Source organism: Conger conger, chromosome 11 (genome assembly GCF_963514075.1).
Source record: "Conger conger chromosome 11, fConCon1.1, whole genome shotgun sequence".
NCBI lineage: Eukaryota > Metazoa > Chordata > Actinopteri > Anguilliformes > Congridae > Conger > Conger conger.
In genome coordinates, this window is record NC_083770.1 from 5,149,303 (window position 1) to 5,221,391 (window position 72,089).

Consider the following 72,089-nt stretch of genomic DNA (forward strand, 5'->3'; position numbering starts at 1 on the left):
AAAATCAGATGTACATAAGTATTCACAGCCTTTGCTCAATACTTTGTTGATGCACCTTTGGCAGCAATTACAGCCTCAAGTCTTTTTGAATATGATCCAAGCCACAAGCTTGGCACACCTATCTTTGGGCAGTTTCGCCCATTCCTCTTTGCAGCACCTCTCAAGCTCCATCAGGTTGGATGGGGAGCGTCGGTGCACAGTCATTTTCAAATCTCTCCAGAGATGTTCAATCGGATTCAAGTCTGGGCTCTGGCTGGGCCACTCAAGGACATTCATAGAGTTGTCCTGAAGCCACTCCTTTGATATCTTGGCTGTGTGCTTAGGGTCATTGTCCTGCTGAAAGATGAACCGTCGCCCCAGTCTGAGGTCAAGAGCGCTCTGGAGCAGGTTTTCATCCAGGATGTCTCTGTACATTGCTGCATTCATCTTTCCCTCAATCCTAGTCTCCCAGTTCCTGCCGCTGAAAAACATCCCCACAGCATGATGCTGCCACCACCATGCTTCACTGTAGGGATGGTATTGGCCAGGTGAAGAGCGGTGCCTGGTTTCCTCCAAACATGACGCCTGGCATTCACGCCAAAGAGTTCAATCTTTGTTTCATCAGACCAGAGAATTTTGTTTCTCATGGTCTGAGAGTCCTTCAGGTGCCTTTTGGCAAACTCCAGGTGGGCTGCCATGTGCCTTTTACTAAGGAGTGGCTTTCGTCTGGCCACTACCATACAGGCCTGATTGGTGGATTGCTGCAGAGATGGTTGTCCTTCTGGAAGGTTCTCCTCTCTCCACAGAGGAATGCTAGAGCTCTGACAGAGTGACCATCGGGTTCTTGGTCACCTCCCTGACTAAGGCCCTTCTCTCCCGATTGCTCAGTTTAGACGGGCGGCCAGCTCTAGGAAGAGTCCTGGTGGTTTCGAACTTCTTCCATTTACGGATGATGGAGGCCACTATGCTCATTGGGACCTTCAAAGCAGCAGAAATTTTTCTGTACCCTTCCCCAGATTTGTGCCTCAAGACAATTCCTTTGACTTCATGCTTGGTTTGTGCTCCAACATGCACTGTCAACTGTGGGACCTTATATAGACAGGTGTGTGCCTTTCCAAATAATTTCCAATCAACTGAATTTACCACAGGTGGACTCCAATTAAGCTGTATTAACATCTCTAGGTTGATCAGTGGAAATAGGATGCACCTGAACTCAATTTTGAGCTTCATGGCAAAGGCTGTGATTTCTTAGTTTTTTATTTTTAATAAATTTGCAAAAATCTCACGTCGTCATTATGGGGTATTGTGTGTAGAATTTGGAGGGAAAAAAAGAATTAATTCCATTTTGGAATAAGGCTGTAACATAACAAAATGTGGGAAAAGTGAAGCGCTGTGAATACTTTCCGGATGCACTGTATAACTGAAGATCTAGTGACCTTTTAAAAAAGCATGGGGGTTAACCCCGGTGTCCAGCTCAAATGTCCTAAATGGGGGCTGATTCAATCAAATGTAATTGGACTATTGAAGGGCATGCATATAGAATTCCGCCAAACCCTCTGTGCACATAATCCCAATACAGCAACTGCATAAGGAATGTCAAGCCAATAGCCAGTACATGTATAGTATAATTTCTGAACAAAAAAGATGAACTCATTATCCAGAAATACCTGCTGTGCTATTCATTTATTGAATGGAATACTGTAACCCAAAAACACTTTAATGGTTAATTGTACTACATAACATAACATAACATAACATAAGGCAATGTCGAGAACAGGCCATTCAGCCCAGCAATACTGTTAGCAGTTCAAAAAACTTTTCTTCTTTGAATAACAAACAGTACTGTGCAAAGGTTTTAGGCAGGTGTGAAAAAAATCTGTAAAATAAGAATGCTTTAAAATAGTTTCTTTTTATCAATTAACACAATTTATGAACAGAAGAACAGATCTAAATTAAATCAATATTTAGTGTGACCACTCTTTGCCTTCAAAACAGCATCAATTCTTCTAGGAATACTTGCACACAGATTTGAAGGAACTCGGCAGGTAGGTTGTTCAAAACATCTTGGAGAACTAGCCACAGTTCTGTGAATTTAGGCAGCCTCAAATGCTTCTGTCTCTTCATGGAGAGATCAGGGCTCTGTGGGGGCCATACCATCACTTCCAGGACTCCTTGTTCTTCTTAATGCTGAAGATAGTTCTTAATGACATTGGCTGTATGTTTGGAGTCATTGTCCTGCTGCAGAATAAATTTGGGGCCAATCTGATGCCTCCCTGATGGTATTGCATAATTGGTAAGTATCCGCCTGTACTTCTCAGCATTGAGGAGACCATTAATTCTGTCCAAATCCCCAACTCCAGCCCCGAATGTGCAAGGAACACTCATTCTTGTACCGCTCTCCAGCCCTTCTGTGAACAAACTGCCTTCTGCTACAGCCAAATATTTCACATTTTAGCTCATCAGTCCAGAGAACCTGCTGCCATTTTTCTGCACCCCAGTTCCTGTGTTTTCTTGCACAGTTGAGTCTCTTGGCCTTATTTCCATGTCGGAGGTATGGCTTTTTGGCCGCAATTCTTCCATGAAGACCACTTCTGACCAGACTTCTCTGCACAGCAGATGGGTGTACCTGGGTCCCACTGGTTTCTGATGGCACTGCTGGACTTCTTCCGATTGTGAAGGGAAGTAAGCATGATGTGTCTTTCATCTGCTGCACTAAGTTTCCTTGGCCGAGACAGCATTCTTACTTTACAGCAGTTTTTCACACCTGCCTAAAACTTTTGCACAGTACGTGGAATATCTGGAACCATGTGCAGAACTGGTAGGAAATAGATATTTATTTTCAAGATCAGACAATCCAGGTTTAATCGCCACTAATCGGGAACAACACAGGATACACAGTTCGTACTGAAGGAACAGGTGGTGATCGGAATCCAGGCAGGCAGGGCAATGGAGAGCAGTGAAACAAAGTCAAACGAAGGTGAGGGTCGTAACCAGGGCCCAGTATTTCAAAACATTTTTGATAGGATTTCAGTCATTTCAGTCAATCTCAAAATTGGCACAGTTTTTAAATACTATTGCCACCTCAGATTGCCACTGTAAATGACAGTTAGGCATACTTACCTGTTTAATATGTTAATAACAAATAATTTACTGAAATCAATCTATGTGTGAGGCTGATGCCTATCGCTGTCTCTAATACAGGTCCAAATTGTGGGATCCAGGGACTATCAGAGAACATTCCAGTACAAGAGAAAGAGGGTCTTCAGCACAGCCGCTGACTGGCCGGAGCTGTGTCTGAACCTGCTGCCTGGCACAAACTACACTATTAACATCACTGCGCTCTCTGCCGGGTTCTCCTCAATCATTTCAGCCAACACCAGCATCCAAGGTACAAATGCCCTTTGTTCCTTCCCTTATATGACCTTAAAGGCAGTATTTATGAAGAGATCTTTCATGTAAAGCAATTCTAAAGGGTCAGTGCAGTGAGGCAAGCTATCACAACAGACTGATAAAAACAGTTGATATTTTTTATTATGGTATAATGTGAGGGTATGTTGTATAGATTATATTTTTATTATGGTATACTGTGAGGGTATGTTGTATAGATTATATTTTTACTATGGTATAATGTGAGGGTGTGTAGTGTAGATTATATTTTTACATAATCTACCAGGGGGGCGGGGGGGTTCAGATGTCCCCTGGCCTTTTGTTCTGAAACAATTTGGAGGTTTCTGGTGCATTTTAATATGGCATCCCTAATACATGGCTTTATTCTTAAGCAAGTTCAAATATACCAACATCACATAACATTTCATCTTGTAGTGCCATTAAAAGCCAAAGTGTGGAGAAAGAAGGGATCTGCTCATGATCCAAAACATACAAGCTTATCTGTGAAGCATGGTGGAGGAAGTGTCATGGCTTGGGCTTGCATGGCTGCTTCTGGAGTGGGCTCACTAATCTTTATTGATGATGTAACTCATGATGGTAGCAGCAGGATGAATTCAAAAGTCTGCAAAAACATTCTGCCTGCCAACTTACAGAGAAATGCATCCAAACTAATTGGGAGGAACTTCATCATGCAGCAAGACAATGACCCAAAACATACTGCCAACACAACAAAGGACTTCATTAGGGAGAAAGAATAAAAGGTTTTTGACTGGCCAGGTCAATCAACAGACCTTAACCCAATTGAGCATGCATTACACCTCCTGAAGAGGAGATTGAATGAAAAAAAAACGCCCAAAACCAACAACAACTGCTGCAGTAAAAACCTGGAAAAGCATCACAAAAGAAGAATGCAACAGTTTAGGGATATGCTACCAAATATTTAGTGTTGTTTACTTTCATTTACTTAAAAACGATCTGTTCCCATACTTTTTCTCACCTAAGAATTGGGTGGTCTGTTACCAAAGGTGCTATGTTGTAAGTCATCTGGGTGTAAATACCAGGAAATAAAAGCTGAAATTCTCTCGTATTCATCTTTTTATCTCAACCCCAAACGTATTCGTGTTTTGTGTTTTGCAAAACCAAAGGAATTGGCCTTGCTGTTCCAATAGGGAGGGGCCTATACTTCAGTGGGATCACAATTCTCTCCTATTTCTTGTAAATTTGGATCACAGCAGAAAATTGTGCACTACATTACATTATTGGCATTTGGCAGACACTCTTATCCAGAGCGACGTACAATTGATTAGACTAAGCAGGAGACAATCCTCCCCTGGAGCAATGTAGGATTAAGGGTCTTGCTCAAGGGCCCAACGGCTGTGCGGATCTTATCGCGGCTACACTGGGGATTGAACCACCGACCTTGCATGTCCCAGTCATGTACCTTAACCACTACGCTACAGGCCACCCTCCAATGTGCATACTGTTAACCATCACTTATATTCCTTTTGCTTTCACAGGAACATCAAGCTGCTTGGAGATGGTCTAGTTGCTTTTGCCTTTACCATGCTTGTCTATTATTTTCTTTCTGATCTCCTCAGACAACTCTCTCCTTTGCTTTCTCTGGTCCATGTTCAATGTGGTACACATTAGTAATTAGTTTGAAATATCACTATATTTATTATCTTTTCTATGGGGTACCAACAAATATGTCTTGGCCATTTTACAATATCTTTGCAGAATAAGAAATAATTCATCTCTTTTCACAACTTCTTTGCTTTATTTATTTTATTTTTAAGTATACATGACAAAATAGCTTTTCATTTAATCGCTTTTCAAGAAGAATAAAGCATTATCTTGATGAGCTTAAGGGTACTAACAAATTTGACCACCTCTGTATATATCAGTACATATAATTTTATGATTTTTAGTGCTGATGAGTAATTAATTTTGGACAATTTAGGAGTATCATAGTTTGTGATGTTTTATTTGTTGTTTCTTAGCTCCGCCTGTACCTGAGGTTGTATTCAGAGATGTAGAGGTTCCTCTGCCTTCTCTTAGGCTACGTAGATCAATCAACACACTGGACCCTATAAGGTAATGGTCATTTTACACTTCTGTGTTTTGTATGCTGAGCAGAGGTTAATCAAAATCGTGCCTTTAATAACATTTAATAGGGAAAGATTGCCATTCAGTTCTGACATTAAAGTGGAGGGTACCTGCCCTGGTAGGGTCTATGGCCATTCATTCCACTAACTCTTGTTACTGACTCAAGAGCATGTTGGCTTACAGCCCATCAGGACTATAACCTGAGAGGATACATTAATCATAACATAATTCGAGGACAAAATCTGGGCCTAAGAAAATCTTGGAATATATCCATGGAAAGAGTCGTATGCATTCAGTGAACTGAAGCCATCCATTATTGGTTTGCTGGCACCCAAAAAAAAAATCAACCACATTCCCTGTTTAGCGATAGTCTGTAGAGGTGACTGTAGACCCACTTGAAAGAGAGGATTATTAGCACTGAGTTTAGCTGTGACTGCTACAATTGTCACTGCAAAATGACTGATTACATCCGAGCAAAGATGATCACACATCTTAGTTTACTTTAAAGCCAGCCTCATCCAATTCTTGTAATGATAACAAATGTATGTGGAGAAAATTAGCGGCATACCATGCAGGATTTCCACCTTGAAAATATAATAAGACAAATATGGTCAGTCATAACTATGATGCAACTTGTGTCTGTGTTCACTTCTGTTCACTACCTTGCTTATCTATTTATATTTGATATGCAAAAAATTGGGCAAAGCCCCATTTTCATTCGTTGCTGTATCTGAAAAGCATGTGTCCAATACACTGAACTGGTATGCTCTATGGTCAACTGAAGGAGGGTGAGAGGAGATGTGCATGGATTGGCTATGACAGTGGTGAGCTGGTTTAGTGAGAGATTAGCCTTGGTGGCTGGAAAATCAAGAAAAAGAATGCCATGCAGTGAAAAATCCCAGAAATTCCCCTAAAAGGTGAAACTATTATTTTTTTTTTTTTACTAAGTGCGTTATGTGTTTGCGGTGGTCCACTCTCGTGTAAAACAGAGTTTCAGAACCAATCTCAATGCCATTTCGCAGCTCTACTACAATGACAACTGATTTGGGTATGGCTATGTTGCACCCTTACAGTGTTATGGATATCGCTAAGAAATTTGACTTTTTCCCACAAAAATCTAAATGGCTGTAGTTTATAAAAGTTAAATTAGACCAAAAATGTAAAATAGAAGATGAATTGAAAAATGTCAGACTTTGTTTGATTCCATTGCATGGTAAATGGTTGGCATTTATATCGCGCCTTTATCCAAAGCACTGTACAATTGATGCTTCTTATTCACCCATTCATACACACTCACACACCGACGGCGATTGGCTGCCATGCAAGGCGCCGACCAGTTTGTCAGGAGCATTTGGGGGTTGGGTGTCTTGCTCAGGGACACTTCGACACAGGCCGGGCGGGGGATTGAACCGGCAACCCTCCGACTGCCAGACGACTGCTCTTACTGCCTGAGCCATGTCGCCCCCATGCATCATTTATCAAGGGTGCTAATAATTCTGGAGCCCACTGTATGTACTGATGCTGTATGTACAGTTTATGGAGAAGCTGTGTTGAAAGAGTGATACAAGATATGTGGTCGCAAATTCATGTATGCATGAAGCATGCTTTAGAAAAGTGCCACATCTGTCAGTATATTGCCTTTGACTTTAATATCCAAAATTGCTAATACACTGTACGGTGCAATACTCTAAGATTATGAATGTGCCTCTTTGAGAGATCTTACTCAATCTACTCAGTGGTGCATGTTGTTTCAAATGCAGTGGACATTATACATGGCTGTAGCAGTTTTTGAAGATCTGCAATACACCTTGATGGAGAGCAGGCTGATGTTAGCGTTAGGGCTAATCAGTCTAGTCTAAGCTAGTCCTTTGAGGCTTTCGGCAAATGCAAACAGTTCACTTCAAACTGTGTTTTTTGTGATTAATTAATTTGTCTATTTATTTACTTACTTTAAATGTATTTGCATATAAAATACATAAAAAGAAAAGGCCCATGGGGGTGTACAAGGAACCCTAACCCAAATACAAATCAATCCTTGTTTGAACCAATAAAAAGACTTTGTTCTCCACAATAACAGTTTGATTATTTAAAATGAAAAAGTGAAATGTTGCTCTACACATTTTTTGGTTTCATTTTGGTTTCAGCCTACTGTGATTGTTATTTTCCTCTGTGCTTGTAGTGTGTACCAGGTCTTTGTGGTGCCCCTTGAGAGACCTGTAGCGTTCGACTGTAGATCTGTGAGTGAGTCACACTACCACAGGCAGAGGCCCATGGGACTTTATGTGGCAGCGCAGATTCCAGTGGTGGACATAGGAAGAGAGCTGAGCTTCACTTTGGGGGACCAACGCTATTACGGCGAGTACTATAATGCTCCTTTACTGCCTGGCCGAGACTACTACATCATACTACGTGCTGTCAATCAGTGGGGAAGGGTAAGCACTGCTCATAATAGTTTCATTTAACAAAAACAACAGTAATGTCATAATCATATGAAGCCATGTTGTCTACTGCCCTCATGTTACTGTACAAGCTAACAGGATATTTCAGGGTACCTTTTATATAACAATATTTAATAATGTCAATAACATGCTAGAAAATATCATACAGTGGTACATCATCCTGTGTGAAGTTGAAGGCAACCTTGGGCTGAACAAAATGTTGACCCACTGTCACAAAAATGACCAAAACCATTCCGCTTGTTCAGTTAGAACTGGGTTAACAGCCCAAATAAAAGTTTAAGAATTTAAACTGCAGCCAGTGAATGTTATGGCAAATATATAACTGGACAGCATTTAAATATAATCTTACATTTAAACAGTTGAGGGTTTGGGGACCAACTAAATCTTTTTATAATGGTTTCCAAAACAAAAGCTGTTTTTGGCATCGGTGTTAGATGGGGTTCTTTGAATTAATCTGTGTGACCTCTCAAATGACCTTACTTGTAAGCTGAATGTACTGGTCTTGCCTTGTATTTCATTCCATATTTAATTAATTCTACATACACACATGCACCGTACTATCCATATACCACATTTTAATGAAATTTCATTTTTTCCAGGTCAGAAAACAGTCCTGTGTCTTCTGGGCAAAAGCAAGGGGTAAAATATATAGTTTAGCTTACTTTATCTTATTAATAATTGTACATGGCTGTTTATCCATATACAGTTAGGTCCAGAAGTGTTGGCACCTGTGATGAATATGCACAAAAAATACTGTAAACTGATAATAATAATACCGTTATGGTAATAATACCAACATGTGTAAAGTAGTGTACTTTAGGAATGATTCAATGGAATCTAGCAGTCGTCTTACTTGTGTTCAAAAGTATTAAAAACACGGTTTCACAATATTTTCCTACTATTTGTGATAGGGTTAGAGAACACATTTGGAAGGACCATTCCTCAGGATTTGAGATGGCTATTGCAGAACATGGATGTTGTTTTCACTTGTTTTCTCTGTGTATGTTGGGAGTCATTGTCCTGCTGGAAAATCTACCTATGACCAAATCTTAGCTCCCGAGCAGAGACAACCAGATTTTCCTAGTAATTTGTTGAATTCATTATATTAGCTTGCAAACATATTTAGCTAACGTGTGTTGTCAGCAGCTATTGAAATGATCTTGTAATAATCTGTCATATTTTTTTCTGTTGTTGCACTCCGGGGAGAAGTTGCCCCATCGGATCTAGGATCAGATTTCCTTCCCCAAATCCTATCTTTAACCATTCGTAGATTAAAAAAGCCTGACTTTCTTGTTTTTATAACACTGGGCAATGCTGCTACAGCAAGCTGGAAAGATATATAATATGCTCACGCAACTCAACAGAGCTTGACATTTTCAGGATTGATTTGAATCGTGTGTTTGCCTTACCAAAATATTTTTCAGGTATATTGGTGCCAGAACAGCGAGACAACGAGAATGCAAGTGTGCTGTGCCTGTTAATATTGGTTTCAGTTAAATTCTCGTCAATGTACTGGGTAGAACAGAAGCTAACCTACAATGTGACGAGTCTGTTAACCATATGTTTTACGCATATATGAAATCGCACAAAAAAACAACAACAAAAAAACACAACAGAGCTGAGTGGGAGGTCAAAATGTCCTCGTTAAAATTTCCGACCTCCAAGCATTCCAGCCCACACCAAACGCATACAGCGTGGCAAGTGCATAAATCCACTTGAACTGCCCACATTCTGCACTGCGGACAGAAACACACCAGTGACATTACTTCTGCACTGCGGACAGAAACACACCAGTGACATTACCTCCTCCCGTTTGTGTGCCCTCTCCTCTTAGAGCAGGGGTCTCCAACCCTGGTCCTGGAGAGCTACTGGGTCTGCTGGTTTTTGTTTTCACCTTAAAATCAGCACCTGTTGAGACCCAGGTAACCAGGTGAGGTGAATTAATTAATTAAATTAGAGCAGTTGATTACAGTTAATTGCAGGGTAAGAACGAAAACCAGCAGACCCAGTAGCTCTCCAGGACCAGGGTTGGAGACCACTGTCTAGCTAAACTGGTAGCTAATTTGCAAAAGTCAGAAACTGTGGTTATTCTTTATGTCATGCATCGCTAACTATTTCTCACATAATATGGCTTAAGTGGGTAAATAACTGCTAGTATTTCAGTCAGCTCTGGAAAGGGGTACTTGTTTTTTAGTTTTTTTAAATGAACATTTGCTGCCGCCCAGATCTCCTGAGGCAGCAGCACTACATTTTTATCAAGGGTGCCAATAATTCTGGATCTGGCTGTTTAAAGGGAGAGATCTGTGTTTAACACAATAAAAACAAGGGTAGCTCTGTATAATATTTCTATAGACACGCTACATAGCTTGAGGTGATTAAGCATCAGCTCATTCTTTCATATCATGCGTCTTCTCTTCACCAATCCTGCAGGTACACCCTACATCATACAGTCTGCAACCATGGTAACTGGCGGACTCATTGGATTGGTTGCTTTTGTCATATTTTTGGGATGGTAAGATTTTATGTATGGTAAGATCTTTTCTGATATGCTGTAATTATTAGTAGTGAAAATGTTTTCTTTACCTTTGCAACAAATTGAGTGAAAGCATATATATATTGTAAATATTAAATATATATTTTACTTTGTGTTCATGTCACTTTTATATGTTAAGCACAGGATTTTAGGTACAGTGATTTAAAGTATTTCAAAACCTTGCACAGTTTTTACATTTTGTTGCCTCAAAGTTTGTTCATTTATTCATTTCATGAGAGAAATTAATATTTCTCACTTACACAACTTACTCAAGACTTACCATCCATCCATTCATTATCTATACCCACTTGTTCTTGATCTGCCTCATGGGGGTGCTGGAGCCTGTTCCAGTGTGCATTGGCCAAAAGGCAGGAGGCCTGTACAGGTCTCTAATCTATCGCAGGGCACGTGGGTTCACTTGGGGGCACTTTAGTCTTGCCAGTTAACATAACCACCTTGTCTTTGGACTGTGGGAGGAAACAAGAATAGCTGGAAGAAACCCAAACAGACATGGGGAGAACATGCAGACTCCACACTCGAACCCAGGATCTTCTTGCTTTGAGGCAAACATGCTGCCACAACAATGCATATTTATACGGTATATTCATATTTACATCTGGGCAAATTAAAATTAGTTCAGGTGAAAAAAGTATAAGCATGGTCATACAATATGCAATACTGGATAACATAACTACATTTATATTCATAAGACCTGTCTCAGACAGGGAGTGGACAAAGGGGTTTCTGAAACAACATCCTTGTTACTTAACAAAAGTGTGGTCTGGTGATATTCGGTTTTGACCAGAAAAAACAATTTACTCTAAGATGTTGTCACTAATGCAGCCCTTTTGCCCCTGGTATACATTTCAAGTTTGATTGGAGTAAATTGTTGGCTCTTTGCTACAGGCTGGGCATTGCAAAGGACCTGAATCCAATCAAGAGATTGTTTATTTTATTTTGAATTACTGTAAAGAGTAAGTTGTCAATATGAGATTAATTTATATGAATTACGTTTCCTGAGATTCAAACTCTGAAGCAACATAATGAGAAAATGGCAAAAGGGTCAAAATACAATGGAAAGCCACTGTATCTCTCTAAAAGTTCTTAAGTTTCCAACCAATCAGTGAAACACAGTGGGGCCTCTAGGTAGTATAGCTGCTCTGGCCTTATCTTTTGGTGACAGATTTAAATGTTCTACTTAATTTTTTTAAACTTTATTGACTTTATTAACACATTAGGTTTTGAACTTTCTGGTCATCTAAAAACATGGCTTATTTCTTCATTAAAAGCTTGGGAGTTCTGGCCTTAAAATAATTTTCTTTGAGCTTAATTCTCCTCAGGAGTATAATGCGCTCCTGTTTAATGACTGTGATTTCATCTTCCCCAAAGGTACTGCAAGAACAAATGAAACAGACATCCCGAACAACTGCTTTTGCTGTTTGTTTTAACCTCTAGGATGAATGACAAGTTATTTGTCCTTTGTGTTTTACTTGTATTGTAATCTTTGAATAAAGCAAATGAATCACTTTAGAGTATTTTGAAGTCCTTTTACATTCTTTTCACAAGTTTTTGTTCAAGTTGCCTTCCTAATACAGTGACAAAAACATAAAAATAACCACATTCCAATGGTCAATTTACAAAAGTGAACAAAAATAGTTCAATCACAGAGACTCCAATCGTTATACAATTATATTTACTGCAACACCACCACATACAATCAGATTTACTGCAATAATATTTGGGAGTTCTGAACTTATAATAATTTTCTTTCAGCTTCATTTTCCTCAGGAGAATAATGCACTCCTGTTTAATGACTGATTTCATGAGTATAGTGCACTCCTGTCTAATGAGTGTGATTTCATGAATATAGTGCACTCCTGTCTAATGACTATGATTTCAGGAGTATTATGCACTCTTGTTTAATGAATGTGATTTCATGTTCCCCAAAAGTACTGCAAAAAGAAATTAAACAGACATCCCGAACAACTGCTTTTGCTGCTTGTTTTAACCTCTAGGATGAATAACAATGATAAGTTATTTTTCCTTTGTGTTTTGTCTTTGAATAAAGCATATTTGAATAAAGCAAAGGAATCATCTCAGAGTAGTTTGTACTCTACTACCATATTACTGCAACACATGCATGCTCACCACCACCATTGGGGGTGATACTGGCTCAGGAGGTAAGTGTAGTCATCTGGCAGTCGGAGGGTTGCCAGTTTGATCCCGCCCTGGGTGTGTCGAAGTGTCGCTGAGCAAGACACTTAATCCCCAATTGCTCCTGACGAGCTGGTCGGCGCCTTGCATGGCAGCCCATCGCCGCTGGTGTGTGAGTATGAGTGTGTGTGAATGGGTGAATGTAAAGCATCTGACCAATTGTATGGCGCTATATAAATGCCAACCATTTACCGTTTACTACCAACTATATGTGCATGAGGATGAATATCTTCTGAGATTAAGCCATGGTGAGCGTTGATTATCGACACATTGGGCTACATGAATGATTTATGAGCAGATGAAGTCTAGTGGCCTAGGGCTTGTCAGGTAGGGATGGCTAGACCACATTAGGCTACAGCGGTAGCTGCCCTGATCCTGAATGATTAACCAGAGTAGCGCTTGGGTGAGATTACACATTTAACCAGAACAGTACTGAGCTGAACCAATGCCTGCTCATTTACATTTTGAACAGCGTTGTTTTCCTTCTGTCAGAGGCCTCATGCAGGGAAATGGAACTGAATGCCAGCCACCAAGCTGTGAATAAGAAGGTCGCACATGATGAACATCAAATGAATACATAATAAATGCACAGTTGAAACCAGGATTGGATACAGAGAAATGCCTTGAGAAAAAGTAAACAGGAAAATTGTCTCCAAGCTGAATCATAGCCATTTAAAGATACAATAGGTCATTTTGGACTTGGTCCAAGAGAGAAATTAGAGCAACAAACACGCTCAAACCACAACACTGTTTATTCCTCCCTCTTCTCTGTGAATGTGCTGACGTCAAAACCCCCCCACACCATTGGTTGTGCCAATTAGAACCAATTTTTAACCAATGACCTTGAATTATTGTACAGCTATACAATGTTAGTGTCGGCCCATCGACTACATATTGAATTTATGGACAATGAACACAGACAGAGGGTGAGTAAACTGCCAGTGAGCCTTTTTCAAGGGATTTACAATGATCAATGTTTTCACACAAAAATCTCAAAGCCTCAAAGCCTGCTCTCCTCATCAACAGAATTAGAGATGGAGGGTGAAATGAGTGTGTGGTGCTACTCCGGATCAACTTCCTACCTGTTGATGACTCCTTGATTGAGGATGCAGCCCCTATCTCCCTGCCTGCTGCTAGTGTAGCCAGTATCTCTCCAGCATCAGACCTACATATACCACACTGCTTTCTGGGTCCGTCAACTGCCCCCTATTGATGATGCTTCCCGCAATGAGCCTGCTCCTGCTGGGTTTACTCCTGGTGAGTTTGCTGTGGCCGATGCTCCTTCAAATCGCTCCCGTTTACTCTGGCCAAGCTGAGGGCTCCAAGGCCCGTCATCACCTAACCTCGAGGGTTCGGTAGAGTTATCAAGCCAGCCTGTAGATTAATTGAATCTGTGACACAACTTGAGACAATCCTTGGTGTTGACAAAGAACAACAGCAGTTATTCATGTTTGATTCAATTTCCAGTAAGCATAGTGTTGTAACTTTACAATTGGACCAAGCATGGACCAAGCATGGACCAAGATTTTTTTTTTGTTCAATGATTGTAATTCTGAAATTGTACATTTTATTTTCATGATATTCACCAACTAATATTAAAAACAATCTATCATAATGTTACCTCACTAACATGATATCTTGTCCTCACATTGATTATATGGGTGACATTAATGATTACTAAATGTGCTGTAATTGTAATATAGGTATACACTCACTAAGCACTATTAGGAACACTATATTAGGAATACTAATACTGTGTAGGGCCTCCTTTTGCTCTCAAAACAGCGTCATTCCTTCTTGGCATGGATTCCATAAGATATTCCTTTGAGATGGCATTATGCAATTTCTGCAGATTTGTCAGCTGCACATTCATGCTGTGAATCTCCCGTTCCATCACATCCCAAAGGTGTTCTATTGGATTCAAATCCAGTGACTGGGAAGGCCACTGAAGAAGGTTGAATTCATTTTCATGTTCATGAAACCGGTTTGAGATTACTTTTGTGTTGTGACATGGTGCATTATTGTGCAGGAAGTAGCCATTAGAAGATGGGTACATTGTGGCCATGAAGGGATGCATATGGTCAGCAACAATACTGAAATAGGCTGTGGCATTCAAGTGAAGATTGATTGGTATTAATGGGCCCAAAGAAAAAAAATATTTTTACCACACCATTACACCATGCCACCAGCCTGGACTGTTGACACAAGGCAGGTTGGTTCCATGGATTCATGCTGTTGGCACTCATCAGACCAAGTAACGTCTTCAACCGTCCAGCCTCAGCTTTCTGTTCTTGGCTGACAGATGTGGAACCCAATGTGGTCTTCTGCTGTTATAGCTCATCCACCTCGAGGTTTAACGTGATGTGCATTCTGAGATGATTTTAAGGCACCTTGACAAAAAAATTTAAATAATGTAAATAAAAAATGACATGCCAAAGAAGCATACTGCTAGGTGGCGTAGTGGGACGAGGTAGGCTACCACAATCTGTGGTGCTGTGTTCTTGCACCTATTTGGCGAAAATTATATATACGGTTGGATAATTCAGTTTGTAAGTTTTTAATTCTATTAAGAAGTTCCCACCAGTCATGATGAATGCAATATTTTAAAGTATTCCTGTAGTGTTTTATTAATAAATAACACTACTTTCTCTCATAACGCATTGAGCAGTCGCTGCATGGAGTGAATAATCGATCTTGGAGTCGTTGATGGATCTAGTAACGTTGCACGGAGAAGCTATGCAACTAAGCTATCCTTAGGGATAGTTTGGGAAACAACTTTAGCAAGGTATACCTTTCGAGTCTTCGAGACACCATTATCGGGAAACGCGGCCCTTTTCCACTTCGTAAACGCGTTGGCAGCTCAGTATGAAGATGACTTATCAGCGGAGTTCCCAGCCAAAATAATGTTGTTCAGAAAGCAATTCAATTGTCTCCTGCAATTCAGCAAATTGAACACTGCTTTTTTGAATCTTACACAAACCATTACATTACATTATATTACTGGCATTTGGCAGACGCTCCTATCCAGAGTGACATACAATTGATTAGACTAAGCAGGATACAATCGTCCCCTGGAGCAATGCAGGGTTAAGGGCATTAAGGCCCAACGGCTGTGTGGATCTTATTGGTTATTTACCTTAACCACTACGCTACAGGCCGCCCCTAGACCCTGTTCGTTAATCACCAGTCCATCTGGCCAAAATATTTTCAAATATTTTGCAAATATTTTCTGTGACAAACACCCAGCATTAATGATGTCATAAGTTCACCAGAAATGAACCTTTTACAGCTGTTCTTATAAAAAATGTCTTCTAGGGGAGCATGCCTATGCCCCCCCCCCCCCCCCCCCCCACAAGGTTTCCATTCTGGAGCTGTATTCAACACCCGGCTTTTAGTGAAATGGAGAGAAAAGGTGGTTTGTCGGGTACAGACAGATGTTCACAAGCCATCAAATCCAAGTCCAAGCCAAGTCTCAAGTCTCTGAGCTAGAGTCCAAGCCAAGTCTCCAATCTCTGAGCTAGACTCCAAGCCAAGTTTCGAGTCTCCAGAATGGTGCAACCTGAACAACAGTATGGCTATAGAAATTCATCACTATTCCTATGTTAATTGAAGATATAGAAACCATACATATTTTGTATACGACATCAAGTATGTGACAATTGAAGAAGCAGTATTATCAGGGGCACACAAAAAGATAGTGGTTATTTCATTTATTTATTTGTATATCAATGAACTACCACACCTGAGCCAACATTTTGGCTAAGCCTTTCTCAAGCAGGCTGGAGAAAGGGTTTGCCAAAACCTCAGGTCTGGTGTGGCAGGTAATTAATATATCAATAAATAAGATTAAATAAGGCGGCACGGATGGCGCAGTGGGTAGCACTGCCGCCTCACAGCAAGGAGGTCCTGGGTTCGAATCCCCGTCGGCCGGGGCCTCTCTGTGCGGAGTTCTCCCCGTGTCTGCGTGGGTTTCCTCCGGGTACTCCGGTTTCCTCCCACAGTCCAAAGACATGCAGGTTAGGCTGATTGGAGAGTCTAAATTGCCCGTAGGTATGAGTGTGTGAGTGAATGGTGTGTGTGCCCTGCGATGGACTGGCGACCTGTCCAGGGTGTATTCCTGCCTTTCGCCCAATGTATGCTGGGATAGGCTCCAGCCCCCCTGCGACCCTGTTCAGGATAAGCGGGTTCAGATAATGGATGGATGGATGGATAAGATTAAATAAATACCCATTCTAGTTTTTTAAGAACTCTGCGTGACTCATGACATAATGTAAGCATTACCATGGGCTGTAATAAAAGATGAGGATCAATAACAAAATAGGGGCCGGTTACATGAACACAGATTAATCTCAATCCTGGACTAAATGCAGTTTTGTATGGATAATCTCCAATTAAATGTAGTCTAGGACTAGGCTTAATCTGCATTTGCAATTTAATAATAATAATTATAACTTTATTTGTAAATAAAGTTAAAAGGTGTTGAGATTTGAATCACGTTCCAGTATTGGTTTATTAATATAGTCGTACTTTTAAGTGTAAGGCAACTGTTAAGAATTTTCTTTAATCATTAAAAAAAATCAAATGAAGCTAGATATTGTTTATGCAAGAAATCGGGAGCCATGATTTTGTGACGACATCTACATTATGCTATAGGAAAAGCTTGAATCCTAAGAAATGCCATTAACCGATGCATATTCAAATCATGAATCATTTCAAAACCGCATACAAATACAGTACATACCAAACTCGGGTTCTACGGTAGCTTTTAATGTAACGTCAATTACAAACAAGCTCTCTCGAAAATACAGTTCATATTTGTATGACACTGGAATACCAAACAATGTCCACTCAACTAGTTCATAACGTCACTGGAAAAGACATTCAAAATCACTTGCTCTCCTGCTTGCATATCGATCTTAAAGACCATGACTGCGTTTCCTGAAGTTTTACCTTAAGCTCTACCTTACCGTTTCAGCGTGTTTCCTGAAACGTTCTTAGCTAAGCATACCTTCTGTTAGTGGTACTTTCGTAAGGTTGGTCTGGACCACTCTTAGCTATACCTCATCGATGTTGTCAGTTCACTCAGCTTAGTGGCCACCACTGTTACGACCGCAAGCCTCTGAAATCAGCTCTTGCTCTTAGTTACATCTCAATCTGTTAAGCAATATATACACTAATAATTCTACAGGTGTAGTTGGCTAATAATATCATTAAAGGATGGATGTTGCACTTTATTGAACATGTTGCTTAAATGCCTTTAAATAATATACATAAACTGAGCATTTCCCACTCTCTCTGCGGGCTGGAGCGATGTTTAACTATAGTTCTTTCTTTGTTTTGTTGGACACCGTAGTCCTAAAGCTGGAAAGTAATGTTTCTTTATTCAGTGCCATGTCTAACAATATCTCCATTTCGTCTGCTGTGAAGCTGTGGGACCGGTTGAATAATTTGTATTCCTTCCCACCAGTCATGAAAAATGCAATATTTTAAAGTATTCCTGTAGTGTTTTATTCATAAATAACACTAGGACTTTCTCTCACAACGCAGTCAAGCAGTCGTTGCATGGAGTGCATAATCGATCTTAGAGCGAGTCGATGGGCCTAGTAACGTCGCTTGTAGAACCTATCCTGTAAGCAACCGCCTAAGTGATAGTTCAGGGAACACACTTAGAAAAGTAAAAAACTTTAGTAAGGTAGGCTATACCTGGCCCATACTGAAAGGTTTTTAAACGAGTGAAACCCTTGACCAGGCCCCGCAGCTGCGTGTCTGAACTACACTGACAATGAAAATGTACGGGGCTTTTCAAGCCAACATGAATACGTTTTTTTAACGGTATTGTACCTAACGCTCCTGGTTCTCTAACTTGCATAGCGTTTCAAGATCAACCATTTGAAATGCAAGCCAACATCGCTACAACTTGGTAGTCAACAAAGTAAGAAAATATGCGCTTCTGTGACGCTGATTAAAGGGCGACACTAACATCATACTGAGTCTGAAATGCCTCATTTGGCCTACACAACAGTTTAGCCAACGTTAACACAACAGTGAACAGCAGTGGGATCAGCTCCAGTGTGCTGGTAAATTTATTAATTATTGAAACTCAAAAACCACAACATGCGGAATTGTAATCTTAGTGAGCTATGCTCTAAAAAATACAGCATAGGGTGTTGCTATGGTTGCAACTGAAAGGCTCATGGTTTTGCAGGTAAAGTCATTTTCAATTCAATTTTATTTTTATAGCACTTTTTACAAAGGGCCTTTGTCGCAAAGCAGCTTTACAGAGAAACCGGGCCCCAAGAGTACGCCTAGGGCAACAGTGGCAAGGAAAAACTCCCTGGAAACAGGAAGAAACCTTGAGCAGAACCTGACTAAGTAGGGGAACCCATCTGCCGCTGGTAGACACCGGTTTGCAGAAACAATGGTTTTAAACAGAAAACCAGATTAAATTAAAGTAAATAAATGTCCAATTAGAAACTTGAAGCAGAGATGAGGTTGAGAGATGACAGGAACACTAATGAGTGGCACTGTCAGGCAAGGGGACAGGCTTGGTGCTACAGCTGAATCAGCAGTGGCAGAAGGGAGTTGTACGGCTGGTCTTGGGCTGGAGCTCCGGGCCAGGAGGGGGTGCCCCGGAAAAGTTTGGCTAGAGCTCCGGGCAGGTGCCCAGAGTGGGGAGAAGCGGAAAGTAACATTGTTAGGGGGTCCAGATAGTAATTGGTCAATCTAAAGTAGAAATTAGGATCTGATGACACATGACAAATTTGTGAAATTTGAAAAGTAATTAAATAATGGTCAGATTTTTAGGCATGACTGCTATTTTTGCTATTTCTGTGTCATAGGTTAAGACCAGATTGAGAGTATGGTTATGAGAATGTGTGGACTGATGTATATGTTGATCAAAGCCAATATTCAATTATAGATAGGGATGCTGAGATGATCACCTTCACTATCCCTGTGAATATTAAAATCCCCTGCAATTACTACTTTATCTGAATTAACAACGAGGCTGGAAAGGAAATCGGCAAACTCAAGTAAGAAACCACTGTATGGCCCTGGTGGCCTGTATACAATTACAAGGACAAAACTGACTGCTTTTTTTGTCCGGATGTGCAAAACTGAGAACAACGACCTGTCAGATGGGGAACGTGACTAACTGTAACTGTAATCGAGAGGGGTGGATTCATTTAGGGCAATATATTAATCAGTTTAAAGCCAAGTTTCAGTTAAACATAGGATTTCAATTTGATGATCGGTAATTCATTCATTTACAAGAGTTGCTTTAGGAGCTAGTGATCTAATATTAATCAATCAAATTTTTAGCTCAGTTTGGTTAGCCACATTATAAGTAGAATGACAGGATCTGATTTTTTTTTTTTTATTAGCCATACAAACACCCTTGATGGGCTTTTTTGCAAGGCTTAATATAGGTCGGGGCACAGACACTATCTCAATAGTATGAAACCTGGGCAGCAGTTCTTGGGAACAAGCAGAAATCTGTCTAAGACAGAAGGTCTGCTGCCTGGCCTTGGCTCTGGTGTGTCAAGAAATTGAATTTCTGAGACTATACGATACATTTCTAGAAAGAAGAGCAGCACCCTCCCACGAGGGGTGAATACCATCTCTTCTCAAAAGACCAGGCCTCCCCTAAAAGGTATTGTCTATGAAGCCAACACCGTTTGCAGGGCACCAAACAGACAACCAGTGATTTAGTGATGTTAATCTGCTGTAGATTTCATCACCAATGCCGAGAGGGGATGGGACCAGAGCAAATAACTGACCTAGACATCCGTTTATTTATTTTTTAAATTATTTTTGGTGATCTCAGATTACTTCAATCGTCAGTGCCGACATGAATAACAATTTTCTAAAATTTACAATTACCCTTAGCCAGCACTTTTAAATTTGCCGCGATGTCGGTCGATCTAGCTCCAGGAATACATTGTACTATATAGAGTATAGTGTCAAAAATAGAAGCAAAGTTCAGCAGCTCTGGTTAGAACAGCAAACAGGAAACAGCATCAACAGGAAACAGCGATTAGTTTGCAGTTCTATGCAGTGCTCTGATCCACATCAGCCAACTGGACCATTGGTCAGGGCTGCCTTGCTTAGTTGGGCATCATCTCTTGAGGCTGCGAGAGGGCACTACCGTCACATTCCTGTCTCACACTAGTAGCCAGTTATCGCTGATTGCATAACGAGTGGTTAATCATAAACAGGTGTTTTTAATCTATATATCTTTCTGAGACCCGTACTTTGTGTCACATTTGACGTCCTGTCATTGACAAAACCGATAGAGAGAGTCAGGAGACTGGATCCCTTAAAATTAAGAGGATTCTTGGGACTTTCCATAGTTAGGGCTGATGTAGATTTTGGGGAACCCGTTTTGGGGTTTCTAGCTTAGGGTCTCGCTGCCTAACACTTCGGCAGTTTGATATCGGCAGTTAGGTTATCAGTTATGCAATACGAAAGGTATATGATAGTGGAAAGACAAGTAAAACAAATCCTTTTCTTCCTGTAGCTAGGTATCCAAGTTCATGGAGTGCCGTTCTTTGCCGCATTTGGTTGGTTGCTAGCCTGGAGACTTACTGCCTGAAATTTCGGCCCTTTGGTCTGTCTACCTGAAATTTGTTTTCGCCTCACGTATCAGCCGTTTCACTTCAGGGTTAGCTGGAGGCGGAGTTGACATGCACGCTTACTTTTGTTTTCACGTCTTATCTTTTCAGTTACCCATAGAAAGTACAAGTCCGTTGAGAACTGCGTTACTCTTATTCAATTAGAGACACAGAAACACCCTTTAGTTTGGGCTAGAGTTTCCACCCTGGGCTGGGGTTATTTCTCCTGTTGCTGAACTTAATACTGCAGTTATGTGTGTATTTTCAATGCTCACCTTGTTGAGCTGCTCTGTCATAATAAAGAGCTGGAGGCAGGAGCCTTATTCGGTCTAAGTTTGTTGTCAGTTTTAGGTTATTCACTAAGCCTTGTATACGATTGGCTTACCGGTCGGTAGAAGTACGGGAGACTGGGTGGCTTTGGGCAATTATTTTTGTTTCTCTTTTCTGTTGAAACCATTATGAACACAGCACAGGGGGTAGGGCGATAATGCCACAAATGAACACTGTGTAGTGGGTAGAGCTATAAGGCAGTCTGAACACCTTACTGTTCCCTGCGCTATGTTTGGGGCTGTGTGTGCCTCTGAACATACTACTCTACAAAATGCTGTGCATAGCACTGCAGCCATGCTGAGTTGCACGGTCTGTAGTGCTGTGTGCCATATGGTTAGCGATGTAGGAATGGCCCGTAGATTTGGACTTGGCCTGGTTTTTGGTGGCTCTCTCACTGCTAGTAGGGCTAGAGGTCTGGTTTCCGCTCCAGGATGGGCTGCCCTTGAGTAGGCAGTCGCGTTATCTACTTGTTGTTCCTCACCTTGGATGGGTGCTCCTGGGATTACTAGAGGAGTGTGAGGCGGAGGGTTATTTGGTTGGTCTTGGTCGTGGGTCGGAAGTCGCCTGCTTTATTTCTGTTTTCTTATTCTCGCTCCCTTGTTTCAAGGTAGCTTTATGTTGGCAGTTTGCCGTGAAACCTTTTCCGGATTTTTATTGAACTTTATTATTAGTTGTTACCTCACTGTGAGTCACTGAAGGATCCCCTTCATGGTCACACTCCGACCTTGGACCGCACTCTCACGTTTCACAAAAGCTCCCCTTCCCGGTCGTGCATGGTCCTCCGAACCCATACACTTAGACCAACCATTTTCAATGAATACCAAAAAGAGAAGAATTCTCCCTTTCTCTACTGGACATCACAAAGAATCACATTTTATTGGGATGATAAATGAGGCAATAATTATACTGCTCATGGGACACCACCATGGCACATTTATACCCAGATGTGCATACAAACAGAAACATTCACATACATTTGTCCTAACACAGGGGTCTAATTGCAGCAGCAGTGCATTTTCTTTAACAAAACTTTGCTAAGCAAAATGGCAAGGAAGGCAAAAGACCGCAATTTAGAAAAGAAATGTACAGTCCTGTTAAAAAAAATGTACTTTCAAAAAAGTCAAATGTACTGCAAGTTACAAGAATCAAAAGCAAAAGGCTGAATTGTTTAATATTTTCATCCACAAACAAACACAGTGGTGATTCACACCTGAACTATTTATTAAACAAACATAAAAAAGGGTTTGACGGCAACGGGCTGTTCAGCCCAACTTGGCTGGTAAAAAGCTTCCTATGTGGAAAGACCCTTCCAAACCTGGCCCAGAAATGTGTGTCTGTTGAAAAACACTGTTGTTCATAGAAAAAGATCAGAAACACTGTTCAATGAAAACCACAATACCTTTGGCATTCACATGGCATTCTGTAACACTCAATTTTTTACTTTTATATTCTAGATTCATTACATGTAACAGAAAAATATTTCAAACCTTTTTTTGTTTTAATCTGGATTACAGTGTACAGCTCATGAAACTCAAAAATCCAGTACCTCAAAATATTATAATATTGCATAAAACCAATAAAAAAAAGGATTCATAAGACAGAAATCTCGACCTTCTGAAATGTATGTTCATTTAAGTGAAAACTTTTCCACAATATTCTAATTTTTTGAGATGCACGTGTAAACTGTTGCAAAAAATCTTAAATAACAATAACTTTCCAATGCAAGCCAATCATTCTACAATGTTGCTTTCTATATTGGAACATCAGAATAATTGGAAGGCAAATTCATGAATTATCAAGAAAATACATTCCCAGGGAACATGAAACCACAGTAGAGAATGTAATAACAGGCCATGTGTAAATTAACCATGAAAATCATATTAATGCAACATAATTATGTTTCCATTATTTTGTATACACCGCTACAACTACAAGATTCATCCAGAGGGACGCTCATTTTGTTATAATAACCGATTTTGGTATAACGAGGAACAGAAAACAGGGTAGCTGTATACTGCGGGCAGAAAAAAAGTGCAGTTATTTAAAAAAGAAAATCTTAAAATCTGAGGTTGTATTTTTCCGTTAATGCACTTTGGAAATGTCATACTTTTTTGCCTCCGAATGCATTATGTTACATTACATCAATGGCATTAGACAGATGCTCTTATCCAGAGCGACGTGCACGCGATTAGACTAAGCAGGAGACAATCCTCCCCTGGAGCAATGCAGGGTTAAAGGCCTTTCTCAAGGCCCAACGGCTGTGTGCATCTTATTGTGGCTACACCTGGAATCGAACCCCCGACTTTGCGGGTCCCAGTCATTTACCTTAACCACTACGCTACCGGCTGCCCCACAAAGTGCAATGTCTTGTCTCTAGCTCTGCTTCATCGCATTTGCCATTTCTGCGGCTTCCTCTTTGCCTCGAGTCTTTGGCCCCTTCAGGTTATACGTCCAAGATTTCGTCGGCAGTACCACCGCAACGCAGTCGGTACCTGCCAGTCCTCCAGCTTATCGTGGGATCCCACAGCGCCAACAGGAAGATCTGTATGCTCATGGACTCCCTGATGAACCAGGCTACGGCGTAGTCCAGCTTGGAGAAGCACGGGGGTCCACCCTGCGGAGAAGATCCATATGGGAGAGATGGGGTGGGATAGGGGTTGGGGGTAGTGGGACAGGATGAATGCGTTCTTTCTCTCTCGAGATGGACGCTTTGGGACTGTATTAGGGTTCACAAGCATGATTCCGGGATATTCTACAAGAGGTCACTCCCATTTTCTGCCAGAAAACAGTGGTGAAAAGGAAGGAGAGGGACAAAAAAAAAAAAGAGAAAAAACTTTGAAAGAAGGGCCTGTTCTAGTAACATTCTAACTCTCCAGGCAACATCTTCCTACACTGAGGCTATGGAAGTGAAAAATTAAATGCTCGGAAACTGTTGGCAGAATGCAGTGACATTTGCAAGCTAATCCTGTCTGATGGGAGACAGATGGAAGAAAGAAACCCTCGACACATTTCCTACAGTCCCACCGACAATAGCAATATGGTCTTCTTAAAAAATGTACAGAACAAAATAACGGATGCAGATTACGTGATTCTATTATAGAAACCTGATTACAGAGCTCATATGAGACCACATGGCCACACTGGGCTGAAATAAACTCTATTAGAGTTAAAATCACGCTGAACATGCTGCTGCATCGATGGGGACGAGTGGGCGTCACACTTGTAGGGAAGAGTAGAGTACTACCCTGGTCTACTGCGACAATGTAACATTGCATTGAACAAACTGTGCTTTTAATTATTCTACCTTCAAAGACTACAGCAAATGAATGAAGATGAAATGAGCAATAGACAAGAGAAGCCATGCAGTGAAAACCCACATTATAGAATAAAAAGATCCCACTTATTTCAATGCCACTTTTGCAAAGAACAACATAAGAAACCTGCTTTAACAGGTGGTGTCTGGAAAAAAGAAAATACTCCCGTTTCCAGGTACTGAAAGCCAGTAGCAGTGCTTGAGAGCAGGACAGACAGGAAGGTGACACTCACCTGGACCCCTCGTAGCTGAATGTAGTCGGAGATGAACCAGGCCAGGCAGTGGCACAGGAAGAACACCATGACGTTCCAGCGGAACAGGAGGTGGGCCGCCCAGCTGATGATGAGGCTGGCCAGGAAGCACTCGGAGACAGGCTCGCAGACGGTGCCCGGCACCATGCTGACCCGCAGCTTGGCCCACCTGTGGACGGTGCCAAACGCAACACACCCGGGATTAGCTAGGCACTGGCTAACATCGAAAACATGAAAACAAAAGAACGAGTCTCAGTTTTCGTTTAGCCAACGTTTATAAACGGTAATAAATACTTTGATCCTTTTTGTGAACTAATCCATGTCCTAAAATTGGGTTTAAAATTATAATTGTGTTCTTTTGCCCATTTTAACCTTTTATTCTTGTTTGCCAGTTTTAGAAGTGGCTTTTGCTTTGAAACTGTGCCTTATGATAATAGAATAATCCATCCAATTCTAACGTGCAAATGACATGTCGGTCAGATTGGAATCAAACCAAACAAACTAAACAGAGCTCGCTCTCTAGCCGTGGTATCAGTGTTTATTCACTTTCTTTTAACTTGATAACTATCTGTACGTAGTCTCATGGCTTTCCGATTTATTCTAGACCACTTAAAAACGGTTTTACACTTACTCACGTTATACATAGTGCATGTTATTAAGACAGACACTCCAATAAATCGGTTGATCGAACATTATTTCCTAATGGCCTATGAATATTTCACAATAGCTGATTGTCACCCAGTTGCCAGTTTGTATCCAGTCAAAAACCGAAAATCTTTTCAGTGTGAAAAAAGCTTAAGCTTCTGTAACTTTGTTTTAGTAATACTTGGAGTAATTCTGACTCGAGGACAAAAACCCCAAATGGCTAGCTTCCACAATAGACCTGGATTATATGCCTGTAGTCAAAAGGGTTCAAGAATACAATCCATTTTATTTTGGGTAAGAAATTGTCAAGCTTGTTTCAAGAAAAGGAGCGAAACTTAAGGCGTTAAACCTGAGATATGTATTCCTTCATATTTTCCACAAGATTATGATTTAAAACACCATCCTTATCAAACATATCAATGAATACATTCATATTCATAGCAAGCACTGGGTAAGAGACTGCACAAATACAACAAGGTGCTGAGAGAACAGTCTGTACCTGATCATGCGAGACTGGAACTGTGAGATTGAGTACGATCCGGAGTTCTGCATAGCTACCTGTGTTGCCATGGAGAATTTCCATCCCCTGAGAGAAAGGGAGGTATTAAACACATTGTTGGTGAATCTAATCAAGATATTATGCAATTCTGCATAGAGAAAATGATTTAATAAAAATAAATTACATTAATTATAAATAACTTCATTCATCCCCATAATTCACCAGCAGTATATAAAAAGAACTTGAATAAAATAATTTGATATAATCTACAATTCTGTAGAATTAAGGCTTTGAACTAGCTCTGTGGAAATCAGAGTCATGATCACTCTAATGACTCAAGAGGAACAGCAGCTTTTTAGACTTTCCAAAGGGCAGAACCAAGACATTTGACATTCCCCCCACAATGAAAATCTATGTTGATGTAGCATTTCTAAAATACAGCTAATGTAGAAAACATTAAAAGGGAATCTATAGCCTAAGCTTGTAACTAATGTCCCAAAAGGACAACAGTCTGGAGAATCGCTTCCTCTAAAATGTAAAAACTAAATGGTTACAAGCAGGAAGTGCTGTTGAAGGGCCTGCCCATGAATACTTCAGTTCTACCAGGTGTGAAGCGGCTGTAGAGCTCTCAATCTGCTCATGAGAAATTCTCATATTAACCAAATTTAATTTTTTTATTTACACTGAACAATGGCAGTTCTATTCCTGCCAGATACAAAATATTGACGTTACTTCTTCAAGACAGACAAGTAGGGGTTAAAAAATGAGCTGCGCTTTTCCTGTTGCGATATTAAGGAGCGCTGCTCTGGAATGAGAAATGGGTGAGCCCCAACATAATATGGGTGTGGCATGTTGTCGTTAGACCCAGCCCACCTGTCGGAAATGGCCTTGGCTATGAAGTAATCTTCAGCGATGTACCGGGCGAAGGCGATGAGCCCGCCGGCTTGGTGGAGGACTCGTTTCCTCATCAGGCAGGACATGCCTGTGACGCACTTGAACCCGGTCATGTTGGCCGAGATGTAGGACCGTGGGTGGGCTGTTCCAAAGTACACCTAGAAGAGAGCGCGCACACTTTCAAAAACACCGTTTTGAGAATTGAGCCAGTGTCTTAAATATGATCTAATCCAATATTTGTCATTTCTACGGCTTGCACTTTTACAGTAGTGATTGTGCTGCCTTTTTCTGAAGTAAACTGGCCATTGCCATTCAAAACATATAGCATATTAACAACTATGCTAATTTACATTGTGTCTTTTGGTAAAGACTTCCTAAATTAACTTCCTTGAGTGCACTCGGAGCAATTTGCCGCAAACTTAGGAGCTTTTCACCATTCGTCATCCACCCAGAGGACAGAGTGTAAAAGGACAGTCATAACCATCTACATCCACACAATCAGGGGACAGGGAGAGACGTGCCCTGTGTGTCATAACCATCTACATCCACACAATCGGGGGACAGGGAGAGACGTGGTTATAGTGTGTCATACCTGTCTACATCCAGACAATCAGGGGACAGGGAGAAACGTGGTTATAGTGTGTCATACCTGTCTACATCCACACAATCAGGGGACAGGGAGAGACGTGGTTATAGTGTGTCATACCTGTCTACATCCACACAATCAGGGGACAGGGAGAGACGTGGTTATAGTGTGTCATACCTGTCTACATCCAGACAATCAGGGGACAGGGAGAGACGTGGCTTCAGTGACACCACTGAAGCACCAACAAGCGTATAAAAACGCATCACCTCCTACTTTGTCAAGGCTGTAAAAAAACTCCTCTATCCTTCATTACTGGACTACAAATTGGCTCTCTGTTCATAAATGTTGTTGCAGTATGGAAATTCTTAAGCAGCCAGTCGACATCTGGTGATTAGGCTATCAAAACTGTGTGCTGTTCATTGGGTGAGATTCTAAATCAAGTCATAAGCCCTGAAGTGAGAGATTAATCCTTTTATTTTCTTTTGGAGTTTATTTTCATAAATATTCATTTTTAGTAGTCCTTTTCAGAGAAAATGAAATGTTAAGAGTATTTTGATCACTGCCATAAATTATTTCTGGTTCTTAATACTCATTGTCTAAAGGCTTTTTTGTGGGCGGTTTCAATGCCCCAGAATGCAGCAAATGACTTTGAAGCACCATTGCCCCTCTAGAACCACCCCTCAATCCACCCTGCCTTGCCCACATGTGTGTAGAATTCTTTCTGAGAGAAAATGCTAAAATAATGTCATACATTCTCACCGTTTATGTCTCACCTGTTCTAAAGCAGCAGCGAAGCCTGGCCTGTCTGCCACATACGGGAGACCGTGCACAAGCCCCACCTTCTCCGTCATCTGATTGGCCATATCAGTGAGGGTGTCTGGCTTAACTGCAAAAGAACATGGCAAATCAATGCAGCCCAAATAGATTTACATGTACTCTTGAACTGATACATTTTCTATACGCATTCTTTTCTGAATAAGGTTTCCACTGGGCACTGGTTCAAGTTATGAACAAAAATAGAAAAATGTTTACGTGCAAGACAGAGGTGTTCAAACTTATCCGAAAGGACTGTTCTGAGTGCAGGTTTGTGTTCTATCCCTAAACACTAAGACACCCGATTCTATCAAGGCCTGGACTATTGCCATGATTAGTTGGTTGAATCAGGTGTCTTAGTGCTGGGCTTAAAGGAGGGGATTGCCCAGGTTACTTTCTGTAATTTTCACAAATTTGGGGAATTTTCCCAAACTTTGAACAGTGAAGTCATTTCACAACTTAATTGAAATAACAGTTTTTAAATGAGGTTGACGCGGTTTTGAAACCATTGTGCATTTATTGTCAAACGACTTAATTTGAACTAAAGGACCCATTTAAAGAAAGTAATCCTAAAGTAATTACATTATATATTACTCATATAAAGTAGTGTAAGGGATTACGTTTGACTTCAGCCTCAAATTGGAAATTCAAGACTCGTGACTATGACTTGAAACATGACTCATTACTTGCTTGTGATATGTCCTTGAGTTCTCATATACAAATGTTCAAATGTCCAATCTGTTTTTCTTGCATGACCACAGTCCCAGTGCTCTGCGTCAGCCAGTTGTTATGTGATACAACCACAGTGACACTGAAGCACTGGTGGTGCCCTGATCAAATATATATTTTACATGCTGAGAATATTGTCCATATGTCAGAAAAGTGCGGAAATTCATGATAAAAGTTGTTGTTGTTGTTTTTTTCCACGCGTTTCCTGGACGTGTGCGCCGATTTTCCATTAAGTTGTTTAGGCTATTGGAAATTGCTTGTTTAAATAAACCAATAGGGCCTTCAGTTCAATATGCAACATTGAACATGAACCAGAAGAGGGTTCATGTTCAATGTAATTAACAAAATAACTGATGTGTTGATGGACGTTAAACTTTCATGCAGGCTACAACCTAACATTTCTTCTTTTGGTAGGCACATATGGAATCAATGGACTTACATTGTGGGTTGTAGTTATTTGCTGTAGAAGTGTCATTCACTACATCAATGCATTTTCAGCAAATGTGGTCATTCAAACTGAGAGGACCAGTGTTGTAAGAGGTTAAAATAAATCAATTAAGTAAGAAACTTTTTGAAATTACAAAGTATTCAAAACTTTTAAAGTGTAAATATGTATATATGTAAAATAGGTCCACTGAACTAAAAAACTGACACATGGAGCCCATAGATCAACCATGAACATGTATTCCATGTATAAAAGATAAAAGTTTTGAGGAAAGACTTAAGATGCTTAATCTCTTTAAGTTTAATAAAAGGAGCCTGCGGGGGGATTTGATTGTTAATCCCTTTAGTGAGTTTAAAAGCCTCAAAGTGAACTTTAGCCGATTCTTCAGGGTGAGTTTAGTTAGCAGAATAAGGGAGCATAAATGGAAATTGGCAACGGATAAAATCCGCACAGATATTAGCAAGTATTTTTTCACACAGCGAGTGGTCACTGTGTGGAATAGCTTGCCAGGACAGAAACACTGGGGGTTTTCAAGACCAGGTTTGATACGGTGCTATTTAGCTTTTAGGGAAACTAGGCAGTAGGTACACTGTAGGGGATGAATGGCCTGTTCTCTCCATTATGATGTTATGTAAAAATTGTGCAAACGCAATACTCCCCTCTTTCCATGACTTTTCCTAATATCTGCATGAAATTAGGCTGCTGTGGGTACAGAAATCAATGCTGTAATCCTGGAGAAGCAGTAGTAAAGTAAGTTCCAGGTAGTAAAAAAAAGGCTGGATCATGTTCTAGAAAGCCTATACTAAACGTAGATAATGACATTCCTCATGCACAAGCAGTTTTGTAGAAGTATACAACGGTGAAACGGACAGCAATGATAATTCCTCCAGAGAAATACTAAGTAAAGTAAAGATTCTATCGACATTTCAAAATGCAGAGAAGGTAATGCGAGTTCCCCCCACGCTTGTTTTACCACCCACATGTTACAAAATGAGGAACTGTATTGTCGCTAAAGCAATGGCATCTTAGAATAGGTTACACAGATAGAACCATGAGTTTTAACGCTTTTAAACAGTATATGCTGTTACCATAGTGATTAAATATTGCACTGTGGAAAAAACGGTCACCGGCCCAGCCCTGAAACTTAATGGGTTAAAATACCAATTCAACTGATTGTCAATGTGCCTTTTGAAGACGACAATAAATTGACCAGCAATGTTATTATTAGACAGGTAGCAACTTGACTTGGGACTGGACTTGACATAACCTGTGAGGGACTTGGTCCCATATCTGCTATTTTTGCTAAACAGTGGCGCAAGTGAGTGTTGAACTGCATTTGAAAAATAAATACATTTTTCTTAAATCAATGCCATGTTTTCTTAAAACCCTTGGTTTTCTCCCTAACAATGTGTGCAGATTATTGTCAGTGACTCGTCAAATAGGTCCAATACATTTTAAAAAATACATTCAAAAACATTACTTACGATATATTAAAATATTGATAAGAGCATAAATCCCCAAACATTCCACAAATGACTTAAATTCCCATGAATAGCTCTCGCTTGGGATATAATCATATAATCAAATTCTTACCGCGAATGCCACTGTCGCAGATCCAGACCAGGTCATACTTGGCCCCTTCGTATCCTGGCATCAGGTTGTTTATTTTGGGATTGATGCCAACTTTCTTTCCTCCTAAATATTTACAAAGCAGACTGTCACAATGGATTCACTAGACCTATATATGCAGGCTGTTTGCCTGGGCTAAGAAATTAATAAATTAACATTATAACTCTGATGACCATATATTTAAAAAAATTTTTCATATATGCACATTGTGACGCATTATAGATTTATATCTGAATCATAGACAACTATTTCAAGATTACAGATCTGCCCTCATCTCATGTATGACCAAAATTGAGAACAGCACGACAGCATATTTTTACTCCAAATATTAAGCAAGTTAAATATTAACTGTCACCAAACTGTAGTGTTGATCAGAGTTGATAACAGAACGTTCATTCAGGCAATGGCCTACAAGTTGTCTTTAACTATGTGCAGAAGGTAGGCGTGTCATTGTGTTCATGAGCTACCTTTGCGCAAAAAACAAATTTGTTAATGTACCATGAGACGAATGCTTTGAATGGGAACGGAATGCTTTGAACTGGAAGGCTGATTATTTATTTGTCATTGTTTTCAAGTCCGGGAGTGAAAATAAATTCTGCTATGAGTTCTGCCACCTGCTCATTAGCTATTGGTCTTTTGGCAGTGACTGGGTTTAAATCTCCTCCAGTGAGTTCATTTCACAAAGTCTAGCTAGCTAGCCTAATGTCCCTGAGGTAAAGTAGTGGTAACGTTAACCTAGCTTCCATTTGTTCTGTCCATCTCCTCACTCATCTAAGTTTGCTTCAAAACTCATTTTGCTGTTTGAATTCCACAATGGTCATTTCACACAGGATGAAAGCCAATCAAAACATTGTTTTATCAAAAAACCAAACCCAACAAGCCCCTCCTCACTGTCATTATCCCAATTAAATTTCCTCCATCTTCATGATCATCTGAATTCTGAACTAGGCTATTGTTAGCTCGTATATTTCAGGCATACAGATAAATCCTGGCCTGATGTCCAAATGTTATTTGGCTAGTATTTTGATTGGATTTAAAAAAGTTCAACGTTTACACATTTTGGTTGACATTAGTTGCTTTTTTTTGCCAGAAAAATTTAATAAAATAAAAAATGGTCATGAGTTGTCGAAAATTAAATGTTTTATCGTCTTAGCTATATCCAAACGTAATTAAAACTGCCTTCATCTAGCGAGCGTGAGAGCAAACTACAACTTTTTGGATATGTAAATTCATAATGAGTACATATTTTCAAGTTACTGAACAAACACTGACTACTGATATTTTATGATGGCTAAGATAAACTAATTAAAGTAAATAAATGAACATTTAAAAATGAAAGAAATGACTAACATTGTAGATGTGTGATGGTACCTGCTAGTAGGTCAAACTGAGACTGAGCTTTGTCGCCACCCTGTGGTGGATACACAATACTACAGTGACCATAAAAACGAAAAAAATAATGTACGGACCAACTTGCAGAGACTGATGCATAGTCCTACCACCTGGACAATAAAAAAGAGTGTACTACACCTGTTTATTGTATTTATTCATCGACTTAAAAGAACAACTGCAACTGTACAAAGGGAAATTTAAAAAACCTCTGGGAAAGTAGACTGCTTGCTTGCTCCATACTGCTGTGCGTAGTTTTTCCATCCTTGCATGTTTCAGCATGCAAGTGAATGAGACACGGACTCAGAATGAAACTGAAATTCAAGCAAGACTAAGTTGAGACGTGTGTATTCTCTGTGCAAAAAAAAAAAAACCATCTTTGGAGCCTGGTATTGAACCTGAAAGCTAAGATTAAGGGGTTAGTCTCATTATACATTTTATGTGATGCTTGCTTTGCCGCAGTCTTAACCCCTTCCCCAGCGGAGACGAGTATATACGTTTTTACCGAAGGTGTTTTTTTCAGTCATGGACGAGTAAACACGTCTAAAAAAAATTTTATACAAGTTATAATAATCAGCATAAAAAATACTATATTAAATATCTTTTTTTTTTTATCGTCTGAAAATGACAGGTTTTTTCCAAAATAATTGGCGGGGAAGGGGTTAATACACCTTCAATTATATTTGGATAAAATCATCCAAAATTTAACACCACAAACAATTTAGCTCCAGCTGATTGAGTGCTCTGGCAGTGTATTAGCTACCTAAACTCACTCACTGAGTCACTCATCTTATGCCACCAAAATGCTAAATGTTCATCCAGTGAAATATCTGAAAGAGTGTAATGCTGCTTACCGACAAACAACTTGGCATCCCTGTCAGGATACTTTCCAAGTAGTTTTTTACAGACGTCAACAGCTGGATCATCATGGTCTTGGACACAGAAGAGGATTTCATACTGTTGAAGGAAAATATTTAAGTATTGTACCTATTCAGCCTTTATTTCCTGGTATTTTTATCTAGATTTGTTAAAGCTTTGAACAGATCATCATTTGCATCAGGCCACCCGATTTCTAGGTGAGAAAATGTATTGGAACATGTGACTGACAGGTGTTTCTAGTTGCACAGATTGATTGGTTAAACAATAAATCGTTCTGAATGTCTACTCTTCGTTTTAGCTTTTGCCTGTGAAGACTGCAGTTGTGTTGGAAAAAACCTGAGCTTTTGGGGAAAAAGCAAGCCATTCATTGCACAACAGCTTGTACAACAACTTGGAATGTCCTGAGGAAGAAAGAAACCACTGCCGTACTGAGCAACAGACATCGAACAGGATGAGCAAGGAAAACAACAGCAGTTCATGACAGAAACATTGTAAGAGCTGTGAGGAAAAACCCCAAAACATCAGTCAGTGACATCACAAACAATCTCCACAGGGCCGTCAGTGACATCACAAACAATCTCCACAGGGCAGGGGTGAAGGTATCGCAATCGAACATGCCAAGGAGACTTAGAGCGCAGCAATATAAAGGCTATTCCACAAAATTAAGGTGAGATTACAATTTGCAAAGAAGTACAGAGATGAGACACATATATATATATATAGATCAAAATAGAAAAAAAGAGAAATTTAACATTTCCTTATCTTAAAAGAGGTTAATAAAAACAAATCCATTAATATTCTGACAGTATGTTTTTCATTTTTTATTTAAACATACAGTACTGTCTCAGGCACCTGTATAACATTCTGTACAGATAAGATTCTTTCAAAAATAATTCAATGAAATTCAAGTAAATAAATATTATTTTTAATTAAATACAAAAACGTCCCTGTAAAATTAAATGTTTTGGAAAATGACTATTTGGGAATCTCAAATGGGTTCTTTTATACTAACACAAACACAAAAAAAAATTCTGTCCAAATGTCACATCCATAATGCACTCCAGCAATTTTGTGTCATTAAAAAACGTAGGCGGACCATGTTAGTTAGTTAATCTACATGTTGCTGTTCAGAAATATTAGCATGCCAACATTCTCAGGAGTCAAACATGTGCGTATTCTGTTGAGTGACACCTAAAAGCCTTTTTCCAAGACTTATAGAGGTCATTGTAAGAATAATTAAAGCTAGTTACAGTTTTGTAAAGCAAACAAAGCCAGCAAACAAAGTTAAACATGTTATATCCCAAATGAAATGCGCATGACAATAATTTTCTTTAGGATACTTTTATGTCACAAGTCTCTGGCAGGATGTTAATGGGGAACAGGTGGTTTGTAATATACTACCAGATGTCTTCCTGTAGAATACACCTTTCTGCAAATATTAAAGCAAAATTGCTTTTTATTTTTATTTTCTACTGTTTATAAATGACTTTTCTTTTTAAAGAAAAGGGCCCTATGCAAAAGCTTGGAAACCCTTCTGGATTATTCTCTGTTGCTTTTTAAAAACATGATTACTAAGGCCCTGAGCGAGGTGATGTATTTTTTGAGGCTTCATTGAGTCAGGTGAGTATAATTCCAGGGCTGAACTTTTTATTCTGAAATAACTCCATGCCTTCTAAAGTATCCAACTGCATGTGTACCTATTTCCACTGTCAGAAACATTATTATAAATGAAGTGAAATGAAAATGAAGGATAAATGGAAGTCGACGTTAAGACAAGGTCAGGAAGACGGTGAGAGATGTCAGATAGATGGCCTGAGACCTAGGCCTCATTTATAACCGTTGCGAATGCACAAAAAAGGGCTTTAAATGTGCGTATGCCACTTTCTAAGCATAAATTGGGATTTATATATATATTTTTAACTTGACGAGGAAATGTGCATACATTTACGGAAATTTTGACCCATGCATACGCACATTATGGTGGCAGAGGGAAATAGCGACTCTGCAGGCAAAGTAGTGAAATAAAGGAAATGTGTTCTAATGACAATTTCACTCAATTACTTTGACTCTATATAAAATTGGAGTGAACGGTGAACTTGCTAATGATATCACTTAATATCACGATCAGCGGAAAATTGTTTTGTTACCAATAAAGCACATAACCAAAAACCAAAATGTCTCTTTTTTTTCCCCAAATTAATTTTCATAATGGACTTGGGGCATCAATTCGATTCCCAAGAGCAATTCTCTTGGAATTGTGTGCTGAATTGGGCCCAACATTAGAGCGACCAACCTACAGTAACTGGCCAATACCAGTTTCCTTCACAGATTTTGACCCAGAGGGAATTGGTGGACAGGTCGGGGATTCCACACCCCTCATTGAGCGTCGTGATGCCATCCATGTGGGATGTGTAAGGGTCATTTTCTTAATTGACAATGTGTGTTAAGATGAAGACAATCACGATTAAAAAAACATTTGATTATAATCTTTATTACAATTAGACCACTTTCTGAATTAAGTGCTTACTAGCAGTCTTTCTCTGTCTCTCACACCCCAGCAGACAGACAGCCTTTGACCTTAATGTCTCTGCTTCTCCTAGAAGGGGGTAGCTAGCACATTCCGGTCTTACAGCAAGGTCAACAAGGGGTAATCAGAAGACAAAATACTGAAATCTTAGTGGCCAGCTTCATGTCTTTTTGTTTTGGTAAAGCCCCCCCCCCCTTCTGGGTCAGTGTAAGAGAGCCGGTAATCTCTCTCACTTTCTGTTATTTATTTACAATATTACTCAAGTATATTGTTGTTTTACTGTGTATCTGTTTCATCAGACGATGCTCACCTGTGACATGTTAAAAAGGTATTTTCAGATGGCATAATTGGGATGACCCAGTGATACATAGGGTTTCCCTAATCGGTCGACTGCACTATATACAATTTGATATATTTTAATGTAACGGGAAACTTTGCCAATGGCGCGGGACAATTGTGGTTGAAAATAACATGGTCAATTTCTTGCTGAAAGCAGGGAATTTTCGCTTTTAATATCCAATGGATAAATAGCCTAATGACAATGCATTGCTTTATTTATTTCCAAGTTGATTTGGGATTTATAAAAGGAAATTGCGCATCAGCATGCGTATGCCAGGTTTTATAAATCAGAAGACATTTTCTCATTTCTATCTCCACAAACCAATTTACAAAGATTTCGGATTTTTCTTCACAAAGTTATGGACCTCTAAATATCACATTTCGTACCACAACAATTTGACACCTGGCAAATGTAAATGACTCTACCGGGAAATGAAATGGAGTATGAAGCTCACGTTTTCAGGAATCTCATAATTGTCTACCCACACAAAGAACAAGAGAAAAATGGTGCTGTGGTGCAACCTCCTCCTGGAGTTGGCATGGAATGGCCCCGCTTTTTTTACAGTAGGATTTGTGACTCATGAATGTGCTTTTTTGACCAGCAAAGGGGACACAGGATGTGTTTCAAAACTATTAGCCAATCGAGGTAGGACATGGAAATGAATAGCTCGATACAGCACTTAGAAGACCCCAAGTCATATTCACGTTTACTATTTCTTGACTTCAGCTCTGCCTTTAACACGATGCAGACACATCTACTGGTAACGAAACTGAAACATCGTATCGTATCGTATCGTACAGAAAAATATTTGGGGGAAATTTTGGGCGAATGAATCCTCACCCTGGAACACTGTAAAAGAAACCGCTGAGAGCTGTAAAGCCCAAAAGCAACACACCTTGGGGTAGTCGAGCTCGAAGAACGTCTCCAGGTTGCTGACGAGGTTGGGATCGACCCCCTTCAGTGGTTTGAGCAGAGAGACTCCTGCAAGCTTACTGTACGCCTGCTTCTCAGCGCTCTTCCTGTTGATATGCAGGCGGCTGCGTGAGAACAGGGGAGAGGAAGAAGGCTCTTAGTGACAGCTGAATTCACACACCCAGCCTCTACACACATTAATGAAGGAAGCAAAAAATCACACTTCAGTCACTAACGTACTAGGCCACATTGCGATTCCTTTCAATTTCCTGAAAATAATGTAATCATATGTGCAAGTAAGGTCAAGAGGGTCTGCATTTAAATCACTAGTAAAGCCAAAATGTATTCAATAACGCAACAAGCCTTAGGTGCTCACACATTATGTCAAGTGAGGCCTTAAATGGAACGGTGTGTGTGTGTGTGTGTGTGTGCTGCAAAGATTGCCCACCTTGCAAAGATTGTACAATGAGTTCTCTCAGAGATGAGCCCCAAGGCTAATCACAAGTGATGCATCGGCAGAATGGAATGTACCAAAACAAGAAGTCGATTGGCAGATCTCTCGCGTCATATGAAAATAAGTGGTAAACGACAAGGATAGAACAAACAATACCACCATATATTGGCCAATATAGAAATATAGAAAATGCAATATAGAAAATAGTAGGATAACACAGAAATTATGATTGGGTTGCATTAAGGGAGTAGCCCTAATTTCACCGTATATAAGCTTCTATAGAAGATAAACTCCAACTCAGACGCATCTCAAGACAAACCTAATGAGGAGGTCCCGGTGACTTACCTCCGCACATAATTGTTTAACTATATTAGTTTGAGCAAGAGACATTGAACAGGTCGACCACGGAAAACAACAGCAGTTGATGACAGAAACATTATGAGGGCTGTGAGGAAAAACACCAAAGCATCAGTCAGTGACATCACAAACAATCTTCACAGGACAGGGGTGAAGGTATCTCAATCAACTGTGCAAAGAAGTCTTAGAGAGCAGCAATATAGAGGCTATACCACAATATGCAAAGCACTCACCAGTAGTAAGAATCAGAAGGCAAGATTACAAAAGAAGTACAAAGATGAGCCACAAAAGTTCTGGAACAAAGTTTTATGGACTGAGGAGACCAGGATTAACCAAAGTGATGGAAAGCCCAAAGTGTGGAGAAAGGGATCTGCTCATGATCCAAAACATACAAGATAATCTGTGAAGCACAGTGGAGGGAGTATCATGGCTTGGGCTTGTATGGCTGCTTCTGGAGTGGGCTCACTAATCTTTATGATGATGAAACTCATAATGGCAGCCGCAGGATGAATTCAGAAGTCTACAAAAACATTCTGTCGGCCAACTTGCAGACAGAAATGCATTAAGTAGTTTAACACCTAGGTGTAAATACCAGGAAACAAAAGCAGAAATTCTGAACTCATGTGAACTCTGTCTTGTGTTCATCTTTTTATAATCAACCCCAAGTCTATTTAGTATATTGCAAAAACAAAGGAATTGGCCATGCTGTTCCAATACTTTTAGAGGGGACTGTATTTTCAAAAAGTGGGAACGAAGTGGAACGACCTTTCTGGAAAGGTATGATACAATAGTTCAATACATTTCACATACAATTCTGCCACCCACCACTCAAGTTTCATATTAGCCTACCAGCACACATTGTAGTTTCAGTATGGATCATTCCTAATGACGAGACAATTTCCTTGATGACAAGATTCTCTGCCATGTTGGAGAACATAATATAGAATATAAAGAATATATTAAAAAGATCCAAATTATTGGCAGTTTCGATCCAAAGAATGAGTGGGTGAAACTTTGATGAATACCCCATTATCTTATCCAGACATCGTGACCCATTTCATCTTTACTCCAAGCCCTTATACTGCAGAGGATTTGAAGAGCTAACCGCTTTAAACTCATTTCTGAAAAGGACGGGTGAAGGAAGTAAAGGTGAAAAATGCAATTACTCAACAATGCTCATGGGTGCAGCATGTGTCCGCGGGCCCTTTGAAGGACAGGGTTCATACAGTCACTCATTACCAGTAAAACTATCTTGTTTTTTTTCGGCACACAGAATCATTTCTCAGGAATAGCATGTCATTTTTCAACTGTAATCAAGTAGAAGCAATCTAGCCAACTAGGTATGATACCAAGTGGCAATCGGTAACCGCGAGGAGGGAACCTTGGACCTTGGGAATGTTTAGCTCACTCTCAGTAAGTGATGAGTAAGTGACGATAGAAGGCATTAAAAGTAAACTTACCAGTGACAAAGTGATCTGAACAAATTCTTATACAGTCACTTATTAAGAACATAAAATCATGCAGGAGCTTCAGTTAATGTTCACATCAACCATCAGAATGGGGAAAAATGTAATCTCAGGGATTTTGATCGTGGCATGATTGTTGGTGCCAGATCTCCTGGGATTTTCTCTTGAGTTTACCTGCAGTGGGCACAGGCACACCGAAACTGAACAGTTGAAGACCGGAAAAATGCAGCCTGGTCTGATGAATCTCAATTTCTGCTGAGGCATACAGATAGTAATTTAGACAGATAGATTCATGCTTTTAGTGCCAAATTCTATCACCCCAACCTGCCTTGTGTCAACAGTCCAGGCTGTGTGTGATGGTGTAATGGTGCTGGGGTCTACAGTCCAGGCTGGTGGTAGTGGTGTAATGGTGTGGGGAATGTTTTCTAGCCACACTTGCCTGTTAATACCAATCAACCATCGGTTGAATGCCACAGCCTATTTGAGTATTTTTGCTGACCATGAGCTTCCCATCATGGCCACAATACACCAAACTTCTAATGGCTACTGATAATGTTCGATGTCACAAAGCAAAAGTAGTCTCAAACTGGTTTCATGAACATGAAAATGAGTTCAATGTTCTTCAGTGGCCTTCCCAGTCACCGAATCTGAAACCAATAGAACACCTTTGGATTCACACCATGAATGTGCAGCAGACAAATCTGCAGAAATTGTGTGCTCTCAGTTCTGCTCTCATCGCTGTCTGGGATGGGTGTCACAGGGTCTACACTCGCTTGGTTTTCCTCCTACCTCTCTGGTCGCTCCTACCAGGTGACTTGGAGGGGCTCAGTCTCCGACTCTCACCCCCTACGAACTGGAGTCCTGCAGGGCTCGGTTCTTGGGCCTCTCCTCTTCTCGCTATACACCATGTCTCTTGGTTCTGTTATCTCTTCCCATGTCTTTTCTTATCATTCTTACGCTGATGACACCCAACTCTTTATTTCCTTCCCCCCTGACACCCAAGTCACCACACGGATCTCTGCCTGCTTGGCTGATATCTCTGCGTGGATGACTTCCCACCACCTGAAGCTCAACCTTGCCAAAACTGAGCTTCTCTACATCCCTGCTAAGTCCTCTCCGTCAATCGACCTCTCATTGACTGTTGAGGACTTTGTAGTTTCCTCCTCCCGTACGGCAAAGAATCTTGGGGTGACTCTTGATAACTGCCTCACCCTGGCTCCACAAGTATCCTCCACTGCCAGAACCTGCAGGTTCTTTCTGTATAATATACGCCGTATCCGTCATCTCCTGACTGAGAAAGCCACCCAGCTCTTAGTCCAGGCGCTCGTCATTTCCCGCCTGGATTACTGCAATTCCCTCCTAGCCGGTCTCCCAGCGTGTGCCATCAAGTCCCTCCAGCTGGTCCAGAATGCTGCAGCCCGCCTGATCACCAGTCAGCCCAGGTCGGCTCATGTCACCCCGCTTCTCATTGGCCTCCACTGGCTTCCTATTGCCGCATGCATCCGTTTCAAGGCTCTAGTGTTGGCATTTCAGGCTGCCAAGGGGACTGTCCCACCTTGCATACAATCCCTGATCACTCCCTACTCCCCAGCTAGACCACTCCGGTCTGCCAGCTCTGGTCGCCTTATGGTTCCCTCTCTACGTGCACCTGGCGGTCGAGCTGCACGTTCACGCCTGTTTTCCGTTCTGGTTCCTCAGTGGTGGAATGACTTGCCTACCACTGTCAGAACAGCAAAATCCCACCTTTTCAAACTCTACCTTAGTCCTCCCTCCTGATTTCCCCTGCCCCTCCTTTCTGATATCTAAAAGCACACTTCAAAGCACTCAGAAATGGTTTGAGGGAAAGCTCTGGAGAGTTCTGAAGTGGCCAGCAATGAGTCCAGATCTGAATCCCATAGAACATCTGTGGAGAGATCTCAAAAAAGCAATTTGGAGAAGGCACCCTTCAAATCTGAGTGACCTGGAGCAGTTGGCAAAAGAAGAGTGGTCCAAAATTCCAGTAGAGAGGTGTAGCTACTGTGTTCTTTTCTTTAAAGGCCTCATTTTGTTTTCTGTAAACATTGCGTTGATATCCTTTACCAAAAAGCTCTACTTTAGTCTCATCTGTCCACAAGACGTTCTCTCAAAAGGTTTTTGGCTTCCTCAGGTAAGTTTTGGCAAACGCCATTGAGTGACCTGGAGCAGTTGGCAAAAGAAGAGCGGTCCAAAATTCCAGTAGAGAGGTGTAGGAAACTCATTGATGGTTACAGGAAGCGATTGTTTTCAGTTATTTTTTCTAAAGGCTGTGCTACCAAATATTAAGTTGAGGGTGCCAATATTTTTCTCCGACCCTTTTTTGATTTAGGTGTAAAATTATATCTGATTTGGATTTTTGTCTATTCTTTTTTGTGTTTTTTCATTGCAAGCCAAACAAATAAAGAACATTTGTAATCGCAACAATTTTCTGGGAGAAACTGAGCATTATCTGACAGAATTGCAGGAGTGCCAATACTTTTGTCCATGACTGTATTTATAGGCCATATTGCCCAGCCCTACAAACACGGTTTTAAAGCATATTTTGTAGACTTGCACTACATTTGGTGACACCAGACAAAAGTGTAAATAGTCATTAAGCATCATCTATTGGCATCTAGAGCACAAATCAGAATGTTTGTAAGATACTTCCAGGTGGCCACACAGCCACTGAAGGAAGTAACGTTACTTAGCTACTTAGTAACTCGACCAGATCTGTGTAGAAACAGTTAGCTAGTTAACTATGCAGAAATTGCATTGGGGTAGGGACTGTAATGCCAAATGTAATCAGGCAGACAGTGGATTGTCCTGATTCCGATTCTCAAAAGGGAGGATAACCCAGATCCTACAGTCTGTTTAAAGGGCAGTCTCAGTTTTGTCAGGTGCTTGGCACAGTCAATGACAGCTGACACAGAGACGTTCGACTTCAAAGTGTCAGAAACGTGGGGGGGGGGGGAACTGATTGATTGTATTGTCCATGTCCTTCACAAACATTGTTGGCAGCTAATGTTAACTAATAAACACCAGACGCTCATCGGTGTCCATATAGAGAATATCACTGGGATGATAATTTTACAAACATGAAATGATGAAACAAATTTAACTGTGCCTGCTCCAAAACTAGTTAACTAACTAGCTACAATGTCAGGGAGGTGCTGAAACATTTTGTTCATTAGTGGGACGCACTTCATAGTGACATCTAACCCGTTACCTTCAACCTCTGACGTAACGATCTAACAAATGCCGATGGCATTTACATTACAATTAGTAAATAAACATCAGATTAATGTGCTGTATAAGCAGGTATACAACTGAAATAGTCCGATAGCTATATGTACACTCAGAAATGAAGGTACAGTGAAATGTGTCTAGCCAACTACCTCAGTTGAATTCCTTTTGCTAGTGTTCAAGAAATCAGGACAGTGAAGGCAATGATAGCTGCTTGATATTAATGGCAGCTTGGGACAACTTTCAGTGAAAATCTAAATAAAGCTGTTATTGCCTTGTGAGCGACTATCTGTTGTCATCATTTTCGTGCTCTTTAAGAGCTGGTAAGCTATGCAGTTATTCTTGCTAAAAGTAAAGTTGTGTTTGAATGTATAACCATTTAAACAGTAGGTCTTTTGTTCTAGAATGACAGCTTTGTTTTTGCCAAATGGACATTTTAAGGAGGCGGCACGGATGGTGCAGTGGGTAGCACTGCCGCCTCACAGCAAGGAGGTCCTGCTTTCGAATCCCCGTCAGCCGGGGCCTCTCTGTGTGGAGTTTGCATGTTCTCCCTGTGTTTGCATGGGATTCCTCTGGGTACTCCGGTTCCCTCCCACAGTCCAAAGACATGCAGGTTAGGCTGATTGGACAGTCTAAATTGCCCGTAGGTATGAGTGTGTGAGTGAATGGTGTGTGTGCCCTGCGATGGACTGGCGACCTGTCCAGGGTGTATTCCTGCCTTTCGCCCAATGTATGCTGCGATAGTCTCCAGCCCCCTGCGACCCTGTTCAGGATAAGCGGGTTAAGATAATGGATGGATAAATGAATTAGATTTTAAGGAGGGGAAATACGTTGGGAAGTCTGCATAATACAATGGATGCGTACACAGCCACCTAGTGGGTGGACAAAAACCTATTCCGGATATTTTTACCCCATTGTTTTTCTGAGCCACATATTTTAAAATGTAGGCTAATCTCAAACAATCTCATAGATTGCCCATCAAACTAATTTTGACATATCTACTTACTGTAGTAGGGAAGTTAATATTGCTATTTAGTGCTTGCACACTCTGCAGCAGTGGTTCACAAGGGTCCCCAAATGTTTTGGAACCTTACATAGCGAAATACTTTACATAGCTAACGTTAACATTAGTTACATAGCTAGCTAAGTAAAATGCTGACGATACCCTAGGTTAGCCTCATCGTGTTTTTGGGACGTGACGTTAATTTACTTAGTCCCTCACAATTGACACCAATTTTAACTGTCTTATCTTTTTTTTTTTTCGGTGTAATTAAACACCTTCTTCGATCATCACGCGGCGTCAAGATAACAATAGCAGAGCTAATGCTGCATTCCAGACAATTCGGAAGTCTTTCCGACCTCATACTAGGAAAAGTTCAATAGAAAATAACTCAAAGTCGAAATTTAAATTCATCAACCCATGGCAGCACCCATGGAGGCACACATCGTAAATATAACATACTCTCATATAGCCTGTTCTGCGTGTCAATTGATAACAAAGTTGCCAATGTTATTAGTTAGCTGATTATGGCCAATGATCTCTGAAAGTTATCTTATCTGCACAAAAGTTATTTTAGAAAATTAAAATAAAATAAAAATACCAAAAAAAGACGTGAAACCATTTGGAAATATACCATTTACTGACTTAACTAGACCAGAGCACAGTTAACGAGTGTTACAATTTCTGCCGTTGGCGTCGGACAGTTCATGTGGTTATATCTCCGACCTCCGATGATAAATGCAGTGTAGCATAGCTTGAAACACGGATAAATTTTTAAAGTAGTCAGTCAGGAAGTTAGCAAACAATTATGTACGCAGCGATGACACTTTCGGGGCTAGTCAAAAAAAGATTCCCGGCTGAATCCCCGGAAGCCCGATACTGGTGACGCCACTGCCGATAACACTGTTGGATAGACGAGATTGTGACTAAGCTTTCCATAACCTAAATATCACTTCATTATACTAAATGTTTTTATATACGTTTTCATTGAATATCGAACGTGAACGTGAAAAACAAATAATGGAGGAGGGATGAAAAAACAAGAGATAGCAGTACATTGCAAATAGAAATTTGGCAGACGCTCTTATCCAGAGTCACATACAGCAAAGTGCACACCCATAACCAGGGACAAGTGCGCAGAAAGACCCTAAGGAAGTGAAATTTCAAGTGCTAAGGCTACAACAAAGATAAGGACTTCATTAATCGATTTCATTAATCTGACAATGGATTAGATCTAAAACCACTTTTATACAGCACAACGCGATATAATGATTTACGCTTAGGCTACATAAGAACAAAAAATAAAAAGCAAGCATACCATCGTAGCGAACACAAGTCACTATTGTGAGAACTGAAAAACAACAACTACCAATCAATTAGAGCAGCGCATAGAAAGCTACCATTGCCGCAATGCTTTACATTTTCTAATACTAGGGACATAACGTCAAAACACTATGAGATATCCTGCCTCGAAATGAAATGAAATGAAATTGGCATTACCACCCCACTGGCTCGTGGATTATGAAGAGGTACATAACCCACAAAGGGTAGAATGTGTCAACACAGCAGCACAATTTGAGAAATACCAATTTGACCAATTTGACCATTTGACAAATGCTTTGTATTGTGGGTTGCCACAATACATTAAATAAAAACTGCCTGCGAAGAAGTATGCATACATCATCTGTGGCTTGCCGAGCTGAGCCTGCTGCCTTTCCGGCAGTTTCCTCCCAGGCGTCATTGAGGGAGGGAAAGTACCAGGAGCCGCAAATTCCTTAGCTTGGCCAGAAGTTAGCACACACAACTTCCTGAACAACGCAGCGTAGTAACGTTACGGAATCTGGGAGACCGTCCTGGCTCAGCAGGTGTAGTGCTTTGTAACACTGATGCAGCTCTGCTCTCCACAGCGATTATTCGATAACGTATAGCCAGAACTTTGCATCAACCAACACACGTACCAACACATTTGCGAAACTAGCTAGCGACCTGGTGACTACCAAGAAAACGAAGAGCTAATGATAACCGGGCTGCAATTTGCTACATTACTGTTACGCTAGCTTGCCAACATTTAAACTTGGCTAATACTTCTGAGAACAAATAAAAACTAAAATAAAAACACACCATGCGAAGTTACAGTAATCAAATATTCGCTAAAGTTACCTAGCTAGCAAAAATCAGTTGCCAACAGTGACTTAACTGTTAGTTGGTCAGCTAAATGCAATCCACTTTGATGGTTACACGTAAAAAGGTACATTATGAATAGGCTAGCTTTTGCGTTAGCCAAGTACACATCGAAGCGGAATTAAAACATGAAAATAACGTCACTTACACGTAGATTATGGACATGAAATGCATGATCCAAAGGACAAGGAAAAGAATGAATCCAAATACAACCAGTCCTATTTCCAGGGGGGCCATGTCCGGGGCCATGTCCGGCCCCACATAAGTCTATACTTTTCAGAACAGCGACGCAACCACTCAGCATTTATCTGGCAAAACGGAATCGGATCCTATCTAGAGAGAAGTAGGAGGGCGTTGCTGTTTTAGGGCGGAACAACGCTGAGAAGCAACACTGTTCATTCAATTTGTGAGCCTGAAAAGTTCTCCAGGAGGAAATGTGTACAATGTATTGAATAAAGTATTATATTAATTTAAAACTGCTCTGTGCCTGAAATCAGGCAAGGTGCCTGAGAACTTTAAGCCCTATATACAAATGTATTTAATTCAAAGAAAGCATTTTTTTTTTAGACAGAGCCAGAGAGTTATAATTGCTATTGTATTAGAATAACTAAAATTGTGATACTTGCCACTATATACAATAGCATACACTGTCAATCTCTAAAATGGCATAACCAAATGACAGAAATTGCACTCCCTTCTCCTTACAAGCATTTATATTTGCAACAGCTTTTACCATATATGTAAACATGAATAGATCAATATGGTTTAAGAAATTAGGTTTGCAACAACGTTTTGGACATTGTCCTGTGCAGAAAGATGAAATGACAAAAAAATTGGGAATTCATTACAGTTAGGGTTGCCCCCAGTGGTCAGCTAGACGAAGCATCGGCCAGAGAACCTTTCCACGACAAAGATTCTTTCAGTGGTCGCAAATATAATTCACACACGTGTATTAGTGTCTGGTTGCATGCTGTGCCCCTATAGCAACACCTATACCGTTTTATGTCCAGTATGTTACAGTGGTGAGTGGTTATGGGCTTAAAATGGTGAGATATCTTTTCATGAAATATTGGAATATGATCATCACCATATGTATTTTAAGTCTTTTAAGCTACTGCCAACCGAAAACAAAACCACGCGGCCTCTTCCAGCTTCTGAAGCAAACGCGGTGATGAGTATAACCTACTGCGACCACGCGAATCTTATTAACGCCACACTTTTAAGTGTTTTTAATCGTCGGTGCATCGACAGTACGGTGGTGCTCACTCTGCTGCGTCACTTCAGGCATATGTCTTCAGGGCGCGATCTTTTCCAGGTGGGGCAATGAAAACAAGTGACACATGAAAATCTCGTGCTCGATAAAAATGACGAATGGTGTGAGAGAGCTGGGTGTCTTGAAGATGAAATGATCAAGTGTATGAACACATTAAGTACACATTTGTTAGCTAAAGTAAGTTAATTTACACAAACGCTTACAGACTTTAAAGCAGTTATTCCCTTTTGAATGAACCTGAAGTAGGCCCCGTGAGTATTATACTGCCTCGTAATTCAATACATTCAATAAGCAAGATGCCTAGCTAAAATTATAACGTTAGCTAACTTAGATTTCCCACATTGTTTATATAATTAGCTGCAGTAATTTCACTGATAAGTAACACAGCTAATTTACTACAAAGATCGAACATCTTGCCATATCATTTTGGCCACCAGCGGTATTATCCAGTCAGCCAACTATTAGTGTTAGCCTAGCTAAGTTACTACAATAAATTAAACCCGCCATTTTTGCCACGCAGCATAGGCTAACGTAAACTCATGTTACGAACAGTGCAACTTTCATGACGAACGAATAATTAATTAATTCCAGAACAGCTTTGGTTTTTATGTGTGTGTAAAGGCTAATTCCTTCCTTTTGAATAAAAACTTGGTACGAATCGCGTACGCGATCATTTTCAGCTTACAGTGACGAGGTTTTGCCTGCAAAACTGTAGTAGTTGTGCTTCAGGTGCTGTAGGGAACATCGTGAGCTAATACGGTCTTTTGAACACAAGGATGTTGTGTAGTTACTAGTTGTTTTTTCTATAATCATTGGTCCAATTCACATCAACAAAAGTAGCCAAAAAGCAACCATAATCATAAACCATATTCCTAAGGAGAAAAACTACCATTAAATAGATATTAAACGTCTGGTGGAAGCAGCCGCACCGTGAGCACTGAACAGATATACAGTTGTGTGCAAAAATTATGGCACCCCTGGTAACTAGCCTTTTACAATTAATAGCTAACAGAACAGAAGCGAACCTGACCTCGAAATAGTACAACGTTAAACACGATACATTTCTTCAATTTTGAAATCAAGATGACTTTTTTTACAGTTAATAAAAATAAAAAAAGGCAAAAGTTTGGGAACCCTGTCAGTTATTACTTTGTAACTCCTCTTTGGGCAACAATACCAAGCTTCTTTTAGCAAGCTAAGAGTTTTTCAGTTCTCTCTTTTGGAATTGTTTCCCATTCTTTCTGGCAGAACACTTCTAGCTCAGAATTATTCTTTGGCCTCCTTGCATGTATGGCATGTTTGAGATCTCTTCACATATTTTCAGTAATATTCAATTCTGGGACTGTGTTGGCCATTCCAAAACATTCATCCGTCTTTCCTGGAGGTACTTTATGGTTGATTTTGAGGTATGCTTTGGATCATTGTCTTGATGGAATACCCAGCCTCTCTTCGACTTCAGTGTCTGGACTGACCGTTGAACATTAGCCTCTAGAACAATATTTCCTGTGTCCCCAGCTGCGACACAACCCCAAAGCACAATGGATCCACCTCCATGCTTCACAGTTGGCATGGTGTTCTTCTCTACAAAGGCTTCACCCTTTTTTCTCCAAACATAGCTTCTTTGGTAGTAGCCAAAAATGTATATTTTGGTTTTGTCAGTCCAAAGCACATTGTTCCAAAAGGCTTCAGGCTTCTCAATGTTTCTTTTTTATACTTCAGACACTTACTTATGTGTTGAGGTCATTCTTTCTGGCAACTTTGTCATGTAGGTCTTTGTTGTTTAAAGTATTTTATATTCCGTGGTGGCTGGTATAAATGGCCTAACAGGGCGAAGCCCTCCCTATCCAGTGTTTCCCACAGTGGTTTATAGTTAAGGCGGGCCACTTAACAAAAACCGGCCCGCCTTAACCGGCCCGCCTTGCATTAAGAAATGAAAATCAATTAAAAAGAGAAATAAGAAATCTCACGTCGAACAGCAGCATTCATTAAATTGTTATGAAATTAAACCAACATCAAGGTGAGAGTGAATTAATCATTGGCTTTAAAGGCCATGTATTAAACTGGCTAGGTGATTATGTCAGAAACAGACAGCAGTATGTATACTTGAAAGACTGTGTATCATGTGGGCTCCCACAAGGCTCAATTCTCGGTCCATTATTATTTCTTAATTATGTTAACGATTTGGCCAATGTATCAAAATAAATTTTGGCAGATGATACTAACCTAGTAATGTCAAATAGAAATTTTGATAGTTTAATGAGTCAAGCAGAATAAGGGCTAAATGAATTTTCAAAATGGTTTAAAGGTAACAAATTGTCTCTAAATGTAAACAATGGTAACAGAAAATGGTAACAGAAAATATAATGCTGAAAAGGCATTGTTAAATATTGACGATAATCAGGTTCAGCAGGTTTCTGTAGTGACATTTTTTGGGAGTTCTTGTTGATGATCGACCCTGTTGGAAACCTAATATTGATTATACTTATAAAAAGGCTATGAAATCCCTTGGTCTTATCAAGAAAATGTGCAATTTTTTAAATAAGTCTTATTTGCTGACCTTGTCTTATTTATCCATATCTTTCTGATTGTAACATTGCATGGTGTTCAAATTATTACTCTAGTCTTAAAAAACTCCACTTGTTACAAAAAAGTGCAACTTTTTATAATCATTTTAGTCAGTCTTTGCCACTATTTCTAAAATTGAAGCTATTATCAATTTATGACATAAATACTGTTCACATTTGTATTTTTGTTTACCAGACCAGCTGTAGGGGAGATCTTTTACCAGAGTGTTTTGAAAATTATTTTACACCTAATAGTGAAGTCCACCAGTATAGTACCGGGCAATTTAATCAGCTAAATCCTCCTAAGAATCTCACCACTAGGGGTCAGTTTCTACTCAAGTACCGTGGTGTGCAGTTGTGGAATGCTCACCAGCACCTGATAAGTTCTTCTCCCTCTCTGCCAATATTTAAGAATGAACTAAAACTAGGCTATACCTTCTGTCATTATACCCAAAATGAAATGAAATGCATTGTTTTCAGTGGTAGGGTAAATATTGCATTTGTCTTTCATGAAGGCAGGAAAGGCATCTGTATGTGGTGCCTAAAATTCTGTATGTGGACAGTGGAGTACCTCTGTCGATTTCAATGTGTAAGCCAGTCATAAGTAACATTTGGTCTCATGCGCTGGTCAGCTTGCTGACTTCCCCCTCCCGGAGCATACATTGTTAGCCCCCACCTTTTGGCACACATGCCTGTGGGGGAGAGCTAGAGAAGGATTCTTAGAGGCGCCTTCTTGGGCCCTGGGGGCCCCCCTTTTCTCACATTTTTTACAGGTTAGAGCACAGGAATACTGGAGATGGCATAAAGATGTTTCATGATAATCCCAGGTCAGAATATAGTAATGTTTGGTGTTATTCTGATTGGTTCCGTGCGACTGGTGTAATGGTCTAGTTTTTCTAACAGTCTACCTTTGATAGCATAACCATTCAGGAGCCGAGGGGAAACTGGGCAAAAGCTGTCTCTGTAGAAGCCATGTGTTTTAGCCCCCTGAACACTGCCTGGTGGGGCTGGCTGTAAATTACAGATGGGTGACTCACTTTTAGGGTCAAGAACTAAGGCCTGGATTTCGGAGATAAGGAGAAGAAACCAAGCAATCTGGGGGTTTTGTCTCTTTTCCTTTCATTCACCCAAATCAGGTTTATCCAAAGGGTATATTACCATGAGAGGCACAAATACATATTTACAGCATAATGCAGTTATCATGAAAACTCCCAACTACAGCATTCATAGATATGATGGGGCGGCCTGGTGTGTAGTGTTTAAGGTCAGGAAGGGCTGCCATTTGTGAGGGGCCTGAGAACTGGGGTTTCTGGTCAATGTTGTTTAAACTAGCTTTGTCAGGCCAAAGAAGATAAGGGGAAGATGTTTTAGTTGAGTCAAGGGAATTGTGACCGACTACCAGGGCACCTCCAAGGGGGAAGACTCCGGACAATGCCACAGTGCCCTCATTTGGGCACTGCTGCCATTACACCGGTGACTGTTCTCCTAGATTAGGAGGGCTACCACTATTGTAACGCCCATGGGTTCCCTTCGCGTCAAATCACAAGAGCTGTGCGTCACCGATCCTTTAATGGGCAGAAACTTGCTGGCCTCACAGCTTAGAACTACCACGGATGCACCAAGTCGCCAATCGGTCGGTCTTTAGCCACCATCACCAGTATTCAGTTGTAATTTAGGCTGAAAAGGTACAAGATTAATTAGAGTCATGGAGCTCACGCAAGTTACAAACAAAATAGTTCATTTGCAGACAGGTAGGTTATTAGCTTTAGAATATCACAATCAATTACAAAATACACAAATTAAGAATAGAGATAGACTGAATAATCATACCTAGCCTGCTTGGACTACACACAAACACAGAGTATAGAATATGCCGTGTGGGAAGTCGAATACAATCTTCCGCTGCTACACATACATACATACATACATACACAAGACATGTTGTGTGGGAAGTCGAATACGATCTTCCTGATACTTACATACATGTACAATATGCTGTGTGGGAAGTCGAATACGATCTTCCCAGATTGGTCTGTTTCCCTTGCTTTTATGCCAAATCATACGTTTGGAACCAGGCGGCAGTGCCATAAATCAACCTGGAGGGGTGGTCAAATCTGGAATTTAGACCCCCACCCTTGGGGGTTGTTGATTAGGGAAAATGAGATGATTACCAGGAGAGGACGTGTAGGTTTTCCCTTGAGTTACTGAAACTATGGTTTATTAAACTCCATTTCGTATGAAATGTATCTCATCCGATTCCTTGATTTTACCAAATCACATCCATACCAAACAGATTACCCTTATGTTTTATTATGTTGCAGTTATCATGAAACTTCCCTCCTGCTATTAAGATAGTAAATAGACCCGGTAACACCTTGAAAACATTGCCCATGTGATCCTTGTATTATTGCATTAAGTCTTATGTAATGGTAACAGGAATTGCATGTAAAATGGATAATCAGGAGGGAAGTTTCATGATAACTGCAACATATGGAGTTTGGAAATGGAGTTTAATAAACCATAGTTTCAGTAACTCAAGGGAAAACCTACACGTCCTCTCCTGGTAATCATCTCATTTTCCCTAATCAACAACCCCCAAGGGTGGGGGTCTAAATTCCAGATTTGACCACCCCTCCAGGTTGATTTATGGCACTGCCGCCTGGTTCCAAACGTATGATTTGGCATAAAAGCAAGGGAAACAGACCAATCTGGGAAGATCGTATTCGACTTCCCACACAGCATATTGTACATGTATGTAAGTATCAGGAAGATCGTATTCGACTTCCCACACAACATGTCTTGTGTATGTATGTATGTATGTATGTGTAGCAGCGGAAGATTGTATTCGACTTCCCACACGGCATATTCTATACTCTGTGTTTGTGTGTAGTCCAAGCAGGCTAGGTATGATTATTTAGTCTATCTCTATTCTTAATTTGTGTATTTTGTAATTGATTGTGATATTCTAAAGCTAATAACCTACCTGTCTGCAAATGAACTATTTTGTTTGTAACTTGCGTGAGCTCCATGACTCTAATTAATCTTGTACCTTTTCAGCCTAAATTACAACTGAATACTGGTGATGGTGGCTAAAGACCGACCGATTGGCGACTTGGTGCATCCGTGGTAGTTCTAAGCTGTGAGGCCAGCAAGTTTCTGCCCATTAAAGGATCGGTGACGCACAGCTCTTGTGATTTGACGCGAAGGGAACCCATGGGCGTTACAATACGGCCCCATTTGAGAACGGAGAATTAAGAATTGTACTGATCCGTTTCTGGCCAGCTGTAAGCGGGATATAGGGCAGGTCAATCCATATCTGACCCATGGCAACGGACCCAGTATATTCTTAAACATAATTGTGCTCTGTTCTTGTACGTAGGATAATAATTAACCCTACTAATGTTCTCCCAGCAACGCCAGAAGGACAAGCACGCAAAGCACTTCGGCCCCCGCTAAATTCCGTCATTGGGTTAGCGTGGGGTTTTACATATGTACAGGTATAGGGCAAATACTGTATATATGTATTTGTCTGTGCATATTTGTTGTTTTTTTATCATCTGCTGTGTATTTTATCTGATGTTATTTTATTATGACTTGTTTCATTTTTGTTTTATTATTGCTTGCATAATTTGTTTGGGTGAGATGCCTTTATAATCCCCCATGGGGTTTTTATCTCACCTGCACAATTTGTTTTATTCTTTGCCTTGTACTTCTATTGTTGTCTTATTGTGCTGATAAATAAAAAAAATATGGATATGACGCAAAAAGACAGGTATTTTTGAGAAACTATATACTTTCTAAAAACATTTTAAAGTGTAATACAGACAGTTTGAAATCCGTGAAATGCAGGAGGCGTGGCTGTACATGAAAATTGCAATTTAGAAAATATTTATGTCTTTGTCTTGATCTATGAGGAGATACCAACGTTATGGCTCTGAAATGGCCATTGTTAGACGATCTACTTCCCAATCAAATTTTATCACACATTTGTTGTCATCTGAAATGGTTCTGAATGTCAGCTTTGACATTGAGAAAACCATCTGAAATGTTTGCAAGATGGCCACCAAATAGCATTGATTTCAGTGGTAATAGGTCTGATGAATCAACTTTTAAACATTTTTCTGTTATTAGTCTACATTTTTATCAGATTTTAAAATGGTCACAGTCGACTGTTTGGGACATAACTTTAATTGGGAAGCAAGTTTATTTTTTCATGCTGAGGTTGACATTACAGTGGAATTTCCCATATACTGAAACGCCCCCTTGATTTGTTCTCCATTTGGGCTAAATGTATTCAGTCCCATGATTATGGTTGCTAAAACACTTAATGTGAATTGGGCCAATGTTCATAGAGAAAATGACAAATAACTGCACAAATGTCCGTGTTCAGAAGACCATGTTAACTCACGATGTGAACACCTATTCACTGTTATGCAGGCTGGGCTGTATAAGCCTGCCTCGTTCATAGTCCCTCCTTAGCAACAGCTTCCCCACCACAGTGTTAAAGTGGCTCACCATTACCATGTCACTGTATGCTGAAATGGATTGCATATGTGACTTGTACCAAGTTTTTATGAAAACGGAAGGAATTAGGCTTTACACAAATACAAAAACCAAAGCTGGACTGGAAGTAATGTTTTATTTATTCATCGTGAAAGTTGCAGTGTTTGGAACATAGTGAGCTAACTTGGTGTTCGGAACATGGTGAGTTTAGTGTCTTCTTTATTTTTCAGGAACATTCCAAGTTGTTGTACAAACTGTCCCCAATGCTTGTGCACTGCCTCTGATTTCCCCTCTTTTCTAAGCTAAAAAATGGCTTACTTTCTCCCAAAAGCAGCTCTCTGGTCTTAATGTTGGTTTATCTTTTCTAACACAAATGCAGGCCTCACAGGCAAAAACCAAGGCGTAGACATTCAGAAATATTTATTGTCTAACCAATCAATCTAACAGGCCACATCTGGGCAACAAGAAACCCCTGTCAGCTACATATAATAATTAATCTAATACTTTTGCTCGTCTAAAAATTGGGTGGTCTGATACAAAAGGTGATATGTTCTAAGTTGTTTAACAAATGTAGATAAAAATACCATGAAATAAAAGCTGAAATTTGGATTTCAGTGTATAACAAAAACAAAATAATTAACCTTACTGTTCCAATACTTTTTGGGGGGACTGTATACTCACTTGCCTCGCCTACGCATGTAAATAATGTGCGGAGGCGCCCATGATTTTCTAAAGTTTGCATGTCATGTTTAATTTTTTTGCAGAACCAGCCCACAATGGCACTAACTTGCTACTTAACGCCTGATATCTTTTATTCTTTTTACATAGGTCTGATGTTGACAACCAAAACTACTATGTTCCCGGCTGTAAAATACAAGGCTATAGACTATGTCTATGAGGTAGGTAAGGACGAGAGGTTGTCTAATCCTAATAATAATAACAACAATAACAATTTTTCACTGTCTTGTTTCACTCAAAGTAATTTAGGCCAGAATTTATCTTTAGGTTTCAGCTAATTTAGGTTACTGGTTTTATCATTTAATGCATTTAATAACAACAGATACATATTCAGTGTTGCCCTACATTTTTACTCTCATACCCCTTAGTTTCAGTCCAGTAGCAAATATTAGCCTATTTATGAGTGGAACTGGACAAAGTACAGACAGTGGCAACATGGCATTGTAATTCTGCTATCTGGCAATATTTCCCCTTACACTATGACCAATACATTGTAATTTGGTTGATGCTAGCAGCGTATATACTGACGAGAGAAAGAGCTGGCAATACTACAACAATGTTTTTTGTTTAGCAGCAACACATTTGCATTCTGCTATAACTGATGTTGAGTTAACAGTAATTTCCTCCCAGTTTAGTGAATTATTTTTCATTCCTTGAAGGCCTCAACAAGGCTGAAGTTGACCGTGAATTGGTTGGTTCTCCCGGTTCCCTTCCACCTGGACCGCACTGATATTTACCCGCACACTGGAGCCCTCCCGGAGGTCATCTACAGGATGCCATGGACTCGAGGTAAGGTTAACGGCCTCTGAACTCTGGAAACTAGAGCTGGCCGATACATTCATTAGAATATGTTTTAGCATGATATGCAAAATGTGGAAGCAAGGTTTTATGTTATAATGTGCACAATCACGGCAGCTGATTGCTCTCTGTAAAATGAACAATGCCTGCGAGCTGCCGTCAATGTGTTTATCTGTATGATGTGGAAATATTTAACGGGTTCCATCTGTAATCGAAAAAAATTGTTTTGCAGAGCTACCATGTCAAATGCGTGTGTATGACCAGGGCACGAACCTCACGCAGAGCTACCATGTCAAACGCGTGTTCAGGGCACTAACGTCACGCAGAGCTACCATGTCAAACGCGTGTTCAGGGCCAGGCCAGTAACCTCACACAGAGCTACCATGTCAAACGCGTGTTCAGGGCACTAACGTCACGCAGAGCTACCATGTCAACATTCCAACGCCTTAAATGTTCCTTCTAGGAGCTAGAAGTAGAAGGTAGGAACTCCCAATCTTTCCTTTCAGCAAGAAAACATCAGCGCGTCCTCACAGAAGTATTTTTTTCTGAAAGCCTGACGCATAAACGATCGACCTGTGGATCCACCTCTCCCCATCTGCCACGCATCTGCCACGCATCTGCAACGCGTCTGTAACTGACACGGTTTCAAACTGACATTTGAGGGAGGAAGCACAATCCATTCATATTTTTCGACTTCCCCGTCTTCATTTATTTTTCTTGCCACTTTTCTTAGCCTCTCTCGATGGGTGGAGTAGATAAGAGTTTTGGCCGCTTGGTGAAGTCTGGTAAATCCTTGCAAATGGTGCCTGTTTTTGCTTTTCTTGGAAAACTGTTATTGCACAACAAGTTGATACAGAACACAAGTCTCATTAATTTTGAGAAAATTTGTCAGGGGTTTTCTTCTTGTCTAAAGAATGAAAAATAGGACACAACCAAACTGAAAGGTTTGCACATGTTTCATGTTTGTTACTGTTGAGTTTTCTCTGGAGAAATAAAGATTGTGCAAATCTCATCCTAGGCTTAGGGCCAGTTGGCTTTCACACACATTCTCATCAAATGTTTTCGGTTTTCTCAAGAGTAATGATGCAAGCAAATTGCTATCCCTCAAGATACAGTGGCTTCAGAAAGTATTCAGACCCCTTCACTTTTTGTAGGTTTAATTTTAAATGGATAAAATAGCTATTTTTTTTCACCCATCAATCTGCACTCAATAGCCTTTAATGACGAAGTGAAAACATTTTTTTAGACATTTTTGTAAATGTATTAAAAAGGTCCCACAATTCACACTGCATGGCAAGGAACTCTCTGTTTAAAATAGTGGTGAGGCATAGATCAGGGCAAGGATGTAAAACAATTTCTAAAGTGTTCCCAGGAGCACAGTGGCCTCAATAATTGTGAAATGGATAAAGTTTGGAACCACTAGAACTCTTAAACTGAGTAACAGGGCGGGGAGGTGACCAAGAACCGAATGGTCACTCTAACAGAGCTTTGGAAGTCCTCTGCAGAGATGGGAGAACCTGCTTGAAGGACGACCATCTCAGCAGCACTCCATCAATCAGGCCTTTATGGTGGAGTGGCTAGACAGAAGCCACTAGGGCAAAAGGCATATGACAGCTCGCTTGGAGTTTTCCAAACAGCATTTAAAGGACTCTGAGGGCATGAAGATAAGGATTCCCTGGTCTGGTGAGACAAAAATTGAACTCTTTGGGCCGAACTACAAGCACCATATCTTGTGAACACCAGGCACTGCTCACCACCTGGCTAATACCATCCCTACAGTGAAGCATGGTGGTGGCAGCATCATGCTATGGGGTTGCTTCTCAGCTGCGGGAACAGGGAGACGGGTCAGAATTGAGGGAAGGATGAATGCAGCCAAATACAGAGAGGTCCTTGAAGAAAACCTGCTCCAGAGTGCACGTGACCTTAGACTGGAGCAACAGTTAAACTTTCAGCACGACAATGATCCTTCGGGATATTACATTCCTTACATGTTATTTAGCTGACACTTTTATCCATCTTACAGTTGATTAGACTAAGCAGAAGACAATCCCCCTGGAACAATGTGGGGCTAAGGCCTTGCTCAAGGGCCCAACAGCTGTGCGGATCTTATCATGGCTATGTCTGTGATTGGACCACCAACCTTGTGGGTCTCAGTCATGTACCTTAACCAGTCAGACAAATCTCTTGACTATCCTTGACTGGCCCAGTCAAAGCCCAGACCCAAACCCCATAGAACATCACAGCCCCTTCCCATCCAAGATGGAGCTTGGGATCTGCCAGGAAGAATGGGATCAACTGTTCAAATCCAGGTGTGCAAAGTGTGTAGAGACTTACCCAAGAAGCCTCAAAGCTGTAATTGCTTGCAAAGGGGCTTCTAAAAATGAATTAATTAATTAAGGGTCTGAATACTTAATGTAAATGAGAGATTTCAGTTTAGGATTTTGAATAAATTTGCTAAAACTTCTTAAAACGTTTCACTTTGTCATTATTGGTTATTGAGTGTAGATTGGGAAAAAATAGCAATTTTATTCATAAGAAATTAAATCTGTAACACAATAAAGTGTGCAAGAATTGAATACTTCCTGAAGTACTTTCTGTACATATGTATCGTAGCATTCAGCCCAAAAAAGATTTTTTGTAGTGCCAATGTAACTCCATTATTTTAGGGCCTTACCCAGTAATCACACTTTATTAGACTTTTTAGGATCTGGCTTAAAATTCTAAAAGTAGAATTACATAGTTGTATGAAGTAGTTGTATCCTCCCCAAAAGACAGCAAAATTAACCGTTAAAAATGACAGTTTTTGGACCAAAAATAGTCTTACAGGGGAACATCTTCATCCTGCCACCTCACTTTGCCAACCCACCAGCCGCCACCAGTACAATGGCAAATGGCGATACTTACACCTCAGTCCAAGATCTTTATGAAAGGATGCTAAATTAACAGTTTAAAAGTTAAACAAATAAATGACTAAGTGTTCAAAATATTTATTGTTTCAACAGGACCGGTGATTTCCACCTGCAAGCTCATGATCAGTGGATCCATACGAGATGACTTGATGAACCAGGGAGAGTGTGCAGACTTTAAAGAAAAGTACATTTAATATGTTTATTTTTCAGACATTTTTCATTCATTTTCAAATGCTCTGATAAGATCTATAGACACTAGCGTTTAGTGTTGTATTTAGTGTTTTTGCCACACCTTTAGGCAGTATGCAGGTTTTGTTGACACTGCGTGCAGATATGAAGATGTGTGTGTAACCCTGTGTCTGGATTAAGAATATGTAAGGTTTTCAGTGACTTAATGAAATGCAATGGCTACAACACAGTGAAATCACTTTTACACAATGAATTGATTTATCACGCCATTTATTGAAAAAAAACACATCGCATTTTTACATTTCATTTTGTGTTCTGCCAACACTCATCTTCATTGCATTTATTAAATATCAGATATCAAATATAATTTTATGAGCTTCAAAATGGCTGGCTTTTCTCCCAAAGACAGCTCTCTGGTCTTCATGTTGGTTCTTTTCTAAGTCTTTATCTGCATTATCTTTCTTTTATGCAGTTGTCACAGGCAAAATTCAAGGCTGAAACCAAGATTCGACATTCAAAACTATTTACTGTTTAACCAATCAATCTAACAGGACACATCTGGGCAACAAGAAACACCTGTCAGTCACCAATACTTTTGCTCACTTAAAAATTGGGTGGTCTGATACAAAAGGTGATATGTTCTAAGTTTTTTAACAAATCTAGATAAGATTATCAGGAAATAAAAGCTGAAATTCGGATCTGTAATGACCTCAATTGTCTTCAGTGTATAGAAAAACTAAGGAATTATTGCTGTTCCAATACTTTGGGAGGGGACTGTAACAGTCCCTAATAAAGTGATATTGATGGGAATGGGATAGGAATATGAATGAGAGAAATGTACTCTGTAGTAATGTTGTTCGAAATTATTAGTCATGTATTCACTGTGATAAGGCTGATCACACTCATTCTCTCTTCTAAGATTCAGTTCTTCCCCGGTCTTCCTGGATGGGGTCTCTGTGGAGGTGGTGCCCAGCTCCAACCCTGCCTCACAGTCTGACCTGGATGTTGGCAAGCTCCTGGGCTCAGCCTGTGAAGAAACTTTCATAAAGTTCCCTGAGGGACTGCTCCACCCAGGAAAAGAGCCCAGTGGTAGGTACCAAGCTTTTGGGCCTGTAAGGACCCAATGTAAGTGTTGTGTGCTTTTGGGCCTGTAAGGACCCAATGTAAGTGCCGTGTGCTTTCGGGCCTGTAAGGACCCAATGTAAGTGCCGTGTGCTTTCGGGCCTGTAAGGACCCAATGTAAGTGCCGTGTGCTTTTGGGCCTGTAAGGACCCAATGTAAGTGCCGTGTGCTTTCGGGCCTGTAAGGACCCAATGTAAGTGCCGTGTGCTTTTGGGCCTGTAAGGACCCAATGTAAGTGCCGTGTGCTTTCGGGCCTGTAAGGACCCAATGTAAGTGCCGTGTGCTTTCGGGCCTGTAAGGACCCAATGTAAGTGCCGTGTGCTTTTGGGCCTGTAAGGACCCAATGTAAGTGCCGTGTGCTTTCGGGCCTGTAAGGACCCAATGTAAGTGCCGTGTGCTTTCGGGCCTGTAAGGACCATTCTCAGTAGAATTTTAAGCCAGATCCTAAAAAGTCTAATAAAGTGTGATTACTGGGTAAGGCCCACCAACCTCAGTGCCGTGTGCTTTTGGGCCTGTAAGGACCCTATGTAATGCCGTGTCTACCCAGTTCACAAGATAAACGTGATGTCCGACCTCCTACTTACGTAAGTACAATGGGCCTTATGCAAGAACATTTTTGTATTCTTATCGTAAATTTCTATGATTTTTATGATGAGCTTGTAGAGTGTGCCACATCGAATGCAAGAAATTAACACTAAACACACTGAGGGTTAGTAGGCTGAACAGTAAACACACTGAGAGTTAGTAGGCTGAACACTAAACACACTGAGGGTTAGTAGGCTGAACACTAAACACACTGAGGGTTAGTAGGCTGAACACTAAACACACTGAGGGTTATTAGGCTGAATACTAAACACACTGAGGGCTAGTAGGCTGAACACTAAACACACTGAGGGCTAGTAGGCTGAACAATAAACACACTGATGTTTAGTAGGCTGAACACTAAACACACTGAGGGTTTGTAGGCTGAACACTAAACACACTGAGGGTTAGTAGGCTGAACACTAAACACACTGAGGGTTTGTAGGCTGAACACTAAACACACTGAGGGTTTGTAGGCTGAACACTAAACACACTGAGGGTTAGTAGGCTGAACACTAAACACACTGAGGGTTAGTAGGCTGAACACTAAACACACTGAGGGTTATTAGGCTGAATACTAAACACACTGAGGGCTAGTAGGCTGAACACTAAACACACTGAGGGCTAGTAGGCTGAACAATAAACACACTGAGGTTTAGTAGGCTGAACACTAAACACACTGAGGGTTTGTAGGCTGAACACTAAACACACTGAGGGTTAGTAGGCTGAACACTAAACACACTGAGGGTTTGTAGGCTGAACACTAAACACACTGAGGGTTTGTAGGCTGAACACTAAACACACTGAGGGTTAGTAGGCTGAACACTAAACACACTGAGGGTTTGTAGGCTGAACACTAAACACTATTCCCGCCACCCCCCCCGCCTCTTGGGAGGTCAACTTTATTTTTAATAATACAAAAACAAACATATATACATTGGTACATTTCAGAGAGAGAGAGAGAGGGAGAGGGAGAGAGAGAGAGGGGAGGGTAAAACAAAACAGAGTCACTAAAAATAACAATAAATGGAAAAAAATAATAGAATAATAATAAAAATAATTATAAAGTGTGGTAAGAGTGACTTGTGTATACATATGAACACGCAGACCAACCAAGAAAGACAGGAAGATGAACAGACAAACAGACAGGTGGACAAGTGGGTGGTTGTTGATTGGAGCCTTGAATGGATAGTATGGAAAAAGGGAGAGAAGAGGAGAAAAAGTAATAGTAATAAAAGGGGAATGGGGAAAAAATAAAATAAAATAAAAATGGATGGGTTGGATTAGGATATGGCATTGCATGGATAGTGTTTCTAGAGTATGTGAGTATATGTTGGTTAGGTTGGGTGTTGGGGGGTTAGTCCACAGGCATATTGAACGATTTTATGAAAGGACCCCTAATGTTTGCCATGTGTGAGCTTTGGCGCTGGTGTGAAATGAGTTCCATGGATATGTGTTCTTTGAGTAGATTAGACCAATGTGTTATGTTTATTTTGTGTCTTGTTTTCCAGTTTAAGGGGATGGTTTTCTTGCATTCAGTACATTTCAATAATTCGATACATTTGGTTCATCAGTACATCGAGTTTGAGTCGTTCATTTTAGTAATTAAAATTTTGTACATTGTGTTCATCAGTACATTCGAGTTATTCGGTACATTCCAGCCCTGCACAGTAGCACGCAAGTGATTTTGTATCACTTATTTAATATCACATATTTACAATGTATACAGTGCAAATACGAAGCAAGACGCAGGCTATAAGAATTGGGCGTCTGGCCTGTGGGGACTTGCACTTAGTTTGGGGAAGGGTGGGAGGGTTTTCTTGTTTGACTGTTGTTATGTCCTTGTCCTTTCTATTCGTTTTTGTTTGTTTTGCTTTTTTTTTTTGACAATTTTTCTACAGAGACGCACAGAGCTTACACTATGGCTAGCTCGGGTGCACTGGTTAACTATACAAATTGGAATGTGAGAGGCCTAAATCATCCTGTGAAGCGCATCATGGTGCTGGCTCATCTCCAACAATTAAAATCAGATGTGGCTTTTTTTTCTTTTTTTTTTTACATTTATTTTCACATGTTTTCCCCCTTTTTCTCCCAGTTTGGTAGCCAGTTGTACCCCGTCTGATTCAATTAGAGTTAGTGTTAGATACACCGCTCATACCCCGTCCCTCAGCGGCCCGAAGGAGAGCGACACGCCTTCTTCAAGCCGTCTCGTCTCATGCTCGTGTCTGTGATTCCGAGGTGTCTGAGGTGCTTTATTGTACGGCGATCAGCTAACCCTGCCAAGTCCCTCCCTCTGGAGCAGCGAGCCAATTATGTTGCTCCACGTGAGCCGGCCAAACTTGGCTTTTGGCAGGACCGGGAATCGAACCCCCGTCCCCGGTGTGCAACTGCAGTGAACTGCAACCGCAAGTCCGCTGCATCTTAGCCACCACGGCCCCCAGATGCGGCTTTTTTAACTGAAACACATATGTGCACAATTTTAAGGCAAGGCAAGGGGTGCTGCAATCTTAATTCAGAATAAATTACCTTTTGTAGCTACTGAGACTACAGCTGACCCTAATGGACGATTTATTAGTGTAGTTGGCAAAATACATTCCACGCCTGTGATATTTGCTTGTGTCTATGCCCCTAATATGTCAGTTCATAAACAGGTTTTTTTCAACATTACCTTAGACGCACATCAGTTGATACTAGGTGGAGATGTTCATCCAACTAGGAAAGAATATACATTTTACTCTGTGGTACACAATACTTATTCATGGATTGAACATGTTTTTTGTTTTTTTACATAAAGAGATGCTCTCCCTTGTACAGTCATGTACTTACAAGGGCATTGTGATTTCAGACCATGTCCCCTCACATTGGTTTTGTCTTTTCCCAATAGTAGACCTAACCAAGTCTATTGGAGATTCAACTCAATTTTGTTGTCGGATACATCATTTATTGCTTTTATTAATGCTAAAATAGATTTTTTTCCTTCCAAATCTCCACATCTCTACTCTGGGAAAGATTAAGAGCATATTCGCGCGGTCAGATTTTTTATTATAATGCTTCCATCTGCAAATAACGTATGTCGAGGTTATCAGATCTTCCAAAGCTTATCTCAGAAATTGACAGATCGCATTCTCACTCCGGGACTACATGAGAAGCGAATGATGCATCAGACAGAATATGACCTATTCTTCATTGGACAGGCTGACCAGGCTTTGTTAAAGGCGAGGCACGTGATGTATGAATATAACGACCAACCAGATGAAGCTGTGGCTTTGAAATAGCTATACTATCCAACCAAATGGACATAAACAAGCAATTTACTGGTTTCTATTATACTCTTTTCACATCTGAATCTGCCCCCGATTTATCTCCAATGGACTATTTTTTTTATTTTTTATTGTCTCCACGTTCCGTTGGTGGCTGACGACTCCAAAGCACTCCTAGATGACCCCAACACTCCTGAGGAAATAACCTCAGCAACATCAATGCAATGTGGGAAATCCCCTGGCCCGGACGGTTTTACAACTGATTTTCAAAAGAAGTTCTCTCCCAAACATTCTCCATTACTTACAGCCATGTTTGCTGTCAGTTGTTGAGAGCTTGGAGTCATCAAGCCTCACTCTAACCCTTCACCAGGCTTCTATATCCATGCTTTTAAAAAAAGGGAAAGACCCCCTGAATAGTTCATCATATCACCCGATAAGCCTTTTAAATGTAGATGTGAAAATATTCAAGTTATTGGCACTCCGCCTTGAATCTGTGTTATCCACACTTATTTCCCCTGATCAGACTGGTTTTATCAGTTTTATGCAGTCTTGTAAAAATCTGGTTGTGTTGCATTCTTTAAAGATTTGGTTCCAGTTCAGAAAGTGCTTTGGACTTGCCTCCTTGTCTATGTTTGCCCCTGTAGCCAATAATAACATGTTCTCTGCTTCCCTTACAGATAATACATTTAACCAATGGTACAAAAAGGGTATTTTGGATACCAGTACTCTGTATATGGATGGCATTTTCATGTCATTTGATCAAGTAAAACGTGACTTTGCTTTACCTACCTCCCATTTCTTTCGGTTTTTACAGGTTAGACCTTCATTTTATCCAATTTGCCTCCATACCGCCTAAGACTTGATTTAATTCTGGATTGTAACCCTGAAGCCTGTGGAACCATATCCAAATTATATGCAGTCATCTTGCAGATTGATAACTATTCACTGTCAATGATAAAGGAGAGTTGGGAGCATGAGCTGGTTACAGAGATACAGGAGGATCTGTGGGATAAGATACTCAATCTATCATGGGTTCTCTCTGTCTACTCCTGAAAATTCCTGTATTTACCTATCTAGACCTCTAGAGGGCTTGCCGGCTTAGCTCAGCCGGAGTAATTGCCTCCCGCATGTGGAATGCAGGTATAATCATGGCTGATTGCAGTCACCTGCTTGAAGAGCTATTTAAGTCTCTTCCTGGAGCTTTGGTGTTTCAGTTTAACACGTACACAGAGCCGGTAAGGTATCAAGGTATCAAGGTATCAAGGTATCAAGGTATCAAGGTATCAAGGTATCAAGGTATCAAGGTATCAAGGTATCAAGGTATCAAGGTAGACAGTCAGATAGAGAGTTTTAGGACTGAATTGCTTTTATTCTTGAGAAGCATTCAGTTGGAATTTAAAAAATTAGAAATTAGAAATAGAGAAGTTTAGGGACCTAGTTAGTTTTTTTCCTTTGGGTTGGTTAGTTCCTGAAAACCTTCCCTTGTTTTTTTGTTCTGGGTTCTGCTTCTGTTTTGAAGAGCAAGTGACGGAGTTTAGCCCGTTCCAAACCTGCCAGTAAAATATCTTGTTTTGTTTCATCTGACCAGTATAGCTCAGGTCAGCTTTTATTTTCTGTTGGCAGATCGCCGGGGAGTTTGGTTCCCTTTTTTTGTTCTTTCCTCGCCTATTTTAGTGGTTATCCAACTTATCATTGGTAACTTTGTGATCCTTTCCCAGTCGCTCTTGGTCTCGCCCCTGCTCCCTCACACAATCGGATTCATTTTACCTCGGTCTGTACTAGACGCAGCCTTAATTAGTTTAAGGTTGTTTATCATATTCATATGTCTAAATTTAAACCATGAGAGGCACAAATACATATTTACAGCATAATGCAGTTATCATGAAAACTACAGCATTCATAGATATGATGGGGCGGCCTGTAGCATAGTGTTTAAGGTCGGGAACGGCTGCCATTTGTGAGGGGCCTGAGAGCTGGGGTTTCTGGTCAATGTTGTTTAAACTAGCTTTGGGGAGTGTCAGGCCGAAGGAGATAAGGGGAAGATGTTTTAGTTGAGAGGTCAATAAGTCATGGAAATCGTGACTGACTACCAGGGCACCTCCAAGGGGGAAGACTCCGGACAATGCCACAGTGCCCTCATTTGGGCACTGCTGTCATTACACCGGTGACTGCTCTCCTCGATTAAATATAATATAAATATAATATATAATATAAAGATAGTAAATAGACCCGGTAAAACTTTGAAAACATTGTCCATGTGATCCTTGTATTATTGCATTAAGTCTTATGTAATGGTAACAGGAATTGCATGTAAAATGGATAATCAGGAGGGAAGTTTCATGATAACTGCAACATAATAAAACATAAGGGTTATCTGTTTGGTATGGATGTGATCTGGTAAAATCAAGGAATCGGATGAGATACATTTCATACGAAATGGAGTTTAATAAACCATAGTTTCAGTAACTCAAGGGAAAACCTACACGTCCTCTCCTGGTAATCATCTCATTTTTCCTACTTAACAACCCCCAAGGGTGGGGGTCTAAATTCCAGATTTGACCACCCCTCCAGGTTGATTTATGGCACTGCCGCCTGGTTTCAAACGTATGATGGATCCATATCCGACCCGTGGCAACGGACCCAGTATATTCTTAAACGTAATTGTGCTCTGTTCTTGTACGGAGGATAATAATTAACCCTACTAATGTTCTCCCAGCAACACCAGAAGGACAAACACGCAAAACCCCCTTCGGCCCTCGCTAAATTCCGTCATTGGGTTAGCGTGAGGTTTGACAACACCACCGGATGTAGCTCAAGCTAAACCCCAGTCAGATAGTTTGGCCTATGACTCTCTCCTCTGCTGGACTGGAAAAATAATCTTCCACCTGCCTTCGGTAGTTGGATATGTGACACCATGCATTTTTTAAAGAAATTAAGTATACTGTGCAAGGGTCTACTTAGAAACTCTTCACTGTTTGGCAGCCTTTTTCATATGTAGAGCACTTGACTATGCCTCTCATCTGAAGTGTTCAAAGTAAATGCTACATGTGTCTGTACACTCTCTGTTTTTGTGTGTAACTTGTATTATTGTTTTGTTGTCATTATGTTTTTTTATGTACTCTGATTTTGGGATGTTCTAATTTAAGATAAGTTACATGTGAGGTAAGTATTAATTCATATTTTCCTGAAATTATGGTTTAAAACACTATCCTATTCAAACCCGTTAAAATTCATAGCAAGCACTGGGTTAGGGACAACACAAATATGATAATATTTCATAATAGTTCCTAGTATGTGGGTGTATTTTTTATGAGAAAAGGCAAAATTCACAAAAATCTTTAAAGGCAATTTTCAGAAAATTGTGATTTGCAAAAATGCAACAGTCATTTCTGCAGGAATATTTACGTAGTGATACCTTATTTTATAGCTCTCATTCTGTATTTTAACATGCAATGATAAACTGAGAACGTCAAATCTGAAGCATGGAGCCGGTCATATATGCCTATGATTATGTGGTCACATCGATGTTGGCACCTCTCGGCCAATAGGTGGCGCTATAAGAAGCAAATACATTGAAATGCCTTTTGAAGTTGGGGTACTGCCTCCTTAGATGAAGCGTCTTCAAAAACTTTAACGTTTCCTGCTGGCACGGTGGTCCAGTGTAGGGCTGCAACGAAACTATTTTGATAGTCAAATCATCTATCGATTATTGATATGAATAATCAACTATTCGGATTATGAATTGCCTAATGACTAAATAATAATACATGTTTTGCGAGGAATGAAAGTTGGGTAACATTTTAAAACCGTGTTATTTTAATGAGTTATAAGGAATACATTTATTTCCATACCACACCGCCCTGTCTTGGTTTAGCTCCATACTTATTTGCTACGCTGTATGGTCAATTCCATTAACAATTCATTGATCAAGAGAAAATTGTATTTCAAAATAGAAAACCTCAACAGCTAACATGAAGTAACATGGCTTTTAACCAGTTTTTATACAGTCTATGCTTGAACATTAGCTAGCGAACTAGCTACTAGAACTGAACAAGACAAGTCTTTGTCATTCGGAGAGCCAACGTGCTTCTTCAGATGCTCCAGGATAACTGCTGTGCTCCCATTCCAGGCAAGGTCAGCTGCAGATGTTGCAGATCACAACCTTTTTGGCGGAGTTAAGAGTGAAATACTCCCACACTTTGGAGGTTTTTGGTGGTGAAGGTGTTGCCATGGCGCTGTTGTTCACTTCACTCCAGTAAGCAGTAATGCCTTTGTGTCAGAGCACGTGCAATGACATCACCAACTAATTGTCAGTTAAATTAATTTGCAGTTGTCCGTTCCTACAGGCTACAGCTCTGCTTCCCTTCCTCATTTAATTTCAGTCAGATTGACTCCCCACCCTCCAAAAATTCCCCCATTAAAATCTTGGAAGATAGTGTTACTCTAATTGTTCAGTGTGTCTTTAATGTTAAGATTACTCCACTACTGTAAATATGATATGCTCCTCTTTCCATGGCTTTTCCTGATATCTGTATGGAATTGGGCTGCAGACATCAAGGCTGTAATGCTGGATAAGTGGTAGTAAAGTTCTTGATAGTAAAAAAGAGCTAGCCTTTCTACCACTACATGTTTGTGTTTCCCAATCACGATCCTTGGTATGATGATTTTCGTTCCAAGCACAGAATTTTTTTTTAATTTTTTTTTTAATGTTTCTTTTAAAAATTTTTTTTAATTTGGTGCTTTTCATGCCTAGAGGGGTCATCATCTGATGAAAGCAATTAATCCTAGGCCAGTTTACTTTGCCCCATGCACAGCATTCCTCTGATTGTTTAATGTCTCATGGAGTGCTTCAAGAGACTCCCATATCTTACAAAATCACAGAAATTTGGAAATCTAAATCTGCTGCACATTTGACCCTTCTTGCAGTCTCAGGTCTTCGCATGAAGGAAGAAATGCTTTTCGCGGATCACCTGCTACGCTTTGGAGAGCAGTTGCCACGGTTGCACAGCATGTTGGGCAGGCTGAAGACGCTGCCCGTGCCCGACCCCCTGTGTGCTGCTGACGACGGCCTCTCAGAGGATGCCCTTTTCAGGTGCCCACCCCGGGGGTTGCCATGGTTACCGCAGAACAGCAGAGTCTCTGAACAACTTTATCTTCAGGCTGCACCTTTCCCTCCCTACCTTACCACCATGATTAGCCTTGTGCATGCCATGAATTATAATGGAACTATATTTTAAAAAAATATATATATATATATATATATATATTTATATATATACACACACAATTGTTGTACTCGAGGTATTCTAGTGCCAACCGTGCTTTACTAGTTGGTAAGTTGATGTATTCCTCAAGGGTTGAAATTGTATCTATATACATGCTAGGTCACGCTACGACTTGGAACCGTACTATCCTCTTGGGTCCTCATCGCACTTGTCCCTGTGTTTGATTTGCTCTTCGTTGTAAGTCGCTCTGGATAAGAGCGTCTGCTAAATGCCTGTAATGTAATGTAATGGTTTACATTTAACATTTTAGTCATTTGGCACTGCTTTGTAGAAACAAAATGTGTTTTTGCAGTTTTTGGTTCCTGAAAGAGTATGGTTCCAAAGTATGTAATGGAACTGATATTTCTGCCATTTCAAAAGCAATCTCAATGTCATTTCAAAAGTGGATTTCGATCACATATTTCAGTCAGCCAAATACTGATTTTGGTATCGCTAAAGTGGTTTCATGTTTCATTTGGCGCTTCTGCCTCAGGAGATCTGCCCAGGTCTACTGTAGCATTGTGTTTTAAATCGTAGTGTGGTAAGTGTTCCTGAAACCTGGGCGCCTGCCTCGCGCAGGAGCTGTCTGCCGTTCGAGCCGACCGCAGCGGCGGACGCAGGGCGCCCTGGTGCCGGCCTCGCTGAGGAGTTCTGCCAGGTGCCTGTGCTGCAGGACGAGGTACGCACAGTGTCATGGGCAGTGTAATCCCAAGTGCTGCCGCCCGCGATCGATGTGAAAATGACAGCCGTTTAGCAGAAAGCTCTACAGTAACAAAGTTGGGTGGTGGGTTTGCCAAAAGAGATCTGGCGGGCAAGCTGGAGGCTGGAGGTGAACTGGAATCGCGCAACGTTGAATGAATGTTGAATGAATGTTGAATGAATGTGTTTACTTCCTTGTCCTGGCGTTCACAAACACGCAGGCAGCACGCACACTCAAACATCATTGGACTGCGGCTGTTCTGTGATTGGCTGCCATGCCTGAGCCAATGGCGAAACCACCTGCAGCCTGGAACAGCTATCTCCTCCCTGCAAGTCCCGATCATGTGACTGTTCACAATGTGCAGGAAACACTGGTGGAGAAAGCTTCAGCTCTCCAGTAGGCCATGTTGCGGCCGTGCTGTGTGATTAGACCACAAGGCACTGGTGTTTGCAATGCAGACAGGCTTATACAAGCGTGATGTTTAATTTAGAAAAACTCATGCAGGTGGAATATGAATATAAATATGTATGCTATTGTTGGTACTATTTATTACAGACATTACTCTTGGTAACACATACAAATCAGAGAAGTGCATTTCATTATTGTATTTACGATAATTAACTTTTGCCTCTAGTGCAATTTAAGGTAAATTAAGCTTGCCTTTATGTGACATTGAATTTATTAACCAGGTTTCCATTTTATCCAGTCTCTCATGCTGCCACTTCAGCTGGAATCCTGCCATCCCAGGACACGATGCAGGGCCTCTCCACTCAAGGAGCTTCAGGAGTTATTTCAAATATTCCCAGAACAGATGGAGAAGGACCCATCTTGCCAGGACATGCTCAGGAGAGGTGGAGGTTATGTTGCACAGATCATTGTCAGCCACTCTAGGTTTCTTTATACACTACGCTCACAGTGCACTTTATTAGAAACACCTGTACACCTTATTCATGTGATTATCTCATCAGTCAATTGTGTGGCAGCAGTGCAATGCATAAAATCATGCAGATAGGGGTCAGGAGCTTCCATTAATGTTCAAATCAATGTTGAAAAAATGTGATCTCGGTGATTGTGCCAGTCTTTAGAGTTTACTCAGAATGGTGCGAAAAACAAAAAACATCCAGGACGGAAACGCCTTGTTGATGAGAGAGGTCAACAGAGAATGGCCAGTGGTGTAATAGCGTGGGGAAGGTTTTCTTGGCACACTTTGGGCCAATTAATACCAATCAATCATGGTTTGAATGCCACAGCCTATTTGAGTATTATTGCTGACCATGTGCATCCCTTCATGGCCACAATGTACCCATCTTCTAACAAAGCAAAAGTCGTTTAAAAGGAGAAATTCTGTACAGATATTAGGCAGTATTTTTTCACACAGCGAGTGGTCAATGTGTGGAATAGCTTGCCAGTACATGTAGTGGAGGCAGAGACATTGGGGGTTTTCAAGACCAGGCTTGATATGGTGTTAGGTTCTATTAAGCTTTTAGGCAAACTAGGCAGTAGGTACACTCAGGGGTAGGAAAAGGCAAACATTTCTCTGCTGAATGGCCTGTTCTGTTCTGTGCCTTATGTTATGTTATGTTAACATGACAATGAGTTCAATGTTCTTCAGCGGCCTTCCCAGTCACCGGATCTGAATCCAACAGAAAACCTTTGGTTTGTGGTAGAACGGGATATTCGCAGCATGAATAAGCAGCTGACAAATCTGCAGAAATTGCATAATGCAATCATGTCAACATGGAACAGAATCTCAGAAGATGTTTTCAACATCTTGTGAAATCCAAGCCGTGAAGAAGTGAGGCTGTTTTGAGAGCAAAGGGAGGCCCTACACAGTATAGTGTTCCTAATAAAGTGCTCAATGAGTGGATGTCACTAGTGAAAACCTGTAGACATGTTTTGAATGGCGGATAATTTATACCTAGAATCTAAGGAAATTTTAATATATATTATTTTAAATAATGTTTTTTTCTTTTTTAGTTTAGCTTTGAATATCAGAGAAAACTGCTTTGGTTCTTATT

General features: G+C 40.5%; 2 protein-coding genes across 8 annotated transcripts in view; one reads left to right on the forward strand and one right to left on the reverse strand.

Moving 5' to 3' along the window:
- susd1 (sushi domain containing 1) overlaps positions 1–11,990 on the forward strand; it is a 56,890-nt gene extending 44,900 nt beyond the window's left edge. For 6 of the 7 annotated variants that reach the window (XM_061260677.1, XM_061260680.1, XM_061260683.1 and 3 more), the window contains 6 exons: positions 3,181–3,367; positions 5,367–5,460; positions 7,652–7,904; positions 8,531–8,570; positions 10,362–10,443; positions 11,854–11,990. In XM_061260677.1, coding sequence (XP_061116661.1) covers positions 3,181–3,367; positions 5,367–5,460; positions 7,652–7,904; positions 8,531–8,570; positions 10,362–10,443; positions 11,854–11,872 — 675 coding nt within the window. In that variant the 3' untranslated portion in view covers positions 11,873–11,990. Of the gene's footprint in view, positions 1–3,180; positions 3,368–5,366; positions 5,461–7,651; positions 7,905–8,530; positions 8,571–10,361; positions 10,461–11,853 lie in introns of all 7 variants that reach the window. The other variant, XM_061260678.1, reaches the window with a different exon arrangement.
- Positions 11,991–22,475: 10,485 nt separating this feature from the next.
- LOC133141210 (ceramide glucosyltransferase-like) lies at positions 22,476–46,481 on the reverse strand. Its single transcript, XM_061261675.1, has 9 exons — positions 46,318–46,481; positions 37,455–37,596; positions 33,668–33,770; positions 31,389–31,490; positions 28,582–28,694; positions 27,202–27,380; positions 26,329–26,415; positions 25,167–25,353; positions 22,476–24,234 (listed from the first exon to the last, which is right to left on the reverse strand). Exons 1-9 carry the CDS (start codon positions 46,416–46,418, stop codon positions 24,064–24,066), a joined length of 1,185 nt encoding a protein of 394 aa, XP_061117659.1. The 5' UTR covers positions 46,419–46,481; the 3' UTR covers positions 22,476–24,063.
- Between the last annotated feature and the right edge of the window lie 25,608 nt (positions 46,482–72,089).

Bases quoted from the DNA above. Each gene is read 5' to 3' on its own strand.
- LOC133141210 (XM_061261675.1), bottom strand. From the start codon at position 46,418: ATGGCCCCGGACATGGCCCCCCTGGAAATAGGACTGGTTGTATTTGGA. The intron at 26,416-27,201 runs GTGGGCTGGGTC...CCTTTCTCTCAG, and splicing joins GCCAAGGCCATTTCCGACAG to GGGATGGAAATTCTCCATGG. The intron at 25,354-26,328 runs GTACAGACTGTT...CACCGTCCACAG, and splicing joins TTCCAGTCTCGCATGATCAG to GTGGGCCAAGCTGCGGGTCA.